The sequence below is a fragment of the Tursiops truncatus genome, chromosome 3, assembly GCF_011762595.2.
Source record: "Tursiops truncatus isolate mTurTru1 chromosome 3, mTurTru1.mat.Y, whole genome shotgun sequence".
Taxonomy (NCBI): Eukaryota; Metazoa; Chordata; class Mammalia; order Artiodactyla; family Delphinidae; genus Tursiops; species Tursiops truncatus.
Genome location: NC_047036.1, coordinates 44,753,209 through 44,825,297, shown reverse-complemented (window position 1 = coordinate 44,825,297; position 72,089 = coordinate 44,753,209).

The window sequence follows — 72,089 nt, the reverse complement described above, 5'->3', positions numbered from 1 at the left end:
GCCTAGTGAATACAAACATATGCCTAACCGTGCACCATGTAAAAGGAAGGGGCCAACATCTCAAAAGGACAAAAAGATTCCTCCCTTTTTCCCCTGCACTTTGACCAATATAAAATGTTGTAGCCCAAGTATCAATGAATAATGTTACTCAGAACCCCACAGAGTCCCTATCTACTGATAAGATTAAAAAGTTAAGGCCAGGTGAAATATGGTAGAGATGAAGAGAGGGATTATAAGTGACAGACATATTAAGTCAGAAGAATTTGATTAAGTATAATAGATTGAATTTACAAAACAATCTGGAAGGCAAGATACCTATATTTTACTCTTTCAGTAGCAGGCAAAGTATATATCAAAACACAGCGAAGTGAAAGATGGGCAAAAAAGACGGGAATGCTTCAGTTGATACTGTAAATAGTTTTATTCCAGTGGATAACTTTATGATTGGACAATGAGATAATGAAGTTTGGGTGGTATCATGGGACAATGAATTCAGGGGAAGACTTCAAAATCCAGATACTTGGGGCATAAGGATATAAGGTTTGGAAAGACTGGAAGAACCAGAGAGTAGAAGATTCCTCACAGAGGTAATTGTTTGCAGTGAGAGGAGGTTCAGAGACCACATGTCCATAGACATAATGGGCCTTAAAATGAATTTAAAAGGGAGAGGACAGGCCTGCAGTGAGAACATGGAGAGTTATTCTCTAGGGTGGAGCCTCAGTAATGGAATGTTAAGCTGTGTGGTCCACATTCCTCCAGGCATGATTACCCATACATTAATAGGGGAGGAAAAATAATTGTCCCTCTACCATTCTGAATTCTTAGCTGAGAGCTCTGTAATAAAAGACAGATTAACATGAGAGAAACAGAAGTATATTAACACATATACCTCATGTATACATGGGAGATGCCCAGGGGAAAATGAGTAACTCCCCAAGGTGGCTTAGAATCCAGACATAAATACCATCTTAACAGGGCAAAGGGAGGGAGGATGTAGGCCTCTTAGAGGGGAGTAAATGATGTTTAGAAAAGATGAATGGGCACTTAGGAGGGTAGATGGGAGATGTGACAGTTTGTGACAAAGTTTGTCAGGGTGAATGTCCACTTCTAGCCTCCTCTCCTGGGACAAGAGTCAATCTTCCCTGGTTGACGAAACTCCCAGGGAGGAGGTTTATGACAGTTCAGGTTGTTTTGGAGGATCTGTCTTTAGGCAGTTAAGGGAGTTCAGAGAAAGCCTGTTCCTGCATTTGTTTTTCCCACAGCTCAAAATGATCAACATGCCAAAGTGGCGTATTTTAGGGGGGCGTATCTTGAACTTCTACAATCGTATTTTGGGGGTGCATATTCGGCTACCCTTCACATTCTCCTTTAGTCCAGACTGATTCAGACCGTGTGTGTTATCACACAAAGGCTCTAATTCAAACCTGAATTTCTGAGAAGGGGAGACTGCATGAGGGTAAAGGCCAGGGAAACTGGGTTGAAGACCCTGATGAGAACTAAGTTCCTCTTGGGCCTGTTGACCTTGCTTAGTGTCTACACCACCAGGGTGTCTATACTTCTGAGTTCTTGTATATTTATGGTTGATCTACAACCTCATGACATAGTAGCAGTTAATCTCATCCAGCATAAGAGCATAGAAACCACAAACATAATAGTGTAATTTGTTTTCTATACTCATCTGAATTTGAGCAAGCACAATAGACCTGAAAAGTAGATCAACTCTCCCTGTTCTCTAAGTAACCTCTCAGTGAGCAACGGGATAGACACCGAGTGCTCCTTTTTTTCATCTGTGGCCTTGGAAATACAAAACTAGATTCTGAGCTCAACTTTCACAAAATACTCACAGCATTAAAAAAAAAAAAGTTGGCAAAGCAGGGGAAAAATAAAAATATTATAATATCTTTCCTTCATATTATGGATCCAGTGGCTGAAAATTATGCATGCATAGTCCTGTGTAGCTGTGTCCCCATGTACAGTCAGGTAATTCTGTAACAACAGTTAGGTTGATTAACGGCAAACAATGCTGAATGTGTAGTTAATTAGGAAAAAAACCAGAAAATTATTGTTCTAGGAATACATCCTTAGAAAGCATTACAAAAGCTTTTATAAATAAGTTAAGTGTTGTAACACTAGGGATCCTGGAGCAAATTCAAACTTCAGAATTCATTAGAAATTGTTCTTTTATGTTCAACTGGAGAAGAATATTTTGATATCAAGATAATATAGCACAGTCATGATCAATTTATCTCTCACCAGCTCTTTTCTCTCCCAACTTTCCTAATTTTAAAATTCATAAATAGTAATATTTCAAGAGGAGGGTAACACATCTGTTTCTTATTCACTTACATTCTATTTGTTGTGATGTTTAATATGAGCTATTAGAAGTTCCAGATTCTTTTAAGCTTTTATGGAGGACATTAAGGTTTCTTTTTTCCTTTGAATAAGGGTGGAGAATTTTACCAAGAATAAAAACAATTCAAATCTCCAAAGATTCTAGTTTAATTTGAAGTTCAAAGTCAAAAACTTCAAGTGGATTTTGCGAGTTGCCACAGTGCATCCTTCCAGCATTCCATTTGAGGACCTCAAGAGGCCCTATTTTCCAGCCCATCGATACATTGTGGTATTTGTTTGTTTTTAATATGAAGATTATGTTTTAATGAACCCTGTGATTTTATTGAACAGTGGCAATCTTTCTAAAATTAAGTCTGAAAACTCAGACCTCAGAGCTAAGTTTTAGAAAGTGACTTCTTGAACCAGTCTGGAGATAAATTAACTTTAACTTTGCAAAAAGTCTAAGTGCTACTTATTCTCAGTGCATTAATCAATGTAAAATGGATTTAGCAACTCTAATGTAACCAACAAAACAAAACAACAAAAAAACAGTGTTGGGCTTCCCTGAGAGTCCGCCTGCCGATGCAGCGGACACGGGTTCGTGCCCCGGTCTGGGAAGATCCCACATGCCACGGAGCAGCTGGGCCCGTGAGCCATGGCCGCCGAGCCTGCCTGTCTGGAGCCTGTGCTCCGCAACGGGAGAGGCCACAGCAGTGAGGGGCCCACGTACCATAAAAACAAAAAACAAAAAACAAAAAACCAGAGTGTATTTTTTGTTTTTAATTTAGGCAAAGCAGAGTAAGTCCTAGGATTGGAGAGCCAAAGGCAAACGTTATCCAACATTTTACTCATTTCTTAAACTGATTCATCATCTTCTAGTCTTTTTACCCCTCAGCCACCAATTGATAGATGACTTATAGGACACTGTCTCATATTTCTTAATAATATTTAAAATTAGCCCACTATTTACACATCAGATGCCCATAAGAAGTTTGAAGAATGAATAGGTAAGTGAATATTAATCTTTTGAAAGTAAGTGGATGTGAATCAAAGGTAGAATATGTTTCACTGCACTTATATCTCTACTCAAATCTCTTCTTGGTTCAGTCTTCTACGATTATTTCATTAAAATAATGTAGTGATTCATGAACATGCTTTGCCTCTTTTCAAAGGGATACATCTCTTACGTAGAGTCCACCTAGATTCTGAAGAGCTTTGAAGTTGAAGACAGAGTGCTAATAACAAAGTTGTAATGAAGTCAAATGATGGAGAGATGATTTGAGCGGTGGTGCTAATGACTCAGCAGGTGGAAGGCTTGGAGAGATGACCTGGACGGAATGGAGGTTGGGAAGTTATGATGGACATAACGGCTAATATGCTTAAGAGTGCTTGTTTTGTGCCAAGCAGTGTTCTAAGTGCTTTACATGTATTAATTTATATAATCTTTACAACAATCCTATGAAGTTACTATTATTATCCTCTATTTCTGATGAATAAACTGAAGCATGGAAAGGTTCATTGACATGTCCAAGGTCATGCAGCCAGCAAAAAGTGGGACTGGAATTAAATCCCAGCAATCTGGGTCAAGGCTCTGCACTTATCCTCTGCACCATGCTACCCCTCATTTGCTACAGGAGAGGTATTTAAGGAAGGAGAAGTTAGATTTGTCAAGTACAGAGAATTCAGTTTTCCAAACGCCTAGGGAAAAAAAGGCAAAGGCAGTTTCCTGTGATCCTTTTCTTTCATGGGCTCTTTCACCAAAAATTCTCTTATATAAATGGACAGACAGAGGGATAGAGTTTATTCAGCCTGTCAAAAATTACATAAAAGTTGATTTTCCAACTTTTATGTAATTTAAGTATTCCAAAAAGCTTAAACACAAAGTCAGTTTTAAACCAAAAGAATTCATTATTCCCAAGTAGCAGCAACAGGATGACAAAGAAAGCTTTATGATGAAAGTGCCATAAAAGAAAAACTCCAAACAGATGCTTGTGAGAACAGTGACTACAGTTCCCAATCAACACAACTGCATGAGAAATGAAGTCATTGAAACGATGTCTGTGTATCGTAGGAAATAGGGGAGCTGGCTTTTGTTTTTGATGGGGCTGCTATTTTCGTGTAGTAAAGAGCAATCTGAATTCTGGGGAAATGTCACAGGAACTCCCAAGATGGTCCGGATGTAGCTTCCATCTTGAGGATGGAAGGTAACTGCTCTTCCAGGGACAGAATGGCATCTGTCTGTGCTCTGTCTCCCGCCCTCTATCCTTGTGAAATGATGAACTCAGAGGCAACTAAGCCGTACTTTGAATCACCATTTCTTGCCTCATCTAAATTAAGCTTGTCTTAGAGCATTTCTAGAAATATTCTGGTCATGCTTGGTTTTATTTTTTGGTTCAATGAAAACACAGAATACGTTTGCTTTAAAGGAATGTCCCAGCATAGGCCTCTAGGTAAAGATGCAGGACCCAGTGGGGACATTTGGTAATTCTGTGGCAAATGATTTGGCACCTTGGAATCTAAACAATCCCCACCAGTATTTCCTGTCTGCAGTCAGCAGCCCATACACCACACCCACCCACTTCCCCAAGTGAAAACTGTCAGAGGTAATCACTTAACTTTTCTCTGGCTCACACTTTCCTGAAGTAAAAGTATGCTATTAATTTCAAGGGTGAGAAAGCATCAGTTCACTGATGCTTTTGAAACAATTACTACGCATCTACCTGGATCATGCCCTAAATTGCTGAATGTAATTAAGACAACATCCATTGAATTGGGCTTGATTCTTATAATCCAATGCTCAAGAAACTAGCAAACTCCTGGTGACATAGCATGGACCAATTGTGCCATTGCTCCCAGCTTGAAAGGTATAAACCCAAATTCATCAAACACATTCTAATAGCATGGATGCAATATGTATTGTTTTTAAGGTCACTCATCCAAGGAAGCATCTGGTATATATTAGAATATTTAGTATGATGTTTTATACAATTCTATGAAAAGGTATATTATTCTAAAAAAAAAAAAATAATCACCCCAAACAAGACTTAAGGACAGCGAAGACAGTAGTATGTATAGAAGGATGCTTTTTTTTTCCCCCAAGGACAGAAGCCACACCTTATCCTTCTATATGTTAATGCTCGCTTCCCTTTTTAAAAAGGCATTCATGCCTCACTCCCATTTGCAGAATTAAACTACCTTTTGACAAGAATAGTTGGAAAGGGTAATATTCTTTTCCTTGAGATTGTAGTGGAATTAAAAAAACAGAAATTTTAATGGGAGAGAAAATAGAACATTGTAGCCCGTAGCAAGTACTTACTGAATGAGTGAGTGAGGAAATGGATAAATGAATAGATGTGAAGATGAATAAATGAAGGGTTTTTCAGCACACCGTTGTAAGAGCCTGAGAGAGGACAGGTACAACTTTCCTCAAAGAGAAATCCTTGAGTTAGTTGTGAAGTAGATGGCTTGAGGTACAATCAAGTAAAACTACCCTTAGCAACAAAACCTCCAAAAAGCTACAGCTACGGTATCTCTCTCACTCTGGTCTTCATCTATAAAAATGGGAATAAGACCTCAGAAAGTAGTCAGGATCAAAAGAGTTCACCGGCTTAAGCCACCTAACACAGAATTGGCACACAGAAGGTAGCCAGTCAAATGAATGACCTTCACACCACACTTTTCCTTCCCCAGCAAGGAGGGGAAGATGCTCTCCAGCAGCTCATCCACAGTTGAGTCAGGAATGGTCAGTTCACCAAGAATGCAGACTCCTGTGGTTTAACCACACCAACTCATTTATCCACTTTCCATTTAGTTTAATGGAAATTAATAGCTAAGTCATCAAAGTGGGTCTCCTTGAAGTTCCAGAAAAGAACATTATGCTTATTTGATGTAACTTATAAATGAGATTTCTGGATTCTTTTAATTCCTCCCTCATGGCAGACCAAAAATAATTGAGCAATCATTTCGTATTCATATCTTCTGATGGTGCTTGCGTGCGGGGAAAGGAGTTATGTGCACAGCTCCGCGTGTGCTGTTAAATATATACAGACTACTATATATATAAAATAGATAACTAATAAGCACCTGTAGAGCACAGGGAACTCTAACTCAGTAGTCTATAATAACCTATATGGGATAAGAATCTAAAAAAGAGTGGATGTATGTACATGTATAACTGTTTCACTTTGCTGTACACCTGAAGCTAACACAACATTGTACATCAGCTATACTCCAATAAAATTTTTTTAAAAACCCAACAACACTGGAGATCTTTCTGGTTTCTAACATTCACTGTGACATTTCTACTTCAGCCATGTTTTCAGTTTTCAGTTCTTCGGGTGAGACCTGTGTATAGTGGTGACCAGGATGGTGTGTGTGTATGTGTGAGGAAGGAGAGAGGGAGGGAAGCTGGAGAGTGGATTCTCTGAGCATCATAAACTCGGGCAGATGAGTGGGGGGGGCATCACCGCAGGTGAGAGGACCCTGGAGGTCCCTTCTCAAATGCATCTCCCCACTGAATATAAATCAAGTGGACACTTGTTTTTTGTTACTAAGCTTCTCTTTTAAAACGTAAAGCACACCTGCTTTCTGACTTAGCACAACACATTTAAATGCTCTCTTCTCCAGCCCCCTCATTTTATTTGTGAGGAAACAGAGGCCTTGAGAGGCAGAATGCCTTGCCTCTGCCCCACGGCTTATTAGTGGGAAGAGGTTGAACTAGAACTCAGGTATCCTGATTGCCAATCCAGTACTTTGCCACAGCTTCCTCTATGTATGCCAACCTGACCAAATTACTGGCATAATTTGATCTGTGGCTTCTGAACATAGAGCCAGGCATGCTGAAAGTGGTGGCGAGCATTCCACAAATGATAGCACACACTCCAATTACACACTGCTCTTTTCAAGGCCACCAATGGTCTTCATGTTGCTCAATCCAATGGTCAACCTCCATTTCCATCTTAATAGAACTTGCAGCCACAGTGGAACTAACTAGTTGATCACTTCCTCCTTCGGTAAGCATTTTCTGCATCTTGGTTCCAGCATACCACACTCTCCTGACTTACCTGCAACCCCTCAGTCTCTTTTCCTGACTCCCCTTCTGCTTCCTGAGCTCCAAAAGTTGGAGTTCCCCAAGCTTAGTCTTCGACTTCCTCTCTCCTCTGCCTATACTCACTTGCTGACGGTATCATCCAGTCCCATCAACAACTATATATTGATAACTTTCAAATGTATGCCTTCAGCACCGATCTCTCCCTTAAACTCAAGACCTGTATATAACTGTTTATTTGACATCTCCACTAGGATACTTATTGGGCACATCAGAGTTAAATATCCAAAACTGAAACCTTGACCTGTATCTCTCTCAGTGATCTCTATCTCAGAAATGGTATATTTAGTCAACAGCTCAGATAAAAAAATGTCTGGTGGCCTTGAGCACCTCTAATCGACTCTACCTATCCACACCACCACCCCAAACATCCTGAAACTAACAATGTCTTACACCCTCACCACGGTCAACAGAGGCTGGGCCACCATCATGTCTCCCTGGAAAAGAACAATCTTATCTGCCAGGGCTTCCTCTTTCTCACCATGGTTTATTTTTCACATAGCAAAGTGATTCTTTAAAATTCAACTCAAATCATTTCACTTATCTGCTTAAAACTAAACTCTTATACTTTCCCATCACTCCTAGGGAAAACAAAAGACTTTTTTACCACAGTCTGCAATGCTCTACCTTATCAAAACCCTGGCTTCCTCCCTGAGCTCATGAGCTGCACATGTCCTCCTCACCCACCGAGATTCAGTAACATGGGCTGGCTTATTGCTCCTCAAATATGTCAGACATGTTCTTGTCTCATCTTGACAAGAAAGTGCATTATTAAAAATCAACAGTTCAGGTAGGTAGAGGGGGTAAAAATTAGAAATCAAGACAACAGGATTACCCTCAGAGTGCAGTGTTAACAAATGGGCATGATTAGACTTGATGATTAGTTGGATATGAGGGATAAAGGAAAGAAGGAACTAAAGTGATTCTTGGGTTTGATGTGGTCACCTGGGATGGTGGCCATGCTCAGTCTACCTGCTTGGGTTTAACTAGGCTGAGTAGGAGCTAAGAGCACCCACCGGTCTAAGGAATATTACTAACCACACAGAAGTGTAAATACTGGGAAAATAGTGATCTATTTTCAAATAGTTAAGCAATTTTCAACATTAAGAGCTCAAGCTGCCTTCATTTGTTAGAATACATAAACAGGATTTTTTAATCTCAAAAAAGCGTTTTCAATTTTGCTGAACAAAATTAAGCTATGTTGAATTAAAAAAAAAAAGACAATAATAACAAAGGCAAGGAGATTGTGCCTCAGGTGTTTCCATTAGATACAGCTGCTGCTATGCATTTACTGATTTCTGGCAATTGAAGGAAGATTCTAAAGATGTAATTATCTATTCTTTGCTTTACTATTGATGGGGGTGTGGAGATTAGTTAGTATCTAAAGGAGCCACTTTTCTATCATGAGTCACGGATATGCTTGAGCAAGGACTGAAAAATAAATGTTTATTAAAATCCAAAGTCATCCTTTAGAAACTTTTTTGATGGGCTGCAACCTTGAGTATGCTTTGATATCAGTAGACAGTAAAAATGTAATCTTGCAACTGAGAAAGTTTATGAGCAACAGTTTGAAGGGCATGGGTCCAAAAGACCCAGCTGGTAATGGAAATGAGAGTCTTTGGACTATAGTCGAAGTTCTCATCCTGACTTGGGGAGCAGGTGAGGAAAAGCAGGGTTGGGCTGGCAGATCTTGCTGGGCCCTCCTTTAGACCTTCCCCAAAACCACTTTCACCACTTTAGTTTTTCCTTCCTTTGTCCACATCAACACCTAACTGACTGAACTTTCCCTAGGGAATCTGTAATCTTCCTCCCTGCCTCCACCAGACAAGATGAAAAAAGTTCCATCTAAAAATTAAGGGGTGGAGAAGGGACAGATCAGGAGTTTGGGTCTAACATATACACACTACTGTATATAAAATAGATAACCAACAAGGACCTACTGTAGAGCACAGGGAACTCTAATCAATATTTTTTAATAACCTATAAGGGAAAAGAATCTGAAGAAGTATATATATTCTTTTTCAGATTCTTTTATATACATATATGTGTGTGTGTATATATATGTATAACTGAATCACTTTGCTGTATACCTGAAACTAACACATTGTAAATCAACTATACTTCAATTAAAAAATTAAAAAAATAAAACTAAAAAATACTGCATTTTTGAAATTCAATGAGTTTTTTATAAGGTGAAATTTACACATAGTAAAATGTACACATCTAAAGTGTAAGTCTCTTTTATATATGTGTACACACCTATGGCCAGTATCCAGATCAAGATATAAAGTATTTCTACCATCACCAAAGTTGTCCTTTTGCTATTCCCATTAATATCTCCCTATTTCTGCATTAATTACTATACTAACTTCTATTAGCATAGATTGGTTTCGCCTGTTCCCAAAATGTGCATAAATAAAACCCTATAGTATGCAAGCTTTTTTAGGTCTGCTTCTTTTGCTCAATCTCATTTTTAAGATTAATCCATGTTGCTTCATGCATCTCAATTTCATTCTTTTATTGCTGTCTCATAATTCATTGTAGAATTCTACCACAATTTGTTTCTCCACTTTCCTGTGATAGACATTTGTGTTATTTCAGTTTTGTGAATAAAACTGCTATGAATATTGTGTCTTTGTGAGAATGTATGTCCTTATTTTCTTGAGGACTAGGATTTCAGCCTAGGTTAAATATTTTGCACATGGACCTCTACATTAGTTTCCTATTGCTCTTGTAACAATACCATGAACTTAGTGGCTTAAAACAACACAAACTTATAGTCCTGGAGGTCAGAAGTCTGAGCTGGGTTTTACTGGATGAAAAATCAAGTGTCATCAGGGTTGTGTTTCTTCTGGAGGCCCTGGGTAGAATCTACTTTCTTACCTTTTCTGGCTACTAGAGGCTGCCCACATTCCTATGGTTGTGATCTCATTCTTTCATCTTCAAAGCTAGTCAGACTTTAAAATAAAGACTATTACAAGACACAAAGAAGGCCACTATATACTGATCAAGGGATTAATCCAAGAATAAGATATAACAATTGTAAATAGCTAAGCACGGAACACAGGAGCACCTCAATACATAAGGCAAATTTTAACAGCCATAAAAGGGGAAATCAACAGCAACACAATAATAGTAGGGGACTTTAACACTCCACATACACCAATGGACAGATCATCCAAAGAGAAAATAAATAAGGAAACACAAGCTTTAAACGACACAATAGACTGGATAGATTTAATTGATATTTATAGAACATTCCACCCGGAAGTGGCAGAATACACTTTCTTCTCAAGTGCACATGGAACGTTTTCCAGGATAGATCACATCTTGGGTCACAAATCAGGCCTCGGTAAATTTAAGAAAATTAAAATCATATCAGGCATCATTTCTGACCACAGTGCTATGAGACTAGATATCAATTACAAGAAAAAAACTGTAACAAATACAAACACATGGAGGCTCAACAATATGCTACTAAACAACCAAGAGATCACTGAAGAAATCAGAGGAAATCCAAAAATACCTAGAAACAAATGACAATGAAAACATGACGCCCCAAAACCTATGGGATGCAGCAAAAGCAGTTCTAAGAGTAAAGTTTATAGCAATACAATCCAATCTCAAGAAACAAGAAAAATCTCAAATAAACAACCTAACCTTACATCTAAAGCAATTAAATAAAGAAGAACAAAAACCCCCCAAAGTCAGCAGAAGGAAAGAAACCATAAAGATCAGATGAGAAATAAATGAAAAATAAATGAAGGAAACAATAGCAAAGATCAATAAAACTAAAAGCTGGTTCTTTGAGAAGATAAACATAATTGATAAACCATTAGCCAGACTCATCAGGAAAAAAAGGGAGAAGACTCAACTCAACAGTATTAGAAATGAAAAAGGAGAAGTAACAACTGACACTGCAGAAATGCAAAGGATCATGAGAGAATACTACAAGCAACTATAAGCCAATAAAATGGAAAACCTGGAAAAAAAGGACAAAATCTTAGAAAAGCATAACCTTGCAAGACTGAACCAGGAAGAAATAGAAAATATGAACAGACCAATCACAAGCACTGAAACTGGAACTGTGATTAAAAATCTTCCAACAAACAAAAGCCCAGGGCCAGATGGCTTCACAAGCGAATTCTATCAAACATTTAGAGAGGAACTAACACCTATCCTTCTCAAACTCTTCAAAAATATAGCACAGGGAGAAGCACTCCCAAACTCACTCTATGAGGCCACCATCACCCTGATACTAAAACCAGACAAAGATGTCACAAAAAAAGAAAATTACAGGTCAATATCACTGATGAACATAGATGCAAAAATCCTCAACAAAATACTAGCAAACAGAATCCAACAGCAAATTAAAAGCATCATACACCATGATCAAGTGGGTTTTATCCCAGCAATGCAAAGATTCTTCAACATATGCAAATCAACCAATGTGATATACCATATTAACAAACTGAAGGATAAAAACCATATGGTAATCTCAATAGATGCAGAAAAAGCTTTTGACAAAATTCAACACCAATTTATGATAAAAACTCTCCAGAGAGTGGGCATAGAGGGAACCTACCTCAACATAATAAAAGCTATATACGACAAACCACAGCCAATGTCATTCTCGATAGTGAAAAACTGAAAGCACTTCCTCTAAAATCAGGAACAAGACAAGGTTGCTCACTCTCACCACTATTATTCAACACAGTTTTGGAAGTTTTAGTCACAGCAATGACAAGAAAAAGAAATAAAAGGAATACAAATCAGAAAAGAAGTAGAATTGTCACTGTTTGCAGATGACATGACACTATACATAGGAAATCCTAAAGATGCCACTAGAAAACTTCTAGAGCTCATCAATGAATTTGGTAAAGTAGCAGAATACAAAATTAATGCACAGATATCTCTTGCATTCCTATACATGAATGATGAAAAATCAGAGAGAGAAATCAAGGAAACAATCCCATTTACCATTGCAACAAAAAGAATAAAATACCTAGGAATAAACCTACCTAAGGAGACAAAAGACCTGAATGCAGAAAACTATAAGATACTGATGAAAGAAAGCAAAGACGGTACAAACAGTTGGAAAGATATACCATGTTCTTGGATTAGAAGAATCAACATTGTGAAAATGATTATACTACCCAAAGCAATCTACAGATACAATGCAATCCCCATCAAATTACCAATGGCATTTTTCACAGAACTAGAACCCAAAATTAACAATTTGTATGGAAACACAAAAGACCCTGAATAGCCAAAGCAATCTTGAGAAAGAAAAATGGAGCTGGAGGAATCAGACTCCCTGACTTCAGACTATACTACAAAGCTACAGTAATCAAGACAGTATGGTACTGTCATAAAAACAGAAATATAGATCAATGGAACAGGATAGAAAGCCCAGAGGTAAACCCACACACATATGGTCACCTTATCTTTTACAAAGGAGGCAGGAATATATAATGGAGAAGAGACACCCTCTTCAATAAGTGGAGTGGGGAAAACTGGACAGCTACATGTAAAAGTATGAAATCAGAACACTTCCTAACACCATACACAAAAATAAACTCAAAATGGATTAAAGACCTGAATACAAGGGCAGACAGTATAAAACTCTTAGAGGAAAACATAGGCAGAACACTCTATGACATAAATCACAGCAAGATCCTTTTTGACCCACCTCCTAGAGTAATGGAAATAAAATAAAAAATAAACAAATGGGACCTAATGAAACTTAAAAGCTTTTGCACAGCAAAGGAAACCATAAACAAGATGAAAAGAAAACGCTCAGAGTGGGAGAAAACATTTTCAAACAAAGCAACAGACAAAGGATTAATCTCCAAAATATACAAGCAGCTCATGCAGCTCAGTATCGAAAAAAACAAACAACCCAATCCAAAAATGGATGGAAGACCTAAATAGACATTTCTCCAAAGAAGACATACCGATTGCCAACAAACACATGAAAAGATGCTCAACATCACTAATCATTAGAGAAATGCAAATCAAAACTACAATGAGATATCACCTCACACCAGTCAGAATGGCCATCACCAAAAAATCTACAAACAATAAATTCTGGAGAGGGTGTGGAGAAAAGGAAACCCTGTTGCACTGTTGATGGGAATGTAGATTGATACAGCCAATATGGAGAGCAGTTGGATGTGCCTTAACAAACTAAAAATAGAACTACCATATGACCCAGCAATCCCACTACTGGGCATATACCCTGAGAAAACCGTAATTCAAAAAGATACATATACCAAAATGTTCATTGCAGCAGTATTTACAATTGCTAGGATATGGAAGCAACCTAAATGTCCATCAACAGATGAATGGATAAAGAAGATGTGGCACATATATACAATGGAATATTACTCAGCCATAAAAGGAAATGAAATTGAGTTATTTGTAGTGAAGTGGATGGACCTAGAGACTGTCATACAGAGTGAAGTAAGTCAGAAAGCAAAAAACAAATACCGTATGCTAACACATATATATGGAATGTAAAAAAAAAAAAAAAAAGGTTCTGAAGAGCCTAGGGGCAGGACAGGAATAAAGATGCAGACATAGAGAATGGACTTGAGGACACAGGGAGGGAGAAGGGTAAGCTGGGAATAAGTGAGAGAGTGGCATGGACATATATACACTACCAAATGTAAAATGGATGGCTAGTGGGAATCTGCTGCATAACACATGGAGATCAGCTTGATGCTTTGTGACCACCTAGAGGGGTGGGATAGGGAGGATGTGAGGGAGGCTCAAGAGGGAGGGGATATGCGGACATATGTATACTTATAGCTGACTCGCTTTGTTGTACAAGAGAAACTAACACGACATTGTAAAGCAATTATACTCCAATAAAGATATAAAAAATAAATAAGGAAAGAAAATTTAAAAAAACAAAATACTAGTCAAACTGAGTGCTCCTCAGGCTGCTTCTCTCTGGTTCTCCTACTCTTGCCTCCCTCTTCTACTTTTAAGGCCCCTTGTGATTACATGGGGCCCACCTGGAGAACCCAGGATCATCCCCTTTGCTAATCATGCCAGCTGATTAAGCAACTTAATTCCATCTGTAACCTTAATTGCCCTATGCAATGGAGCCTAACATATTCACACAGGTTCTGGGAATTAAAATATGGACTTTTCTGAAGATCAACAAACTCCACCTACCACAACATCTAATGGTTTCAGCACCATTTGCTGAATACTATCTTTCCTTTATTGAATTGCTTTTGTGCCTCTGAGTCAAAAACAGCTGACTATATTTGCACGAACGTACTAGGATTTTAATTTACATTTTCCTGATAAACAGTAATATAAAAGCACTTTTTCATATGCTTATTGACCATTCAGATATCTTCTTTCGTAAAATACCCGTTCAAGTCTTTTTCTCATTCTTTTTTCCCTTATGGTTGCTGTCTTTTCCTTACTGATTTATAGGAGTTTTCAACTGATTCTGTATACAAGTTCTTCATTAGGTATTCATATTGAAATACTTTCTTCCAGTCTGTGGCTTGCCCTTTTACTTTTTTAATGATGTCTTCTGATGAGCAGAAGTTTTAATTTTGATGAAGTCGAGGTTTTTTTGTTTGTTTGGGGTTTTTTTTGGCCATGCCGTGCGGCCTTAGGGATCTTACTTCCCCGACCAGGGACTGAACCCGAGCCCTCGGCAGTGAAAGCATGGAGTTCTAACCACTGGACCACCAGGGAATTCCCCCCAAGATATTTTTTTTTCCTATGTGGTTAGTATTTTGTGTAGGTGTGTGTGTGTGTCCTGTTTAAGGAATCTTTGCCTTCCTTAAGGACTTGAAGATATTTTCCTATGTTTTCCTCTAGAGCAGTACTGTTCAATAGAGCTATAAAGTGAATCACAAACATGAGCCACTATGTGATTTTAAATTTCCTAGTAGTCACATTAAACCAAAGTAAAAAGGAACAGATGAATTAATTTGAATAACTTATTTTGTTTAAACCAACATATCAAAATATTACTTAAAAATCTAATCAATATAAACATTCTTAATGAGCTAGTTTATATTCTTGGTTTGTAGTAAGTCTTTGAAATCTATTTCTAGATTTCACTAGCCACATTTGCAGTGTTCAGTAACTACATGTGATCAGTGGCTGCAGTATTAGATAGCATAATTAGAAGCTTGCTTGTTTTAGCTTTTAAATTAAGGCCTATGATCCACCTTAAAATAAGTTTTGTATATGCTGTGAAAGAGGTGCCAAAATTCACTTTTTAATATAGATAGTTGCTCCAACACCATTTATTGAAAAGACTTTCCTCTCCTCATTGAATTACATTGGCTCCTTTCCTGAAAATCAAGTCATTGTACACGCTGTGTCCTCTATCTTGTGCCTTTGATCGATTTCTCTCTCCTTATGGCAATATAAAGTCATTCTTAACTACTTCAGATTACAGTAAATCTTAAAATCGGGTAGTGTAACTCCTCCAATTTCATTCTTCTTCAAGTTTGCCTTAGCTGGCCTATGTCTTTTGCATTTTCACATATACTTTAGAATCAGCTTGTCAGTTTTTACATAAAGCCTTCTCAGATTTTCACTGGCAGGAAACATTATTCTTTGAATTTTGATAATCAGCAATTTATTATTACAATTAATTAGCAATGCAAATTAATTTCATATAACTCCAAATGTCTAAGGACTAAGTATGGAGCTGCTTTAGAAAGAGAGGGGCAACCTGCACTAGTTGCCCACTGGTCAAAAAGGCATGTAGTTACAGGAATCAAAGACTTTTTTATGAGTGATCTTAATCAGCTATACTCTTTTGACCTATAATGCCAGAAGAGAACACATGGAGATGATCATGGCCAAAATAAGAGAGAACGAGGATGGAGAAAACACTCAAAGGAAAGCTGATGTATACCAGATTACATAGGACTTTCAGAACAGTCTTTCAAGAAACTTACATTTTTTCTTCATTTTCAGAAAAGTCATAAAGATAATATTCTATAATAAATATTAACACAAACATTCCCTCCTATATATATTTATATATGTATGAATATATGTATATATGAATATGCATGTATTATGTGTGTGTATCACCGATAAGCCTAATTCATTTCATTACCATAGACTCTTAAGTTCTTAGAGGTGAATATATGAAGCATAAGAGAGTAGCTTACATAAATTGCTGTCACAGAAAATAAATGAAAGAACTGAAAACAGTTCCTATTGAATAGTAAGCCATTACAGTAAAACCTAGTTTATTCTCTATGCTGTCAAATAACACTTTAATTCACTAAGAATCCTATATATTTAGAGAACGATGATAACCCAAAATAATATTGATCTTGAGAGAATAAAGGATCCTTTCATGTGTATATTCATTCACTCAACACACTAACTATCTCTTAAGAGTCAGGCACTTTGCTTGGTTGACTTGCTGCTAAGAAACTGGACATCAGAGGAGGATTCTTGTTAATTCAGTGTCAAGCATATTTGAATTTATTTTCCTTGAAAACTGATAATCCAAGTATGCTACGTATTACTGCTCTGTTACCCAGATTCCTCTAATAACTGCTTGGGTCAGATCACCCACCAGAAGAATCTCTCTTTGTGGAAATGAAGGACTTGTTAAGAATTTGTAGAGACTGACTGTATACCTTTGGAAGGCAGGAGTTAAGAATAAGAGGAAAAAAAAATCTTCTCCCTCTCTGATTCTGGCTTAGTTCTAAATCTGAAGTCCAGCCCTGAATGCCACCCCTAGAAGGGAATGTGATTCTCCAAAATCGTGCCTCTCAAAATATATATAACTAAGCATCACCAGATGTTTGTTCACAAGTCTATTCTGGTCTCACTCCCAGAAATTCCTACTCATAAGTCTGGGGTGGGACCCGAGAATCTACATCTTTAATAAATGCTGCTTATGATTCTTTCCCCCAAATTATAAGTCTTCACTGAGTATTGGCTGTGACCAAGATACTGAAGGAACTGGGCCAGGCCAGTGGAGCCACTGGAGTATGATAAGCTCCTTCCTGTCATGGAGCTTATTTCTAGGAGAGGAGACAGGGCAGAGGGGAAGGGGAAGGGCACAACCCTCAGTGTACTGAGCCCCCCTGCTGTGTCAGGGGCTCTGGGCTTGGGGTTCTTATACATGTAGAACTACTACCAAATAGGCAGCAGGCAGAGCTGCCTAAAACCAAGGGGCTGGAGCAGGCAGTGAGCGCTGAATCCCAGGAGGAAGAGAGGGTGAGCTCAGAGGGGCAGAGGCAGTAGAAAAAGGATTTCCTGCAGGAGCTGAACTTGGAACTGGCTCCAGATGAACGGTGGAATGGAAAGAATGGACCATCAAGTCAAATTTTACGACACAATTCTGCTTCTCTTTTCCTTCTGCTTTCTCCACAGTTTCCTTTCCCAGCTATGGAACACTCAGGAATGACTTGCTCTGCCCCATTGCTTCTGGTGAATTTAAAAGAGTTTAAGAAATTTTGCAGTAAGTTTTGAGTCAGTGGGCAAGGTGAGTGTCTTGCTCAGGCATAGCACATGGTTTCTCTGGAAATTTTTCCAAAGTTTTTTTTGCTTTCTGTTTGTTGTTTGTTTGTTTTCCTGAGGGAGGCTGCATAGGAGATCTGCTGTTTGTGCCACGTGAGCCACCAACTTGGAAAGAGAAGGCAAAGTAAGGGAAAAGCAGCGATGCTCGTTTCCTGCAGCTGCAAGAACAGAAACGGCCAGCATTTTTCCAAATAGAAGCAGCTAAGCCTCAGGAGTAGAATGAAGAATTCTTTGTGGTGGGCTTTGCTTGCAAAGAGAGAATAATGCTGAAATAACATTGTGCTCTTGAGAAAAATTTCCACCAGTTGTGAATCCCAACAATTTATAATAGAAGGTATGTGCAACCGCAGAGTGGAAAGAACACACACACACAAATAGTGAAGCTTGCATTGACAAAACCAGTCATACCTTTCTGACTTAGCCTGTGAAATAGCTCCCTGGTAAATGCATTTGTCCTGACAGATTTTATTAAATAATAATAAATGACAGGCACTTGCAGGGTACTGTTTATTTCCAACCTATTTCAGGGAAACCATAAGTCAGGTACCTCTGGGTTAATGTGACATCACCTTTCAGCGATGCCTGGTGCCACAGCTCAATGATAGTTTGAGGTGTATGGACAGAGAAGAGAATGATTGAAGCGGAGTTGCCAGTGTATTTTAAGCAGGCATGTCTAATAACCTCACTGGCATTTTACCAAGGTTGTTTATTCTCCTAATCATTCAGTAACCCAGACATTTGCCTTCTTTTCCTTCTTCCTATATAAACAGTTGTGATGAGAACATTTTTTATGCCTTTCCAACTTCAAAATGAAATGCAGTATTTTAAGTATTAGCCAGGGGTTAAACTTAATGAGTTGGGATAGTTTCTAGCTCCATATTCCTTTACCTCCTCAAGTCTGAGGTCCACGAGCGAGAAGTTTTTCTTTTAAAATCTTTTTAACGCAATGTGACAGTCAGAAATGAGACTGTAGTCATATAAGAAGCTAATTAAAATGGGAAATAGACTGACAGCGTCACATCACGTTTCCCTGTGCTCTCTGCCATCTGGTGGATCTCAAATGACACTGATTAGCATGGCAGTAAAGACTGATCAGTAAAGACTCATCCCTGCCTACCCTGAGCTGCAACTTTAAATCCATATACAGTACAGAGCACAGCAAACTGAAAGGAAAGCAGAGTTCCATTAAGTATCACTAAAAGCTTTAGGCCTGGCACCCATAACGCAAATCTTCCGTGGATCTCACTTTTCTCTGATGTCAAGTGGGCAACATCTTACACACTTAACAACAATCCTGAACCACAATGTCTCTGAGGTACTTCCTACCCATAGAATCATTGTTACAATGGTAGTGAAGATGACAGTCTGTAATCTCACCTCAGTCACCTGACGGCAAAAAAATTTAGTAAGTTCAATCTCCATCAACACCTGCTGTTCTATTTTTACGCTGCACGTATGAAATGCAGAGACTATGGAGCACAGTCTTAAGTCAATTGATTGTAGATGTTAATCACAACTACAAAATGTCTTCACGGCAAAATCTAGACTACTCTTTGACCAAACAACTGGGCAGAATAGCCTAGACAAGTTGACACAGAAAATTTAACCGTCATAGACCTGTTGGGACCACCTGAGCAGACTTCAGGGTGCTCATTCCATACAGCCTCCTCATGTCCGGTTCCCCTCTGCACAGCCTCCCCATCTCAGGCACCCTGTCCCTCAATTTCCTGCCACTTCGGCCGCTGCTCTCTCCAGTACCTGCTTTTGGTCAGTGTGGCCTCTGTGTCTGCTCGGTCTTCATCTCCCAGTCCTGTGGTTGGAAAGGTAGACAACTGGAATAAACGTAGGAATCACCATGCTTGTTTCCCTTTCTCAGGGATCACAGACATGTCCCATATATTGTCCAATGCCTAAAAACAGCTCATATATTGAACTTAGTTATATAATTGTTTTTTTTTTTTTTTTGCGGTACGCGGGCCCCTCACTGTTGTGGCCTCTCCCGTTGTGGAGCACGGGCTCCGGATGCGCAGGCTCAGCGGCCATGGTTCACGGGCCCAGCCACTCCGTGGCATGCGGGACCCCCCCGGACCGGGGCACAAACCCGTGTACCCTGCAGCGGCAGGTGGACTCCCAACCACTGCGCCACCAGGGAAGCCCCTGACATTTTCAATTTACTGAGAAGTCCTAATTGGTTTGAAGATAGGAATGTCTACTACAACTATCCCAACATAGCACAAATGCAATCAAATTGCTGAAAGTTTGGAGATTATTCAATATTATAGGTCTTCTCAGAAATGGTTATCAAAAGAATGAATTAGGAAAATAATGAATAACAACTATTTATGCTGCATAAAAGATTGTATTAGCAGCTCTGGGTAATGTCATGTCTCTAAAAGTTTACAGCATTTCAACAAATGGTGTTCAAACAACTGGACAGCCACAAGCAAAAGAATGAATCTAGACACAGACCTTATTTTTTTACAAAAATTAACTCGAAATGAACCACAGAACTAAATGTAAACACAAAACTATAAAATTTTAGAAGGTAACATAGGAGAAAACCTAGATGACCTTGGGTATGACACTGACTTTTTACGTAGAAAACCAAAGGCATAATACATGATATAAATAATTGATAAGCTGGACCTCATTAAAATTAAAACTGCTCTACCAAAGGCAACGTCAAGAGAATAAGACAAGCCACACACAGAGAGAAAAGACACAAGTGATAAAGGACTGTTAGTCAAACTATACAAAGAACTCTTAAAACTCCACACTAAGAAAACAACCCAATTTAAAAAATGGGCCAAAGACTTTAACAGACACCTCACCAAAGAAGATATATAGATGGCAAAAGTGCATTTGGAAAGATGCACCACATCCATCTTGTCACTAGAAAAATGCAAACTGAAACCAACTGCAATGAAATACCATTATACATCTACCAGAATGGCCAAAATCTGAAACACTGACTACACTAAATGCTGGTGCGGGTGTGGAGCAACAGGGACTCTCATTTATTGCTTGTGGGAATAAAAAAAATAGTATAGCCACCCTGGAAAAAACAGTCTGGCCACTTTGGAAGTTTAACAACTTTTATAAAACTAAACATATCATATGATCCAGCAGTTGTGCTCTTTGGCATTTACCCAAAGGAGCTGAAAACTTATGCCCACACAAAAACTAGTACACAGATGTTTATAGAAGTTTTATTTATAATTCCCAAAACTCGGAAGCAACCAAGATGACCATCAGTAAATAAATGGACAAACTGTGGTACATCCAGATAATGGAATGTTATTCAGTACTAAAAATAAATGAACTGTCAAGCCGTGAAAAGACATAGAGAAACCTGAAATGTATGTTATTAAGTGAAAGAAGCCAATCTGAAAAGCTACGTACTCTGTGATTCCAACTATATGACATTCTGAAGAGGCAAACTGTGGAGACAGTAAAAAGATCACTGGCTAACAGGGTTTGGGGGTAAGGGGAGGATTTTTAGGGCATAGCACAGAGGATTTTTAGGGCAGTGAAAATACTCTGTATAATATTATAATGATGGATACATGTCATTATATATTTGTCTACACCCACAGAATGCATAACACCAAGAGTGAACCCTAAGGTAAATTATGGACTTTGAGTGATTATGATGTGTCAATGTAGTTTCATCACTTGCAACAAATGTACCACTCTCTTGGGGGATGCTGATAACGGGGGAGGTTATGCATGTGTGGGGCGAGGACGTATATGAGGAACATCTGTACCGTCCTCTCAATTTTGCTGTGAACCTACAACTGCTCTGAAAAAGTAGTCTTTAAAAAAAAGTTTATAGAGTAAGATAGGAGTCAGGAGATTCAACTGTGCTAAGTGCTCTACTCAATTTTATAAAATGTCATACATCAAGCAAACACTGTGTCCTTGTGCTTTTAGAACACCCAAATGTCTTAGAACATAATGCTTGGCCATGGGAGCAGATGCGTATCATATTTCATCAGTGGACAACATTCAGACAGGTTGCGTGAGTTCACATTTTAGCAAGCATTCATCTAAAGGAGAATTTAGAAAATCATGGAGATGACTGGTCTAAGCATGGCAAACCTGATAAATAATTATTCAATCTCTTCAAATTGTTTTACTGTGAGTCTTTCCAGGCTCTCTTTGAAGGAGTACCACACTAATATTTAAATAAATTCTATAAAATCCAGCCAGGACATGAATTAAAAGGAAAATTTAAAAGGTGGTGGTGGTGGGGGGAAGCTGTATCTTAAGACCTAATCAGACCTGTTATTTTTATTTGCAATGGACTTTGTTGATTTATTAATTTATTTACAAATCTTTATTAAGTCCTTACTGTTTGCCAGAAACGGGATTGTGGATTGGTGATAGAACAGTAACAAGGTATACAAGGTCAGTTGTGATGAGAAAGGACGTTCAGGGCCTAAAGCTAGTCATCCCATCACCTGCATTGCCACTGAGCCAGAAAGCCTTCAGAGCCAGGTGGTCTGGTTGCATCCGGACAGGACTAGGAAAAAGGGCAATTTCCAGTTGCTGGAGATCCAACATATCCCATAGATATCCCATCTTAAAAACATATGGAATAATAGCTGAAGTCCAATTATTACCTGGGTGGAGAGCTGAGAGAATCAATCCAGTAGTTCATCCAGCTGGAAGGGCAGAAGTTGAGGAATGGCCAATGCAAGGAGGTAAAGTATAGCTGTTTCAGAATCTTGGTATGGAAGATGTTAATAATGCATGTTTGCTCTCCTTTGCTAGGCTAGGCTCATGTTCTTAAAAATAGCAAAACAAACCAATGAAGGGTAGAAGTTTACCCCCCAAAAATCTTGATTCTACTGCTACAAGGATTAGCAGTCTGGTAGGCAAAGCATGACATCTAGAGCCACAATATCTAAAACACTACTCTTGACAGGTCGTGGTCCAGAACCACCATCTGTATCAAGGATTTGTAAACAAGAGCAGAGGAATTTTCCATAATGCAGTTAGGGATTGTTGACAAGGACTCCAGGATCCAGTGGTCATCAGGGTTGTAGGCCATCGCTATTGAGGATGCCTTTCTTCAGAGAGTAAGACCCCAGACAAGAGTGAATTTTCAGGAACACACTTCGGGCACTGAGGAGATTTCTGCACTGGATACAGTTTCAAAACTAATACTTAAACATAAGAACAGGAAAAGACTATTGTTATAAGAATTGAAACAAGGTGGTATCAAAGTCATAGGAGTATGTCAGAATCCCAGCTTGCAGAACCAGGCTTCAAGGTCAAAGCTAGGTCTCTGAGCTCCAAGCTGGAACTCTGTAAATACCTCTAGCTATAGGTCAGAGACAGGGAAAGCCAGCAAACTGTCAAATCCAGAGACAAGAAACCAGGCTGGTCCTGTCAAAGGATCCTCTTCATTGACTTGGAATTGACTGTTTAATTTAAACGAGCAGATTAGTTGACTTAAACATTAATTGATTTGATCAGAATATCTTTGTTCCACACCACCAAGGCTTTGATCTTTAGAGTACCCCCAACAGGGTAAGTTTAAAATGGTCATCTATTTTACGGTGGTTTTCCAATGAAAGATTCCACCCTTCAGATTTGTGATGAGATATATACTACTACAGATCATTAACTTATAACAACCATGAAGATAAAATTTAGCTCATCATTTTTAGCTCTACTGTCTTAAGGTCCATAGAGAAGACAGCAAAAATTTTCCCAAATGAAAATAACAGGTGTATTAACTGACATGAGAAACTTGTGCCCCTCTGTTCCACCCAGTGTAATTTCTCCTGTTCTAATGTCTTCTCCAATTGTCCCTATTTATCCTACCCCCATCTATTGAGTGCAAGCGAGTGCTTTCTCCTTTCTGCTTTCCCTAAATTCCTGAACACATAGATTAGAGCATTTATTATATTTGAGAATAATAATAACATTAATAATAACCAGTGTTATTACTACATCAAGCTCTCTCTAGAATGGAATTCTTTGAAAGGAGAGACTTGATCATATTTTTGCATCCTCAGGTTTTAACATTGTGCCAAACACACAGTTATGTAAGAATGTTTGTCAAACAAATCAAAGACTGAATATTCATTTTCTTCCTTAATTTTTCTAAAGAACTGTAGAATACTATTGAAAGAAAAAGTAGAGTATGAGCTTATGTTTCCCTTGAACATTGTACTGCCTTTGAATACTTTCCTTTACTCATTGTATCCCTTCTTATCACCAAGGACTCCAGCAGAAATATCATTGTTTGGAGAACAGATCACTGACAACGTTATTCCTCTGCAAAGGAAGAGACTTCTTTAATCTGCAAGAGTTTTACTCTGTACCTTTGATGTGAAAATTTCACCATCTATTTCCGGGAAAGCTTGCTATGTTATATAAGGATATAAAGAAAGAAATGAAGAGAGGCTACGTCTCAACTTTTGCAATCTACAGATTTCAGCTTCAAAGCAAAAACGACAGATTAATTTCTCAAGTCTTGAGTTTGACTTGGAAGAAAAACAACATTCAGATCTTATTTGCATCTGATGGCTCAGTTTTATAAACGGCAAAGCTGTAAGCTTGTGCACAGAACTCTGCCTGGGCCTGACATCTGTGCTCATGCTGCACCCTAAAAGGGTTGAGGAACTTTCTACCTAGATCTGCTATTTGAAAGGTGTCACTCTGAAATGTGTCACCGCATTCTAGCATGTGAATAAACCCTCAGCCAGAACCCTGCAATCCTTTGCTGTCTGGGACAACTCACCCTCGAGCAATTGCAATCTTTGTAATGTTAGTCTCTCTCCTGCATAAGGTCATAGCTCAGAATGATCCATCTCTTCCTTGATAGCTCCTGATTTGTTCCCTTCCTTAGCACCAGGTAGCCATGCTCTTCTTCATCCTACTGTATTGCATTTTTGCATTCCCTTGTCCTTCCCTGAGCAAAACTTGGAGCAAAGTGGATGTAAGGTAATACTGACAGGTGAGAAATCATGCCACCATCTCTCACAGGAATTATACCATTTTGCAACCTGAAAGGTTAAGATTAGGAAAACCAATCATTCCAAGTGACATCTTATATAAAAGACACATCTAATTTTATCATGTTGCCAATTTTTATGCAGATGATTAAATCTGTGAATTTTTCCACTGAAGAATAGACACATTATAACCAGCCCCTTCCATCCAAGTTTCTTCAAATTATGTACATTTCATACAGTACGTGTATTTCATATAGTACATACACATATATAAATCAGATCTCAGACTCTATCTATCTAGATAGATAGATACACCTCAGATATCAGACTATACAAATATGTAGTCATCATGTAGCTTCTTTACTGTTCCTTGGCAAATATCTTACTCTACAAGTCATATCATTTCTGCTTTAGCATGGGCAAGTTGGGGTTAAGCCTTGACCTAAAACCAGTCACGGACCACTTATTTACTTCTTTTTATCATTCTATCAATGAAAAACAAATAAATTGATTTAGGAGAAAGAAATTCTTCTTATAAAATATTTGATATTTTTGTGATTTTAGGTTGGCTGCTCTAACTTTAATTCATCCTTCAAAAATTTTAATGGGGTTGGTAGGTGAGCCACAGTATAACTGCACAACAACTTCCAAATTTAGAAAGTGCACCACAGGTTGAGAAACACACTGGGAGGTTAAGGAAATTGTATGGCATCAAGTAGCTACAGAATTAGGATGAAAACTAATGTTTCTTTGTTCTCAAGGCTGAGTCTTTTGGCTAAAGCAGTTCTCAAATGCTGTCCAGCTGACCACCTGCATCAGAATAACTTGGGAGCTTTTAAAAATCAGATTTCTATAGCCAACCACCAAGAGATTTTGCTTCAGAACATCATTTGTGGGGCCTGGAAATCTACATTTTAAAAGTTTTCCAGATGATTCTAATGTGCAGCTAGATTTGGAACCAGTAAGCAGAAACTTGTTGGTTCCATTCATGTAACCTTGCAATAGAAGACATTGCATCGTAGATGTCAGCTACAGATCAGGGATCTTCAGAATTTAGCCAGAAACAGATAAATAGGTTGGTTCCAAGAGTCTCAATGAACAGTAGAAACACCAAGTAATGGTTTTGTCATGGGGGTAATTGACTTAGCCCCTGATAATTTCCACTAAGCCAAAGAAACACACAGTCTAAGTAAAAACATGTTCTTCTTGTGCAAAAGAACCTCACAGGACTAGTTTCCTGACCACTGGCTCCTCCATCCCAGCCCTTTAAGGAGCCCCATGTCTCAGCAGTTAATATATTGAAATTCTGAAGCTTCCATGATCATCCCTGCTATGCTTTTATTTCAGAGTAAACCAACTTAGAGGAATATCAACAATTGGGAAACTATTAGAAAGATAGGGAAGGCTTCACTCAGAACATAGCTATTCAATGTATGTTGAAAATATTGTATATTCTCTAATTGTCAGGTGCATTATGTCCATAAGATGATGTTTGTTAGCCGAATTTCTTAAAGTTTTGGTAACCTTAATAATTCTTTGTCTGTTAAATCTCTCATTTCAAAGAGATATGTTTGAAACCTCCTATTATTACAGAGATTTGTCCATTTTTCTTTGCAATAATCTCAAATTTTGTTTTATATATCTTGAGGATAGGTTGTTCAAAGTACATACATTCAAGAATATTCTGCTTTCTTGGCAACTTGTTTCATGATCATGTAACAAACCTTTCTATCCCTGATAATGTTTTTTCCTTAAGGTCTATCTAAGCATTATTAGTATTTCTTAGAATTGTCTGATGTTTGGGTTTTTTTTTATTTCTCTACTTTTGGTCTTTCTTGGTCATTATATTTTAAGTGTGTGTTTTATAAGTGGTATATGGCTGAATTTATTAAAACCTAATTTTTATAACTATTGTCTTTTAACTGATGAGTTTAGTTCATTCATGCTTATGATATGAATGGATTTAATTATTTTCATCTTATTTTGTGCCTTTTTCTTTGTGGATTTTCTTTGCCTTTTTCTCCTTTCCTATCTTTTACTAAATTGATCAAGTTTTCTATGTCATTCTTTTTTTCCTCTATTATACATCCCATTCCTATTCTTTGCTGGTTACTTAATACTTCATTTCAGAAAGTTTAAAAATTGCTTTTTTTTTTTTTTTTTTTGTGTGTGGTATGCGGGCCTCTCACTGTTGTGGCCTCTCCCGTTGCGGAGCACAGGCTCCACATACGCAGGCTCAGTGGCCATGGCTCATGGGGCCCAGCCACTCCGTGGCATGTAGGATCTTCCCAGACTGGGGCACGAACCCATGTTCCCTGCATCGGCAGGCGGACTCTCAACCACTGCACCACCAGGGAAGCCCACTATCTTTCTTATGTCCTAAGACTGACAAAGACTTTTTAGAAAGAAAGCCAAGTATCTCCCTGGAGCAAGTTGTTGAATATTCTGATAAGTGAAAGTCACAATATACTGATATAGACAACAGTACTTTAGAATCGAGTCAATTGTGTGCCTTCATTTGATGGTGGTGGAAAAAGAGACAGGGAGATAGATACCCTGGGGACCTTCCAAGTGCAGGAAGGAAAGCACTAGGGGCTTAAGTTTCCGCAGTCTACTTGGGGGGCTCCCTGAAGACTAAGGTTGCTCTCCACGTGCCTTAGGTTGGATCTTCCTCCCCCCCACCCTCATGCACAGGAAGGGACACTGAAGAAGCACAAGTAACTCTCCATCGACTTCCTGTACATTCCTTAGATCCTGTGAGAGGCGGGCAGGATGGAGGCCCCGGTGGGAACAGACATGGCAGCAAAGTGTGATTTTCTTAAGGCACGAACACACTCTTTTCTCGGAAGTTTGATTATTCTCCACAAAGTCTCCAGCAGGTTCCTCGCCCCCCTGTCAAGTAACTGGACTCACTGTTCTCTTTTGAAATTCACGTTATTTCCAAGTCCTCTGTGTTCTGGTTCTCCTGTAGCTCTTCATTAGTGTTTCACTCAATTTTCTCTCCTGGCTGTCCCTGCCCTGCAGATGGGCCCAGCAGTCTGTCCAGCCTCAGGGATGTGAGCACGTTGATATCTCTGCTGTTTCTGCAGCAGCAGATCCATGATGGTCTCCGCCAGGCACTCTGTCTCCATGGAGCACCGACCTCTGGGAAGGATCCTAACCAGCTGGGTTCTGGGAGCTGGCTGTCTCTGTGAGGTCGAGATAGTAACCAGGGAAGAAGTCAGAGTTGGGGATGGGGGACAGAATTCAGGGCTCTCATACGGACTTACTCAAGAGTTTATTAGGATGCCTTCAATTGCAAGAATCAGAAAACCCAGCTAAAAGCGGCATAAGCAAGAAGGGTAGCCATTGATTTGTGGTCTCAAAAAAGTCCCTGGAAGAGCTACTTTCAAGTGATACTTAATCTCTTGGCTTAAAATACATAACAAATACTCAGGTTTTTTTTCCCCTCTGTTTAGCTGCAGCTCTTCTGTATTATTTTATTTGGGCAGGACCTCACGTTATGGTCCTGAGATGGCTGCCAACAACTCCCTGAGCTAAATCTTTACCATGTGTATCTGCAGTGGAGAAAGATCACTCTTGACTCAGCAACTCCAAGGAGAAGTTCTGGGGCCGTTAATGTCGCCTGCCCAGTACTGGTTCAATCACTCCAAGCTAGCGGACAGAATGCTCTGATCGGTTTAGTCCATCGGACGATGCTCCCCTGTACAGTCAACTTCCCTGGAACAACATAGATCCAAATTGCAAGAATCAAGAGATGCTGGGCAGGAAAAAAGCTGGTGTTGGCAGAAGCAGCAAAAGGGCCACTCTGCCCAGATATACTTGCCAATCTCTTAGCAACTCTGAGATCTCACAATTCACCTCCTTTTTTTTTTTTTTTTGCGTTACGCGGGCCTCTCACTGATGTGGCCTCTCCCACTGCGGAGCACAGGCTCCGGACGCGCAGGCTCAGCAGCCATGGCTCACGGGCCCAGTGCTCCGCGGCATGTGGGATCTTCCCGGACCGGGGCACGAACCCGTGTCCCCTGCAGTGGCAGGCGGACTCTCAATAGCTGTGCCACCAGGGAAGCCCTCACCTCCTTTTTATTTCTGATTTTTAACCTCAACCAGGCAGACCTCTTTGTGATTTCTCTGAAAAAGTTACCAGCATGACTCTAGTCTTTTCAGTCAACGCTTCTCCTCTCTGGCTGCTCTCTCTACCTACTTCTCCAGAAAAAAAGGAGTCACATCAGAAATGGCATGAGATGCCTTTAAATGTATACGCCTTATCAGTGTCTGGGAGGCATTCTTTTGGTCAAAGAGTCTTTATGGGTAAATATATGTACATTAAAGTTACTGTCTGTGATTTAAGGACTGTAAGATGGCATCTTTGTGTTGTTTAGAATATTTCTTTGATTTAGAGAAAATAGCTTTATTGTTATAACCTTGGGTATGCTTACTAATAAATACTGGAAAAAGATGATACTTCAAATCAGGTAATAGCTTGTACTTCCTAATTGGAGGTTTATAATTTTCTGGAGCATAGAATACTCTAAAAATAATATCCAGGACCATTCACTCTGTAGTTGTACTATCTTTATGTAAAATAGTTTACAGAGAGAGAGAGAGAGAGAGAGAGAGAGAGAGAGAAACACTGGCAAGAGAGAGATTTTGACTCACGCCTATATAGGTCTTATATTCTCAAACCAAACACGTAAATCTTGCTAGAGTCATTTCAGACTAAATCAGATGAGGTTTAGCGGCCATGCAAGCCATAATTCTATCACTAGAGCAAAATATTGCTGATCAGCACCTTAGGTTCACGCAGTGCACACAGAGAACGAGACCCTTTAATGCAGAAAGCGGCCTCCAGCGCTAGATGACAGTCACACACTGCATGCTGTGGTACCAGTCCCAGAGGGATAAATGTACAGGGTGGGCACAGGGTGAAGGAACTACCAAACCTCTGCAGTCCAGACAATGAATATTCTATAAATCTGAGAGTCCTTTTCTCTATCCACTTGTTTTCAACAGGTGTCAAAATCCCTATGAGAAGAAAGCATGGCAACATGAACGAAGAGAGATGCATGGGAGTAAAACTGGTAAACATCCATCGGCTTGAGTTTACCATGTCTCAAGTGCGTACAACTTCCAAGCACACTTGTACCTCGGCCAAGGCTACCAGAGGCAGAGCCCAGCCCCTTAAGGACTTGTGACACAATCTGTGTCCTTCACTCAGCTCTGGTTCAGCCTTCCCGCTTTATAAATCCTGTGTGCGTGTCATCACAGGAGCTCTGGCTTCCTGCTGGAGAAAGCCCTGGTGACCCCAGCATTCATCAGCTCTCTCTCCTCGCCGGGGCTCTGACTGCTGCCGAGTCTGCAGCTTGGCCCAGACTCAAAGTGTTAGTTCTTTGGAGGGTCTCAGGCCAAAGTCTCAGCTGGAGAGGAAATGTCGAGCAGCGTCTTTTGTCGCAGATAAGATGTAACGAGTCCAGATGTGTGATTAAAAGAAGCTCACAGGAAGCTGGGCTGGAGCTTTCTGATGATTGTTTAAAAGGCTTTTACTTCGTCATCTGAGTCAAAAAATTAGACACATAAAAAAGTAAAGGACAGCTATGTGACTCAAGTTGTAAAGGCAAGTCCATTGGTTTTGAGGCTGGAGGGCTAGACAAATGGAAGAGGAAAAGGTTGAAGTGGGAATAAAAGATAGTTACTCAGAATGAATTACCCCAGACCCAAGTTGATCCATCAGTCTCTAAGAAGCTCACAACAGCTCTCAGGGAATTCTCTGACATCGTGAGTCCTGTTGCCAAAGATACCACATTTAAAAAGGAAACCCTATACCTTCTTCTTTATATTTTCGGGGGAGGGGGTTTATGATTTAGGCTTAGGGAAATAAACTTCTGAAAAAGGATTAGTCCCTCAAACAGACAAACCAATAAATACACTCTAGCAGGAATTTGAAAATCTAGTAGCAGAAAGTTAGACAGTCTAACCCATGGGGAGTTTTACATGAATACATGTAGCCAAAGACTAGAAAAAATTTAATGTTTTTCTTAAATTGTCTGCCAGCAACATAAAAGGCCATAATTCTAAAAGCAATATTTAATGAGTGTAGACTCAGTTTTCTTTCTGTGTTGTCACAGGCAGGGTGTGGTGGGAGAACGAGTGAATGTAAAGTCAGGAATCCTGGAACCTGAGGTTGGAGCTACCACTTAGGAGTTGTTAAGTCCTGTGAAAGCCACCTTCCTGCCTGATAATTGGTTTGTTTGTTTGTTTGTTCTTCCACTTGTCAAATAAAGAGTTTGAATTAGATGTTCTTTAAGAAATATTCTGGCTCTAAGTTTTAGCAACTTCAAGAGATCAAGCCGGAACAAATAATTACACTGCGGTTTTTTGTGGTTGGGTAGATTCACCTGCCAGAAACCAGCTCTTTTAAACATCCCAAATGTGTGATACCTTGAATAGGGCTTTATTTTGGTAGAATACAACTCTATCATTTCCCACTTCTTGTGATTTTTGCCTTCTTGCCTCTGTTCTCGAGGCTTTAAACTTGTTCCCACTAAATAGGAATGTAGAGGAGACATGTTATATGCAGCATAAGAAAAATGTAATTGTTGAAATTCTCTAAGGTAAGCTTTATGACTCCCATTTTACAGATGAAGAAACTAAGACCAAAGTTAACTGGCCTAAAGTCACAGTGCTAATAAATGGGAAAGCTGAGGTAGAAACTCAGGAATTGCTTCAAAGTCTATGTCCTCTTCCAGAGACCAGCTGCCCCAGATGAGTGTCCTTAGGAAATGGGCTGTAAGGCGGTTTTAAAATATCGTGATACCCTGTCTGCTGAGCTACACTCCCGACTCCTGCCTCCACAGCAAGTGCAGGCTAGGCAGTGCAGGCTAACAGGGCTCCGGGTTCTTGGCTACATGATAGGCAAATTGGCTGTCAACCTATAAAGATTTGGGGCAGGGCTGAGTCCCACATATTCCCTTGTGTGAGACCTGAAATACCATTCAAATAAGTCAACCATTTCTTCAGGTATGAATATATATTTTGCTTAGAAATGCAATTTTTGTTCTCTTATTGGCTACTTGTTTACTCGATGTAAGTCAGTTTGCACAGTAGCCAGGTAGAATCTTATGATTGAAATTAACTGCCACCTGGAATCAAATTCTATCTTTTTTTTTTTTTTTTTTTTTTTTTTGCGGTATGCAGGCCTTCACTGTCGTGGCCTCTCCTATTGCGGAGCACAGGCTCCGGACGCGCAGGCTCAGCGGCCATGGCTCATGGGCCCAGCCGCTCCGTGGCATGTGGGATCTTCCCAGACCGGGGCATGAACCCGTGTCCCCTGTATCGGCAGGCAGACTCTCAACCACTGCGCCGCCAGGGAAGCCCTCTACTTTTCTTATATTCAGCCACCTCTAGATTTGAAAAACACATCTCTCAGAGTAAGGACACGGTTGCCAGGTGCCTTGTGCAAATTTCCTGGTTGCCTTTCAGTGAATTCCAACTATTTCAGTTCTCAGTGGTGGGGGAGGGAGATGAAGATGAACAAAGTGTGTTTATTACAAGGAAGACCGTCACTTCCTTTAGGCAGGGCCACAGCAGAAGCTCTGCGCCACCTCCAGTGAGGAAATCTAAGCATCTGTGTCACCCATTGGTTTGCTTTTCTGGATTATCCCCTCCCCCTGCCAAAAAAAAGAAGTTGCAAAGACATGTATGCAAAGACATGTATGTTAACTCTTTTAAAAAGAATGTGGAGGAAATGTGTACAATGTGGGAAAATAATTTCACCTCCAGAAAAGATAGAAAGACATGGAAAAATTGGGGGATAATCGCTGCTTCAATTTGCATCCCTGTGATAACTGAATTTAATCCTCTGCCTTTTGTCATAAGGGAAAAGCAAGAAACAAAAATAAACATGATTATTAAAGTGACACCTTCCTGATATTAAAAAATAACTGCATTTTCCCCAAAGAAAAAATGGCCTCAGTTATTTAACAGGATATATATTTTAACCTGAAGAGAAACTATAGTTTTAGAAATATAAAGCAATGGCACCTATGTGTGGGTGAAAATTAAATAGACAAGCGTGCCCTGAGACGAAGGCATGGTACCTAAGGACATTCGTTTACTAGTAGCTCCAGTACTTAGGAGGATTGCATGGGGTGAGCCCCAAATCTGCTAACACAAAAATCCACTTCCTCGCTTGGAGTCAGGAGCCCCATTCAGTTAGTTTCTTCTTCTACGTGATGCAACGATGCCCCAGCCCAGGGCTGGGAGAAGCATAATTAGATTGTCTCCACCATGGACACTGACATTCTGAGAGGAAGGCATCTCAAGAACAGGGATTATTTCATAATTAGGATAAATCCCAGCATGAAAAACATGGACTTTCAGATAATGCTTTAATGACTGAAAAGAACTGTGGTTCGTTTTCGAAAAGACCTGCATTTGTTAAGCTCGACATTCTGAGCTCTAGACTCTCAGAAGGAGTTCTCTCTCCAGCCCACCTGGCTGAAGTTGGCCTCACCATGCTCGCTGGGCCCTGAGATGGCTCTCACGTGGGGCTCTTTGTGTGTTGACTACCCCTTAGAAACATGCTTGTGGGCTGCACCAGGGCTTCCTGCTACGCAGCTTCCAGAAGACCTTTCACAGTCCTATGCCAGGAACTTTGGAAATGATGCATCAGGAGCACCTGCTCTATGCAAGACATCCCAGGACCATTAGTGAGCACGGCTGTGGTGCCCAGGATAGCTTAGTGCACAAAGACATAGATCTCCGTACATTAAAATTCACAAATTAATAAAGCCACACATACTTATATTGTTCAGGGTCTGTCTACCTACCTATCCATCTATCTATCTTTGTAGAGTGCAACTCCATCTTTTCCCTCTGCTTATGGTTTTTGCCTTTTTGCCTGTTTTCATGGCTTTAAGCATGATGCTTCCATTAAATGAGACCGTAGAGGGAGGACATGGATTTATTTGAACTAATCTTTCAGTATCTTTGGGGGAAAATTTGGGTGTGCATATTTTACACTGTATGCACACTCAGAGTATTATTTTCCTTCCTTTCTCTGTGTGTGTGTGTATATACATGGGGGGAGAGGGAGGGTGCTGTATGGTAACATTTTAATAATGAGGCTGTCTTCAGAGGTAGTAAGTTCCCATTAATCAAGGTTCAAGTGTAAACGAGTTGGTTACTTAGTAAAGATGCTTCAAAGGGAAATTTATTAGCAAGTGAATAGTTCATTCATACATGTGTCCACAGCACTTTTTAGTCCTTAATATGTATTAAGTACAAGGTTATATTATGGAGGACGCTGACTAAATTAGTTGACATGTAAGAATTCCAATTCTCTAAGGTATGCCCTGACCCTGTCTCTGTCTCATTTATAATTGTACCTAGTTACAGATATTAATGAAATTAAGAGCTCACATATCCTTATTAATAAGAAAATGAGCATTCAACTCAAATATAGGTATATACAGAGTGTAGTGTCATTATCTAATTTGTAAAGGCACAAAATACATTTAGATTAAAGTTCATGGCTAACATAATTTAATTGTAGTTATAAATCTCTATTTTAAATAGTCTTTTTATTATTTTTGAAATTTTGATTATCTGCTTATGAAATCTCATTAACTGATAAATGTTTTTGGTTTCAGCTCTGCCATTTTCTGCCCTTCCCCCCTCACAGGCCTGCATTATCAGTATTATCTTAAGTTCCCAGTTGTCTGTTTGCAGTGATTCATTTTGTTACAACTGGATAATACTACCTAGAAACATGTTTAGCTGGGCCCAAGGAAATTGTACTATGTTCCAACATGTGGAAGACAAATGAACAGATGGGATCTGCACTGCCAACCCCTGCAGTGGCGTTAGGCTTCCCGCACCTCTCTCCCAATCAGGTGGCTAATGGGCCAGCAACCACGGTAGTCACACAGGTCCAGCTTCTAGAAGGGGCCCACCTGTGGCACAATGCTTTGCTGTTGCAGTCCTGAAATTATTAATAATTTTAACTTTGAACTTGCGTTTTGTCTGCTGCTATTGTGGGTGGGTTTACCTTAAAAAGAAAAAAAGTAAGAGGAAGTGGTTTGGGAATTTTGAGAAGAGATGTAATCATCTCAAAGATTTGGGGCGGGGGTGGGAGTGAAGGGCACTGGGAATGGATTCGGGCAGTAGAGTAGGGCTGCCTGGCCAGGTCAGGGCTCCTTTGGGATTCGTGATCATAAATTGGTCATTATGTTTGGGTGATTTTTCTCTAGCCATATTCATCCACACAGTTACAAGAGGGAAGCAGTTGAAACCTTAAATTTGAACAGGGTTGAAAGTTTATAGGCAAATAGAACAGAGAGCAGCTAGGAGCATGTGAGAGACTATGAAACCTAACTTGGACGAGAAAGAAAATGATGACCTCATGGGAGGAGGTGAACATGTGGACTGAGGGCCTGATGGGCTTGAGGAAAGGCTTCAGGCAGCAAAAGCTAGAATAAGTTAGGTGGGAAAACAAGAAATGCTGGTTAAGGGTGAGGGGGAGGGTAGAAAATTGAAATCAAGACTTCAGAGAAGGCACAGCTATCGGTCATCACAAGATCTGGGACGTGGATACATAGCTGGGCTGGAAGAGAGAAATGAATCACAGGTGAAGAGGTCCCGACACAGAGCCCAGGGAGCTGAGGAATGCACTTCCATGAAGTTCCCCTAAAGCAGTGACAGCAGTATTGGAGGAATGAAGAGAGGAGAATTAAAATCTAACATGGGTCATAATAACCAGGAGGAACAGTGGTTGTACATTTCAACCTGGAGGGCTTGTGCAGAGGGGAACCATCACCCGAACACTGACTGGCACATGTACACAGCGGACAGAAGTCCCCTTCAGACTGAAACGTGAAAGGAATTTCAGGGACTCCTGGAGTTGGAGGTGGGGGGAGGAGAGTAAATGTTCTTTATCAAGGAATGAGAAGTAAGTGGAAAGGGAAGAAAACTAAAGTCTTTAAAAAGTCATTTTAAATGTCTCATTAATTCCCTCAAAGGTTAGGTCTGTCACAGTACTAGTTACAGTCAGGAAACTATGGATACCTCACGTTAGCTTGCTTTGTCAGCCTAACTTGCTTTTCTCCGTATTGTATTCTGTTGAATCACGTCACCAGGTTGAGATACCATCGGAATCATTAGCAATATGCGATCACTTTACATGCAATAGTTTTAATCTGGTCACATCGTCAGAGTCCAAATGTGAAAGAAGAAAAAGGTTACATTGTGTTCATTTAGCAAGCATTTCTTGGGTACCTTCTCTGTGTAAAGCACTGACTAAATGATGAGGAATGTGAAAATTGACTAGATATTATTCCTGTCCCAAGAACTTCCTAGAATTTGGATAGTAAAATGGTATCATAGCAACTGGAAGCGCTTGTATCTTCCAAGAGTCCAACAGGGAGAGAAAAGGAGTAGCATTTTTCTGGCAGAAGTTTCTCATGCCCAGTCTCTAACTGATCCAGCTCCTCTGATGGGGAAGCCAAAACCCATGCCTGTTGGAGTTCATGTGCATCTCAAAGTGGCAAAAATGGCCCCAGTTTGGAGTCTGGTAGAGTTGGGTTTGGATTCCAGAGCCCCAGGTGAGTCTGAGATGATCACAGTTGTCAAGACACAAGACAATGGTGCCAGCAGACAGATACTCCATTGAGCCAGCCGCTAAGTTTTAAGAGCAAATGGAATGAAGAAAATCTAGGGACTGTCATAGAATGGATCCCGTAGAGAACTGCTTCTTAACACTACCATGACCAACTTTATGCAAGAATTTAATCCTTCTGTAATTTATAATGCCAAGTAGTTGTATTCCGAGGCTGTGTTCTCATGCATTTGCTTCACTGTGTCTATCTTCAGGACTGATATTCAAACTGAAACTTTAGGCAAGAATCTACATCCTCTGCTAAGACAACCACAAGAAACACGTCTACCCAGCTGTTCTGGATCACTGGCCACATTGCCGAGATTACCTGCATTTTCTGGAAAAAGTATTTATTTATCTACAACAGATGCCCATTTTTGCTACACAGCATAAAATTGAACCCAATGGACCATTATATAGGGTCACCAAAATATCAAAATATTATAGGTTTATTATTTTTAACTAGCTTCTTTAGTAAAATCTCATAATTAACTTAGTTAGGATGCTTTATGCTTTTATTTACAGTTTATCAGAAATGCTTTCCTTCTCTCCCCCAACCTCACTATTAACTGAAATTGATCATAATTATGGATGCTATTTTCATTGAAAAATCATAGATTTAGGGCTAGAAAGAACCTTAGAAATTATGACACTGGACTAAGTGACTTATCAAAATCATGCAGTTCGTGGCAGAACCAGATTTTGAAATATAAGGCTTGGTATAAGAAGAGCCCCCAAATATCCTCTAGGTCATTATTTTTCTTCACTAAATCTCTGATATTAATACCCTTGTATAAACAACCCTTTCACTAAAAATTAAATACAGAAATATATTTCAGACTATTTGGGAGTTCTGATTGGTCACCGAATGTGATCATTTTCCTCTAATTGTATTTGAAGATATTTTTCTGTTCATCTTATTGTTTTTAGTTTTAGCCAGTGTCACTATTTTTTTAAAAACCCCTGAAAGCAAAGTTAGTTTTGGCGGCATTCAGAAAACGAAGGTTGCTTTGAGTTATACGTGGACTTCTTGATGTTTTTATCAATTTAAATAAAAGTCCTACAGCTCCCTTTAGATAACTTTTACGAGGTCATTGTATATGGATGAGTCATCACACTGCTACTAGAAAATGACTTTAGGAATAAGCCATACAGAGATATGAAGGAGCCTTGTGTCTCACTAGGACAGTTATGCAAGTGGGAAGAATAGCCTTGAATCCAAAGAAAGGAATAGCATGCACCAGAACATTTCAGCAACCAAACAAAATATTTCTATTAACGATATAGTTTTGTAATGATATTATTTATTTACTTCCTGGTAAAGAGATTTGCCAAAATAATCTTAATTAATATGAATATGCCCATAGCTACCCAGAATCTTGGCCGTTTGGCCAGTACCATCCCTAATGAGGCAGATGTCAAATTCAGACTCAAATCCCTGTAGCACTTGGCTTTGGAAGTGAGTTTATTATTCAGGACTAAAAGTCCATTTCAGACAATAGGTATACATGGGTAATAGTTTATTTGGTTACTAGATATGTCTCTGGATAATTTATTTTTGTTATTTAGTTTGGGAATATTCAATACTAGAATCCATACACATCAGATTTTCACTGTTGCAGTCATCATTTCTGGGTCATTGAAAAGAACTGGATGCTTTAATAGAACAAAGGACAATGGTTTTATTTTTGTCAAACAGTCTATTAAAATTTTTAAAACTGCTGCTTCTCACGTTCTTCTTGGTCAATTTCTTAAACAATGGACCAAAATGAAACTTGAAAAGTCTTCTGTTGGCACTTGATTTCTACGTGATAGAGTCATTTGCCATTGTCATTATGTAAGACAAAGTTTCCACTAGGTTACAGTAAAGGATACTTATAAGATGTCTTATTTGTTGATCAACACTATGAGTTAGCTAAGGCAGGCTCCTGTCACCTCCATTTCACTGCTAAAGAAAGGAAAGTTCAGGTGTGATGTGATCTGATCTATATGCCATAACTAGTTCATGTCTCTTTAGAATTAAGCCTTATAAAATTTAGACAGTTCATTGATATATGTGAATATTTTGACCTATATCCCTAGAGCTCTATTTATACAAACAAATCAAGAGCTGCAATCTATCTTTATTTTTAACTTCCTAATTTGGTCATCCTCTTGGGAACCAGTATCAAGAGCTCTCAAATACCCCTTGACTCTAAGGAGCATCATTTTATACTTCCAGGGAAGACCTCAAGTTTCAGTGCTATTAACCCTTAACTCCTGGAGGAGAAAATGTCATGGTAACAGGGGTTTAACAGAGCGCTTCCCAAGGAGACAATCAGTTCACAAGGGCTTGAGGAAACTCAAGATCATTCCAAGGACCAGGACCATGATCATGGCATTGCCCTTGTCCTGGATATGATTAATCTATGACCCATTCACAACTTCTTTGAAACCCCTTCAGAGCTCAAGCCTATTATATCACAAGTCCTTAGAAGGTTATTGCCAGAAAGACCTTGGAAGTCATCCAGTCTAACACCATTTTATAAAAGTAGAACTCTAAGATAGACATTGATGGGTAAGAGACATTAAGTCAGCATCTCACAGTGAGTTCTCCTTGACCCCAGGCTGGTTTGCAGGTCCAGCTTCCAGAACTGTGATTTTGTCTTCAGTAATCAGAACTGGCCTTGTCAGTGCTCTCATACTAATTTACAGAAAGCTTTGGGCTAGAACCCCATAGTGAACTTGCAAAATGAGTCTCATAATCATTATTTTATGGATGAGGAAACAGAAGCATGGATATTAAAGAATCTACTGGAGGCAACTCAGTCAGTAAATGGTAGAGATAAGCTATGACGTGTTCTTTCCATGTGGCACAATCCATCCCAATTAGTGACTATTGACCATAAACACTAATCTACCTGAAAAAGTCCTTTTTTCAAGATCATGATTCTGATTACAATCATCATCATTCAGTCGTTCATTTGGCACTTATTATTGACCAACTGGAGTTCACCCTTGAACAACGCAGGGGTAAGGGGCACTGACCCTCCCTGCAGTCAAAAATTTGCATATAATTTATAGTTGGCCCTCCGAACCCTCTGCATCCATAGATTCAACCAGCTGTGGATTGTGTAGTATTATAGTATTTACGACTGAAAAATATCCACGTATAAGTGTATCCATGCAGTTCAAACCCATGTAGTTCAAGGGTCAACTGTTATGCTAAGTATAGATATTCATTAGTTTAGCTTTCATGTTTTAAACTATAAACCTTAAACACAGTTGAGTCTCATTATTCACTGGAGTTATGTTCTATAAAATCTCTACAAACACTGAATTAGCAAATACTGAATCATTGCGCCACAGGGGAAATACAGGGTTAGGTTTCCTGCAAGTCCGCTGCTCACATTTTCATCAATAGATCAATACATAACATTATTTTATGTTTGTTTCCATTTAAAGACACCTTATTTAATATAAATTGATTCATTACCATTGAACTCAGCCAAAAGCACCATACTCTTACCTGAATGAAGCTTTTCTAGCGCATGTATCTGTCGTGTAAGGCACAACCCAGCCTTGTTTTCTTAGGGGTCCTAGACAGCACCTCAGCCCCACACCCAGGGACTATTTTAAACAGCAAAACTATCAACAACAACAAAAAACCCCCACAAAAACAAAAATTCAAAAACTGTGACCCTAAATAGATCCTAAAATGGATACTGGTTTATAGCATGAGTGCTGAAACAAGAAGGCATCACCTTGTTTGACCTCAGCTGGGAACGTGTGTATCAAGTGACAACTTTTTTACCATTCTGCACATGTGCACCTCCATGAATGACCCACTGAAGCACTAAGTATTGATTTGAGGGTTATAAATAAACCATAGCACGTGGGTGAGTTCGCAAATATGGAATCCACGAATAATGAGGAACAAATGCACTTAAACTATGTATTACATTTACTATAATTATTAAAGTAAATAATTAATAAATTCAAGTAAAAATACCATAAAAATAAATTTAGAAGAATTGGAGACAGAGTGTAGATTCTCACAAAGTATGTGGGAAATAATAATTAATAAATAAACCTATGATAAGCAAAAAAAAAAAAAAAGAAAAATTTTATCAAATATCCATTTGTTTAAATTATTAAATCTGATCCCTGTCCTTAGGGAGCTTGCAATCTAGTCCCAAAGGTAAAGAGCAAATTGATAAACAAACCAAAAATATATAATTTGTATGTAGGAAAAGGCATGAGGGAGTATAACTCAGGGGGCCCTTTTACCCTGGGTGGTCAGCATTAACTGAACTTTTGCCTCCAAACTGGGCACAGGAAGTTACCAATAAGAATGTCAATGCAGGAAACATCTGGAGTTTCTGCTCTCCCACTCTTCCCTCTCTTCCTTATCACCTAGGGAGAAAAGAAGCACCCCATAGCTCATCCTGAAGGAGAACTTCTGCCAGGGATACTTATATATACAGACATCAAGACCCCTGAAATGACCTCGTGTCCTCACCCCTCACTTGCACTCGTAAACACCACTCTATTATAAATGTTCACTCGGGCCATTCACAGGAGGGGCATAGAACAATGTGAAATTCAGTTTTCTATCTATCAAGTAAGAGGTGCTGAAATGGATTTTTGCACAAATTAAAAGTACTAATAATCAGGTAAAATTGGTTCAAGGGTTTTCTAAGAAACATCTCAGATCACAGAAGCAGTTAATACCCATTAGAGTTGGAATGGGTTTTAGAAATATTTTATTCCAGTCACCTCATCTTAGAGAGATAGGAACTGAAGCACATTTGCTCAAAGTTATAGAGATAATTACTTGCAGAGTCTGGATAAAATAGATCAGTTTTAGATGACAAATTCACTGGAAAGAAGATATATATTTATGTGTGCCAGACTTAATAAATTTTTAGTGTTTGATAAAAGTTGAATTGTTATACCATATATATACATATATATATATGGTATGTTTAAATGTAAAATGAATGTATTTTTAAAACTGAATGCATTTTTTAAATGTTTAACTGCTGATTCATTCCTTACTAATAAGCAATCTGACACTTTCTATCTACACACACATCTATCTGATGAGAAAGTTTTAATTCAAGCAAAGATCCCTTTACTTACCTAACCTGACTGCCACAGGCCATGCAACTTAAAATTGTATCAGGCTTCCTCAAAATTAACTTTAAGCATGGAGCCAATAATATACAATCAGGTTAAAAAATTAAACGTCTAAAAAGTCATCTATATTGGTTTTTATCCTTAATAAAAGTATTTACATTCTCCAGGACTGATTATAGATCAAAACTGTTCAATTTAAGAACTAAAGAGCTTAAAATGCTTTAAGCATGGCAATAAATAAATAATTAACCCCTTATAAGCAAATAAAAAGACAAATAAACTGAGAAAAACAATTGCAATAGACCCCAGATGATTAATAGCCCTAATATAAAAATAACTTCTAGATATGGGAAAGGAGATATACCCATAGAAAAGTGGGCGAGATAGATGAATAAAAAAAAGAAATACAAATGGCTGTTAACCATATGAAAATATGATCATTCTTACCAATAGGAGATAATCAAAATTAAAACTACAATACACTGAGAAACCATTTTCACCTACCAGATTGGCAAAATTTTACGTGTGGGGAAATAGGCACTTTTGAAAATCGTTTGTGGCAATGCAAAATAATAATACCCCTATGGAAGGAAATTTGACAGTGTCTTTCAAAACTATATAGGCATTTACTCTTTGACCAGCAATCTCATTTCTAAGATTCCTTCCTAAGTATTGATACTATGGCAAAAAAAAAAAAAAACAACGGATGTTTACTAAGCTTTTCATGGCAGCCTTGTTCACAATAGCGAAAGACTAGGAATTACCCAAATGGCTGTCAGTGGGCATACTAGTTTCCTAGTGTTGTCACAACAAATTCCCACAAAGTGGGTAGCTTAAAACAACAGAAACTTACTGTGTCACAGTTCTGGAGGCTAGAAATCTGAAATCAAGGTGTTACCAGGGACATGCTCCCTCTCAAACCTGTAGGAAGGAATCCTTCCTTGCTTCTTTTAGCTGCTGGTCTTTGACAGCAACCCTTGGTGCTCCTTGGCTTAGAGATACATCAATCCAATCTTTACTTCCATGATCACATGGCCATCTTCTCCCTGTGTGTCTCTCTCCCCCTCTTGTAAGAACACCAGTCATACTGGATTAGAGTCCAAGTAATGTATGAGTATGACCTCATCTTAACTTGATTACCTCTGCAAAGACTATTTCTAAATAAGGTCACATTCACGAGTACCAGGGGTTAGGACTTGAACATATCTTTCTTTTTGTGAGGACACAATTCATCTTATAATAATAATGGATAGATTGAATAAACTCTGGTACATGAACACAATGGAAATCTATATACCTATCATAAGAATGATTAATATAGCTACATACTACTATGGAATATTCTCTAGAATATATTGTTAAGTAAAAATAGCAAAGTGAAAAAAAAGTGTGAAGTCTATGCTACTATTTAACTATGTCAGGATATGCTTATTTAATTAAAACACAAACCAATAATCATAATAATAATGGAGCTATGAGGGAATAATATGAAAGAGAGAGAAATAGAAGTTAAACTTCCATGAATATCAGTTGTTTTGTGGATTTGATTTCAGCACCACGTAGATATTTTACATAATTAAAACACACAATTTAAATTTAAAAAACAAACCCTAAACATCAAAAGCAAAATGTACATAATGAATCTGTCTTTCCAGTTGGTGGAAGTGACATAGGAACTATTCCAAATAAAACACAGTATTTTGAAAGTACATCTCTTAGCACAAAGAAAAGTGTGAAAAAAAAACCTTAAACTGCTTTTCAGTGACCATACTGTTGATGGTAGTATTAAGCCTGTTAGGTATGTCATATACATAATAAGTAAATAAATTGAGTGACTAGGTGGGTGTTATTGAAAACCAGAATTTAGGTCTGGGAGAAAGGTACTAAAAAATAAGATTAAGGTTAAGTAAAAATGTAGTGTGATGACAGTATTGCGTTTACATTTAAAAGAGGGTTTTAGGGGTTTTTTTGCCTTTTAGAGACAAACACTGAAATATATACAGATGAAATAATATCATATCTGGGATTTATTTCAAAACAATCAGGAAGGTGGAAAGGGAAATAGGAGAGAATCAAAATTAAAAATGGGGTGTAAAAGAAACAAATTGACTATTAGTAGATAACTGTTGAGCTGGGTTACGGGTATGTGGGGAATTCATTATACCACTGTCTCTACTTTTATACATATTTGAAATTTTCCAAAATATATTTTCCTATATGTACCGCATTTATTATATATGTAAAATATAAGTATATATGTTATAAATATGAATATGCATATGTTGATTCTAAGTATTTATACATTCATATATCCACATAAGTAAATATACCTAGTAAGAACAACAAAAATGTATAGGTTTTTGATTGACCCAGTTGCCCTGTCATTCAACTTATTGACATTGAATTAGCGTTGCCTTTTGAGCAATCACCACCTGCCCTATGGGCAGCAGTGTCAATCATAGTCATCAAATAAAGCACCCTCACCTTCCCTTTGGGACACTTACCTATATATATGGGAATTCCACAGGAAAACAATAGTAACTCTAGCAATTCCCGGTTTTCTAGTTAATTTCTCAGCCCCAACCACTCCAGATCTCCTGATTCCCAGCATGATGTAGATGTGGCAGTCACAGCAGTGTGTGGATTGTGGGTGTTCTCTTGCTGAATTTGTGCAGCAAAGTTGAAATATGTCACCTTTGACACCAGTTTCTTTCCCAGACAATACCAGATGCCTTGTAGGTTTGATCTAATTAGATGTTGTATCTTTTTACTTTGATCCTTTACTCACCAGATTAATTTTCACACCAGTGGTAAAGTTCAATGATGCTAAAGTACGATGATGAATCAGATACATCACCCTTCTCCTCTAGGAAGGGATGAGTAAGGGTGTGGAGAAGGAAACTGGGTGTGGGTGTCACTCTAGTGAAAGCCCTTCCATGGTAGACAGGAGGCCAGAAATACAGAGGCTCCACCCTCACACTTCTGTAAACCCTCTCACCTCTTTTCTTCAAGGCCAGCACTTCGGTTATTACTGAGTCTGCTTTCTCATCTTCAAATTACACTTTTATTTTGTTTCAGATATATGTATGTGTATGTACAGTTATGCACATTTATTCATGTCAGGGTCTAGGTGTTTATAAGCTTTAGTAGAATGGATATGTTTGTTTTGCCTTGACCTGTGTATAAAGGATAAATTCCTGTTGGTTGTTCTCTGCCTTCCATAGGCTTCTCCGTTCAGGTTGGTTGTCCTATCCTAGGTTTCCCCCTTGAGCTTCAGAATAGGGCTCTTGAAAGAAAAGAGAAAGCTTCAATCATTATGGCTGCCTTCCTATGAGCCCTTAACATTTATTGTTCTTTCTAAGAGTGTTAATACTAAGAACAGTTTCTTTTAAAAGTTGCATTAAAAATAAAAGAATGGTCAACATGGAAAAAGAAAAAAAGAACAGTTTCTTCTTCTAGTGAGTCTGGGATGCTAAGTTACTGCCAAGACCCTCACCAGGAGAATCTCTGGACCAGAGCCAAGAAGGCCAATGGAATGTACTAGAAAGCAAAAGTAGGTTGTCGGTGTCAGGAACAACCCATTAGGTTTTAAATTTAAAATAAGTGTTTTGTATTTTACACATACCTTCAACAATTTACGTTCTTTGTGGTTAAAATTTTAAAATCTTGGATTTGGTTACTGTGGCACTGAGAGCTTATCCCATGTCCAACTGTGTGAAACAAAGGCTTGGCCAAGTATCCTTCTATAAAACCCACACTGAAGCTGAACGGTTATTAGATTCATATAACTATATTTTCTATTAGAGCTAAGGCATGCCCCAAGTAAATTTGCTTGCAGTACTATGTATAGCAAACGAGAAATTTGCAAGCAAAGCATTGAGGTACTGGATATTTTGTGACTGTACATTTTAGGACTTAATTCAAGAAAATATTATTCATAATATGATATTTCAATGCTAGGATGCCTGGAAAATATAAAACTGAGAAGCTTTTACATTTATGTTGTGTTTAAGCTCAGCACTATTCTGGAAAAATGTCTTTCTCATTTGTCCAAATTCATTTCGATTCTTGTTACCCTTTGCAGTTGACAAAACTGGGTATTGGCAGCTACTAGAAGTATCTGGTTTGTGTTCCCATTACAAATGGAGTCATCCTGTAAGTCATGAGCAACGTGTACGGTTCCCAATAGTGTAAAAATGTTAGGTTCTTGGTTACAGTGTAAAATAATCCATATTATAACTGGGTACTAATTGTGAGATTATAGTCATTCAACTGTAGTAATGTAGATAAACAGCTAGACATTTCAGATTAAAGATTAGAAAGTGGTTCATTCCCTACTTGTGTAACCATTTCTCAGAAAAAAAAGTTATTAGCTTAGAATATTTTGCAAGCTATCTAGAGATGAAAATAAAGATATAGAGATGTATTTACTAAAGATAACAGATATGGAAAAATATAGAGGAGCCCTCAAGTATGATTTTTTTCCAACATATGTCTCCTAAGGCCACTTTTCACATGAATATTCTACAATTCTGACGTAATTAACTCTTGATTGGGAAGGAGTAAATTTAACAAACAAAATTCACCCGATTTTATCCTTGACCTCTACCTGTAACCCTTCCCATTACAGTTAATATCAATAACAACATAACACTTCAGGCTTAAACGTTGGTGTTATTTGACCCACGTTTTCATTACCCAGTCATCTTATTGGACACTAAGTACTACTGATTCCACATCTACAGTGTCATTCATATCTACTCCGTCTTTTCCAGGTTTATAATCAAGGCCCTAGTCCAAGGGTTCACTGCCTCTCACCTAGCCTTTTGAAGCAGCCTGTCAATTGCTGTCTGTGATTTCCCTTTTGTCCCTGTAGTCTCTGCTTCTCATTGCTGCTGAGTTAATATTCCTAAAAAAGAAACAACTTCAATCTTGCCATGCACATGACCTAAGTAACAGACGGTCTTGGCACTGTCCAACTCCAGAGCCCAGTAAACTAGGCCTTCTCCAATATTATCACTGCCTTTGACAGCTCCTTTTACATTTCTTTAATACACCCAGCTCTTCAGGTACATCAGAGTTACTTCCATCCAAAGAACACATACTGTACTGTCCCGTCTCTGAATCTCAATTCTGTTGCTTTTGGTCTCTTTGAAGCAGCAACTGAAATTCTTAAAAACCATTCTTACTCCTTATGCCATCATCCTAATCGGTAGCACTAACCAATATAAGCATCTTTCCTCCTCGCTTAGATCATCTGCTGCTTAGAATCATTCGGGACTTAGGTCCAGAATAAACTATTCTGACTTGATCTGGCATTGGTGATAAAATTATTTGCCTTTTATCAGTTAATACTTTAATGGAAGTTTGAATTAAAATAGGTGGTGGACATGGACTAGATTTCATTGTGTTTGGGAGGAAAGAAAAATAGAAATTAAGATAAAGTCAAAGACATTTTCCCAACTTACAGAGAACTGAATCTGGTTCCCATACCGCAGTGAGAATCTATGTGGACACAGGCATAATCAGATCTATCACATAAAATGTAGAACAAGAAAGATGAATTATTCCCTGGTTGATCAGAGAAGAGAAGAAGAAATGTTGACCTTGACTGTTTGAGGATTCTTGCTCAGCTTTCTTTGGTACCGCACAGTGGTCTGAGAAAAAACACAATCAGTGAATCCAGAAACTGAGGCTCCTGTCCTGGCTCTGTAACTGAGTTAATATGGGACCTCCAGCACATCTTCTCTCTGCATCATTTTATGAAACAGATGGACCAGCTCTCTGAGTCCTTACCACCCTGATCAATTGTATTATGATTTATGGGTTCTATAAAAACTGCATCTCCCTTTTATGCAAACACGTTGAATACCACGCAAGACACAAAGAATGTTTACAGACGTTCGTGTTAAAATATCTGACAGGAATTTCCCCTTGATCTCTCTTTCATGACACTGAGTTTAGGCGATAATCAAATGCCTGAGTTATTATGGAAGTGAACAGCAGATTGACAGTTTCTTCCCAGGCCATCCCTCCCCCCTTCTCACTGTAATCAGAATCTTTCTCCCACCCGTAGTCATGAAGGGTACAACCCTCTTAAACACCAGTGTATCTGACAAGGAAAATGGTTTTAGCTTGTAGTGTCTAAAATCCAACATTGCTTAGGTACAATATTCGCTACATGTTATTGCAAGTGGGAGGTAATTCAAAAGGCAGATTTTTCTCAGAAACAGAATTTGTGTGCCTTAAAACCAATGGATCTGATAATGCCTTTAGTCCAAGGAAGCTTAAAACACTGGGTTCCCATCAAGCTATTATTACCTACTCCGTTTCCATTTTGCTCTCAGTAGTCTGATAATTGGTATAAAAGGAAAACAACAGGAATACTTAGGACTGAAACCATTCACTCAACTGTGGAGGTAATTTCATAACTTTCACTTAGCAAACCCCTTGCACTTTCCACAGTAGCAGTATGTACTCTCATTGTCATTAACAATACCTGACATCCACTGAGTTCCCTAAAGATTGTTAATGACACACTCTCTAGTAATTGCTATACCTATCTACTTTTCATTCAGGTAATGCAGCCTGTTTGTCAGTTTAATTGAATAGGCCCATGAACAACTTTATTTTCTCCCATCTTTTAAAATGTGAAAAGAAAAAAGAGAAACTATCTATCTGTAGACATCCTAATTACCAAGTGATTCCTAAACCACTGAGAGGAGATTGCTCCCCAGCTTCAATGTTTGCACTTTTGAGCAGGTTTGAATCTCTTTTCTGAAGACTTTGCTGGCTCCACCTGTAGGTGTGCTGTGACTTGCCTCTGTTTAGGTAAAAACATTCAGGGTCCTTGATTTCCAAACAGAAAAACAACACTGCTGCTTCACTGTTGAAAGCATGCGTGTTTCTTTACAGTTAACAATAAACCTCAAAATAGCTGCCCTCAGTCATTCTCCAGAGAACTCCTGTCAAACGTGGATTTCAGATTAATGATATTCAAGAGACATCATTTGAGCGGTATTTATGCCAAGTTCTAATAAGGAATGCACTTGGACTACATTAGCTTAATTCCCTTCCCAACTGCCTCCAGTGCCAACAGACCAGCTGTCTCCTTCAAAGGTTGCTCCTACTGTGCCGCCACCGCATTAGACACCACTGTCGCTTCTAGCAGTGACTACTATCCCCTTCTGGGTATCACCAGCTCCTACTGGGTACCACCCACTCCACTGGGTACTACTGCAGATGCCACCATTGGAAATGCTGATATAACGAAAGTATAACACCAAATGGCACTCTGTGCTTTGGAATCTACTAGATGCCAAAAAGTTTCTTAGATCATCATGAAAACGGTATTCTGATGGATATCTCCCACTCATTTGCCAGACATGTTTCAAAGTCAGCAGTAAATTCCATGTGGGCTCAAACGCGGTACACTGTCATTTTAAATGTAAACTACCTCATCTCCTTTTTTAGAAGCAGGAGAACAATATTATAAATTCAAATATAGGTAAATGTCCATAGTTTTGTTTGTTTATTTTTTTTCATTTGCAGGAGAAACGCTGAAGAGGCTTGCTCAGAGTCAAAATAAACAGATTCTTATGCGTGTTATTTGAGAGTATCAATGTATAATTTACAGAAAGTTAAATAAATGACTCTCCTATAAATAGAAAATCTACACATGCAAAATATTTAATAATGAGGAAAATAGTAATATGGCAAACCTACTCCAAAGGCATTTGAGGAACTGGATATTTATAAACATTTGAAAAGAAAGAAAAAAGGGAAAGAAAAGAGGGAGGAAAGGGGGAAGGAGAGAAAGAAAGATGAAGGGAAGGGAAGGGAAAGGAAGGAAGGAATGAAGGGAGAAAGGAAGGAAGGGAGATTGTTGGGTTAAATAAAAACTACTAATGGCCTATAGGGCAAAGACAAAATAAACTTTGAGGTTATCTTTCCTACTGGACATAAATATACAATTAACATGTTTTGGGACCAAATTAAATAGTAAATAACGAGTTAAACACAAGAGCGAGCTCCTAGAGAATTAAATAGTCACCTGGTAAGCTTGTTAAACAGGACCCCAGTAACAATGGATATGCCCGCCTCATTTTTTGCCTTAGTTTTAGGTTTTGGATAATATTTATCTAATAGTCTCCCATTTTGGTCATAAATAAGTGACAAAGAGTATTCTTGATTATACACACAAAGAAGGCCAGTCTCGTATTTTGGCTATTTCCATATGCAGAGCAAGAAGACTTAATTACTCCTGTGAGCCTCCTTGAATTTGCTCAGCGAAGCTGGAGCTATTTGCTATTGTGCAACTACTGAGGCCAGAGGATTAACTACTTCCTGGACATTTCTATAAAGAATCTCATATTTGACTTTCAAATACTTCCAGTTATTTGCTCTTCTACCCAAGGAGAGGAAGCCAAGCCCATGAAACGTTTTTCACCTGCTTCCCTTGCCTCAAAGTTCCTAAAAGAAGCCAAGGTCCCTCGCCTACCAGGAAGTGACCTTCCGCATCACCCGTGAAACTGGACCCCTCTGAGTCAGTTACCAGGCCTGTTCTCCTCAGAGGACTTTGTAGGCATTAACTTCATATATCAAAGCAACGCTTATCACTTAATGATGAGCTTCTCATAGCTGATTAAATGAGTATTCCTCTGTAATATGACACACCAACTGTAGCACTTGCACAATCAATTTGTCTATTTATATCCTGGTAAATAGGAGAGCAGATTCTTACTGAACCAAGGAAAATAAATATATTACTGTGAAAAGTAATGAGGCCCAGAATTTGTTCCAGAATTCTGAGGAATCAGTGAGAATCAGATAGGATTATTTTTTAATGTTTCACTTCAGTTACAAAAGCATGGTCTACTAAATTGAGGATTAGCAATAAATAAAGAAGAAAGGCGAGGTGCTTCCTTATGTACCAATCGGAAAATAGAACATTAAAACAACATCAATAATGTTTAAAGAGATAATCTCAGTTAATTTTTCTCCATCAGTTTATTCAGTTTGATGTGAGTAATTCTTGTTGTGCTAGAGCTTGGGTCAGCAGTCTGTTTTAATGGGATCATTTCTTTCGACTAAAAAAACTCAATTTGCTGGTATGCTCAGAAAGCTATCTTAAAAAATTCAGCCATCAGCTTTAAGCCTATACCCACATTTCTTTTTCATTGAGATATCAATAGTTCGAATATTAGGTACAGTCCTTTTTACAGGGCTCTGAGCGTATCCTACATGGTTGAAAAACAAATTGTAACCTGAAGCATATAGCAGAGTCTTCAGACAAGCATCAGTGAAAAAGCAGAAACCACTTGTTGATGAGACTGAATGGCTGTAGTTTGTTTGCTACAGTAACTAATGACAACAACATGGAAGAAAGTAAGATTCTCTGCTGGGCTGCAAAGCACAGCTCTCTGATCTGGGCCTGAGCCATATTTCCAGTGAGGAGAACATCACAGACAGTGAGGATAATGTTCCATGGCCCTCCAAATCCATTCTGTAAGGTCTACAATCTTTGGAACATTTATATTAGTAATATGTTATCTACAAAATCCATGGCGGGGAAGGCCAAGTTTCTCTTTTGATTTACAGCTCTCCCCATGCAGCTCTTACAATAGTGTTGAGCTAATTAAAAACTATTGAGCCTACCAAACTAGTGATTTTTCTCATCCCTCTTTTTACAGGTGAAATGACAATTCCCTGCAATTTTCCAGGGGCCTGCAGGGAAATATCAAAGCCAGTTTTAATGTCAAAGGATATTTGAGAATTTTACTTTTCCAAATTTAGGATCTGATCTTAGGAAGGCAAAATCAAAATGATTTTGAGAGGATATTTGGTCAGTTGGTTACAATAGAAGGATGGGTACCTGATAACAACAAGTGGTTGTAGCTTAACTACCTGTTAAAATGACAGGATGACATTTTAAAATACACACAGAAAAAGTAACACAATTGTAAATAATCCTAGCTTATTTTAGAATTGAGAAACTTTAGCTATTTATCTTTTTTAATAATTAGGAAGATAAGGCCAACACAAAGTAAGAACATTTCTCTTGAGAATCCTCATCTCTGCTATATAGGCAGATTACACAGTAGGCCAAGTATGGCTTTACCATCCCTTGTTAAGAAAAGCCCAAATACTTCCCATTTTAACAAGGAGAAAATCTAACCTATTTTTAATCAGTATATTGTTTGACAGTAAAAGATTCACAAGCTTCTTAAAACATTATTTAGTGGAAGAGCCCATCAAAATAGAGCCTGCTTGAACAGAAGTGCCGAAGCTAAACACACCTTTCCTTGTCATTGTGTGTTAAAGTGATGATTCGTGAACTAACTCTGCATAAACACAGGCAGTATTGGCAACTACCTCCTCTTCCCTTCTTACCTGTTCCTCCTTTCTTGAAAGGTCTCCTTGAAGACATAGTTGGCCTTTGGAAGGTAACTAAATCCCTCCAGGGGCCAGATATGCCCAGTCTCCAGTTTTACAATAGATTTCTCCAAGGTCTAGGGTCTTATAACCCCTGCAAATGTAAACATACAGCTCCAGAATTAGCCTAGGAGTTTATCTCATGATATAACCCCTGTCTCTTGAGGAGATAGGTTACATTATTCTTTCAGAAGGGAACAGTTAACAAAGTAAATGCCTACCTCAATTCCCCATGAACTTTGAATGTGCTTTGTTGTATAAATTGTGTGAAATTTTATAGCGATTTTGTCATCTCTTAAGGGCTATGTACTCTGTTATACTTAATAATAAATCAGGTTCTTTCTTTCCATGGTGGTGTGAAGAGATCTCTCTTTGTTGGCAGTATTTTTACTTTTCTAACATTTTACATGTTCAACTTTTGTCCTTCTCTTTGCTCTTGCATATTCTGGATCAACTTGATATTTTATTCTAACATAAATTTGCCATCTTCTTCCCTTGATAAACAAAAGCAAACATTACCTTACATATATAGCTGAAGGTCTTTACCATTATTATTCCTTGAATAACCTTATCCACTAAGGATACTTAGTACATATATGTAAAATCTTAATATATTAATATATATAATCATACTTAATATATAAAACATATATATAATCATATATAAAAACTTGAAGGAAAGGCATGTGTGTGTGTATATAGATTTCAATATTTTAAATTAAATTGGACTAGATGTCATATCAAGATGATCCATTATATAATATTGATATAACTCCTATTGATATAAGAATGTTAGACAAAAATTTAAAAGACCAAAATACAAAATAATTTTTAAAAATAGAAAAGAAAATTTAAGGGAAAATTATTTGTTAGACTTCTGTATCCTTGAGCAGTGCTATCAATGTCCCAGTATTATATTAAAAGATATGCTCCCCCATCCTACCTCTCTGTCTTACTTCCAAATTTGAGATAATTTTTGTTAATAAGGGTTATCTGTAAAGAATCCTCTTCACCTACCCTGTGTCCAAATTTCCTAGCATCCTTTTGACTCTGCCAATAGTTAATAACCATATACAGGATCCAGATCACTGTCCCATGGGTAGGGAAGAGGCAATGTAGAGACAATGAAAAGAACATGAATTTCAACACGTTTTGAATTTACAGGAGTGAATCCTTGACACATCCAAGTCTCAGCTTCCTCCTACATAAAAGATCATTTTGATACATACATTTTGATATTTTAATAATTGGCATGGTAGGTGCTCAATAAGTGGAAATCGCTATTCCATATTCCACAATGATGTTTCATCAACATTATTACTATTATGATTGTTATTGTGCAGAGGATGTGGTTATTATCCTTAAGGAGAATACCATTCAGAAGCGGGAAATAAAGCCATTAAATATGTATCACTGATTCTTATCATATATAATAATTGGAGAAGCAGATAAAAGACTAACCAGGGCTCAGAGGAGAGAATAATCATTCTTAAAAGATTGATTTTCCCTTTTAAACAATTATGAGTTTTCAAAAACTTTTTCTTTCATACAGCAAGTGTTGAGGTTGTAAATAAAGGACTAATAAATGTAATAATATTTCGAAGATGAACAGTGGTTTATGGTTGTCTATGAGTAAGACTTTTAATCACTCGACTCCAGCAGTGCTACGCAGGGAAGAGAAAGAGCTAGTGAGGAGGAAAGGACCAAAATGAGCTCCCCTGCACTGCCTGGGAACAGCAGGACAGGAGGATGGCATCAGCGGAGAGCGAGTGGCGTCAGCCCAAGGAGGGAGAGAGAGTCCCTGAAAGGGGAGACATCAGAACAATCACAGCAGACGTTACCCTCTTTTGCTCAGCAGGTATATATGGAGAGCCCACTGTGCCAGCTCCTTTAATGATCATAAAGCAACTGAAATTCTGGGGGCTAGAGACCTTCCAGCTGTACTGTGTGTGAAACTGACAGTGGACTCTGGTTAAAAATGGGGTCAGTAATAGCAATGGTGGGGGAAATAGAAAATAATATTTAGCACCTATTATTCAGAAACTAGGTCGTCTGTGCTAGAAACTGAAAGGAACAGCATCCCCTCATCCCTGCCTCTGAAGTAACTGGGGAAGGAAGACAGTGCTGGTCCTTGCTAGAGGCACCCTCCAAAGGAGAATGATGGTCTGGCGGAGGCGGCAGAGAAAGGGCATTCCTGGCTGCTTCTGAGATTCAGTGTGAAGAGCTGCCATGTAACGCAAAGAAGCAAGGTGACCTCCCAGTTTTCCATGTCCACTTGGAAGGACTAAAGCGGCCATGCCACAGGTAGGAGAACTGCTTTTGCAGAGCGAGGGCTCAGAGGAATTCTCTCTGCCTCTACATAGTGGATCCACATCATGCTGAATATTTTAATAAAACTAGTAATAATAACTGATATTTATGAAACACTATAGGCCAGGCATGGTGGTAAGAATTTTACTGACATTTTTTTGTTTTTAATTTTTAACATAATCTTTTGAAATGGACACTTGCTCATCAATGTTAGAGTTATTAAGGCTCAATTTGTTCATGGCCACAGAGCTAAGTCAAAGCCAGAGTGAGAATCCAATTGCACGTATGTTTAACTTTGAAGTCCATGATTTGTGCATGACATTTACTATGGTTTTGTTAAATGAACTTCTCCAAGTAATGCTAGGTATTATTTTTCCTCTATTTCAGATATTCTCAAGAAGGAAAGGAAGGTTGTAGGAGAGACTGATGAAGGTACCATGTGGTCCAACAATATTCTATAACACTACATATCTGGGGACTTTCATGAACATTTTTATGAATGGAAGTGCTGCCTATGGCTATTTCTACGCACAATAACAGATATTCACATATACACAGAAGTGAAGCTCATTTATGTAACTCTTCATACAACTTGTGCATTAAGCTATTTATTGACTTTGTATGATTGACCCATGCTTATGTGGTAGGGTTAAAAATTATGATAACAGCTAGAGCCAGGAGTTCTCTTACAGAGGTAACAGGATGTTTTTTAGAAGGGGACACCTTAATAAGGTTCTTGGGACAAAAGTTGGATCATTAGACGACTAGGTACCAAGAGGGAGACCTAAACACTGCTGTGTTAGAAATAAACAAGATTTGGGAGTGAAAAGAAACAAAGAGAAGTACATGAGAGTTAAGAGAAAGAAAATATGCAAATAACATGGTAGAATGCTGAAGGATTTCTCATAACAGGAACAGCTAAGATTCAGTTTTAAGTTACTTTGGTTTGTGGGTCTCAACATCAACCCCTGCACTTTTCTCCCAATTTTCAGTCGAGTCTGCTACCTCCCCTTTGTTGTTCTTGGGCATGTGCGTGCATGTGCGTGTGCATGCGTGTGTTTGTGTACTAGCAAAAGACTGAAGTTCTATGAGATACTCTATAAACTGTATTAACCCAGAGGAAGCAAGAACTCAGCACCACCAATGGTCCTGATAGTGGAGTCCCTGAGAAGCCCAATAATGGAATGAAAATCAGTCAACCTCGTCTTTAGGGTCAGGGTGACTCCTGCTGATAGACTCACAAAGAGATTCATGACAGAGCTGGTAGGCCGAAACAGAAGGCAACAGTGTTGAGTGTTAAGACTTTGCATGAATGAAAAGAGACAGCTGGAAGAAATACAACAGATTTTCATGAGAATAAAATTTATCTTGCAACCTCATCAGTATCCTTCAATATTTAACCAAAAAGTATATTAATTATGAAGGGGAGCAGACTTCTGCGCCTGCATGGGGATATTGATGAAGATCGTCAGGCAATCAACAGCACAGCAAAATAAATCTATACATTTTATGTTCTACATGAGCATGTAAATGTCTTTGATCTGTACGGCTTCCCTGGTGGCGCAGTGGTTGAGAGTCCGCCTGCCGATGTAGGGGACATGGGTTTGTGCCCCGGTCCGGGAAGATCCCACATGCCGTGGAGCGGCTGGGCCCATGAGCCATGACCGCTGAGCCTGCACGTCCGGAGCCTGTGCTCCGCAACGGGAGAGGCCACAACAGTGAGAGGCCCGCGTATCGCGCAAAAAAAAAAAAAAAAAAGTCTTTAATCTGTAGCTGATTAACATTTTTGAAGAGAATGGCAGAGTAGAGGCAGTGATGAAGCCATTTGTGGTTCTGGTTTCACTGACATTTGACCTTATTCTAGAATCACAACCTGGCCTGCTTATACCATCACTCACTAGAATAAACACAGGTTGGAAAATTCCATGAAAGCTGGCAACACCCCAAAAACACTTCCCTCACTGTATAGAATGGCAGTTCTATTAAAGATATAAGCAGGACTATGTGGACAGCATAGTTGTGCTGTTTGGATAGCCGTAACTCCAGTAATACAATCGGGCACAAGGCGTGGGGCCACTTTTACCATGTTCCCCGACCTTCAGAAATCACTGTGCTCGGTAATCTATAAGTAGGCCACTTTTCATCAAGCATCACTTGCTGGTTCCATTATCTAACACATCTAACATGAAGAAGGACCTACCTTGCTTCATTATGGACTTTTCTGCAATATGAAGGTTAAAAGAAGTGACTTGATTTGAACAGTGTGGAACTTAAATATTGTATGTGCACTCAGATTTTTTGGTAATATTTGGGTCTAATTTTTTTCCATTTATCTTTTTAAAAAATTCTTATTAGAGTGTGGTTAATGGGTCTAATGTTTTACTCTAGAGGAATAATAGTTCATTATCTACAATATAGCTGCTCTTATTACATTGTATGTGTTTTATTACTGTTCTGGTGGACACCTTGAATTATGTAAATAGCTCTAAGAATATATTTAGCTGAGAACCACCCATAATTCTTTTTCTCCATCATCAAAACGTCATAATTATGACTTAACAGGGACTTCGATGTCTTTGCTCTAAACTATTACTGACTTTCTGAAAGTGATTCTCTTTGCCCCTCCTCTTTTTCCCTCTCTTTTCATCTTCTTTATCTCCTCTTTCATGAGGGATGACAGTTGAAAGCTGATAACTATTGGATTATACAGAAACAGAGTGTTATTGTTCTTCTCATTTTAAAACTACAAGTATCTTCAGCTCTAATTATCTAAGTCTTTATTTAGAAAGTCTATGACTTATTTTAAGTGGTGACATTTTTTTCATCTACCTTTCTTATGTATCATAATGAAGCAGAGGGTGACTGAGACAGCCTCTGATGGGTGTTTCCTTGCAACTGTGATCTCATTTCTCGATGACACATAGGACATGGTACTCAAATTGTGTACCCCTCACCAACCCACTGGATCAGAATCTGGGGGTAACCTCTGTGCCTTATTTTTTAAATACCATTTTTTCAAAGATTGGAAAAGTTCTACTAAGTAAAGTTGTCATTTCAGAGCCCAAAGCAGCCTGATGTAGATTCTGAAGTTCTGTGAGCACAGGAGTCTCCTTTTCTGCTAGTCAGTGACTGTCCTTCCCACAGTATGCCAGGGCATATTAACCACTGGCTCTCTGCAGGGAAAAACAATCTAATTTGCTGCATTGGCCAGTTTCCACAGGGTAAAGACTATTGACGAGGCTGATTTCAAGCTACCAACATGATGTCACTGAACATGGAACTGGGATCAGTGTGTAGTAACACATCATTATATTTGCCCCACACAGAGACAGTAAGTATAAATAACCTCAAAAACATAGATAATAGTAAAATGTAGTAAAACAATTAGAAAGGGATGAGTTTTTAGTACTTATTGCCCTTATCTTTAACTTACTTAATTGTAGGTTAATATAGTTCAATTTTTAATTATGAAAGTCTTTAAAAACTGACTCACAAATTCTTGCAAAGTTAACAATTGGTTCTTGCAAGTTGGTGCCAGCCAGCTTCAGCTCACCACTGACTCTCTTCCTCTCTCTCAGTGTCTGTTCTTTCCCAATACTCAGTGACTGAGGATGGGAGAAGGATTAGCAAATAAATATTTATTGGGCACCTAATGTTTGAGGCACTGTGCTTAGTTATTCAGAGATCTTAACAAAAATAGGATGCTATCATTGTGCATTTACTCTAGGCCATGTCCAGCACTAGGCATTTTTTACATATTACCTCATTTCATACTTAAAACATCTATGAAGTGGGTGTTAATATGCACCTTACTAATAAGGTACCTAAGGCTCATGGAGGAAAGAAACTTCCCTAGGACTATACCATCTCGTAAGTGTGGATTAACCTAGTAAATCAGGATTAACATACAGGTGGGTTAGACGTCACATTCTGACTGTGTTATTTACCCTCATAGTAAATTTGTGAGGCAGATTTTACTATTGCGTTCTACAGGTGAGGTTTAGAAACATTAAGGAATGTTTTCAAGAGCACAGGGAGGACAGTCCCCTTTCAAAGCCCATCATTTGTCCACCACAACGTATTCTCTGCCTCAACCTCCACATGCTCCTCTTGTTGACAATGTAAGTTTTGATTTACTGAGTTCGCTTTAAGTTTCAGAATTAAGGAGTTATCTTCCCAACAAAAGGATCTGTATATTAAAACGAGTCAAAGGCAGTGCTCAAGACAAAACAATAGATCTATAACCATAAATGTCAAGCAACAGTAATGAGCCAGAAGAGATCAGATTTTCAACTGCCTGGTTTGAGTAGCATGCCCTTCGCTGGACAAACCCCAGAATCCAGAGGAATGAAATGGGTCAGGCAGGCCTGAGTCACTGCCCTACCTCTGAGGCAGGGACTAAGAAGCTGGTTACTAGGAATGGGTAGGCAAGAGTGGGCAAAGTAACATTATATTTAAAAATGGTAATGGGAAGATTTTCCAAACAGCCCAAAACAATAACTACATGGTCCATTATAATAAATTTTATTCTTTTAATGACTTCAATATTTTTCATGCCTGGTAGCCCGATTATTGGTCAAGCCAGTTACCTTATTTGATACTGTCAAGGCTTTAACCATAGAGAGAATAAAAGTATTAAAATTGGCATACTTCATATGAAGACCACTCTATTATTATATAATTCCCCCTGTATTTCCATAATTTGAAGTTTCAAGTAGAGGATTCATTAATAAGTTAGACAAACAGAAGGACACACTTGGCAGAACCCCTCTCCTAAAGTCCATTTAACGCCTGAGCGTAGTGTTTTACCATTACATGTCCACACATGGGAGGGATGATTCTGAAATGCGGAGGGTGGCCTCCAGCTTCCAGACTGAGAGCCTTGAAATAGTCCAAGCACTTTCAGTCATGGTGCCTCTCATAGATCCTCTGAATAGAGACCGGATTAAACTGGAGACTAGGAGGAAAGAACTCTTTGTCCTAAAGGTCCATCAATGCCAAAGAGTGAGACAAATGTTTCCTAGTAATGAGAGTAGGACCAGTAAGAAAATACATACATTCAAACTTACATTCGTCACATAGTATTAATATGATGTAAAATATAGGTATGTACGCTTACCTCACTGGTGTAAAAATAAAGTGCATAAACTCATTCCATTCCTTCAATTAGAAGTATAACCACATCTTTCTCATGGTAACTTCAATAGCTTTTTCACCTACATAGTAACTAGTAGCTTTCTGATCATCATGTAGGCAGAAAGTGTGGAAGACAAAATTAGGGAGGAAAACAGAGGACAAGAAAATGGTCCTTCACAGTAAACGGGGTAAGCTCTAATGCCTGGGACCCTTTCCATGGTGAAAATCTTGACCTCCACTGTCAGCATGTTATAGGTCTTCATTTTGCAGACTTCCCAGGGATTAAAGATGGCAAAAATAGTGTAATTCACACTTAGCTCAAAGAACCTAAAAAAATTGTCCTCAGTTTCCATCTGTTCCATTGTTATTTACCCCTTTCCTGGTGCTCCTGAACTTGGAAGAAAAAGATAAGCAGAAAAGCCCCACGTGGGCTGTGTACATAGCACCTGTAGAGATTCACACCTTTTAGAGGGAGAGGTCACCATCTGTAGGCGTGAAGACCAGATGTGACCATACCCATCAGGAAAAAAGGCACAGTACACTGGAGTCAGGATCTTCATTTTTGGTTTGGCCAATCAGATGCACGTGCAGGACATGTTGAAGAAGAAAGTGAGGAAGAGACCACATTCCTGAGGTTCCTGTACTTCTTGCTTCGATACAATCATGGAGGAGCTGGGATTTTTTACAACAACATTAGCGAAGGTCTCAGTAACTAGTATGTAGTCCCATGAGTGTCAAGAGGAGAGGAGAGTATGAGCATCTATTTTTGTCTCAGAAAAGCTCCTTGAAGACTAGAGGATAATTAAGGGGAGATCACAATGTCTAGTGAAGTCTACCTTCGGTTTGAAGGCTCAAAAGGGTGGTTTCCCTTACCCTCAAAACAACACGTTTGCATGCACATCTACACACACACACAAACACACACGCCACACTCAGGGTAGAGAGACAGGGATCCCCTTGTTTGTCCCAGAAAGGAGAAGCTCTTTACAAATTCTTTACTCATATAACTGACACTCAGTACAAGTTCATTGCTTGAAAACTTTCCCAAATAGAAGCCAAAATTGTGGCCAAAAGGCTAGAACTGTAAACCACATGTTCCCCTTCCATGAAAGAACTTTTTTTGCATAATTAAAATGGAACAAGGAATTTGAAAATTAAAAAAATTCCTGAAACATAACTGTTTCACAATTATTGGGCATTCTCATATGTTTTGTTTTCACCAACAAAACCCTGGATTTATAAGCTAAACTGAAATTAGATGAGATTCTGAGATCTCAATTTGGGTGGCCACCCCTGTGAGAGATACGTGTACATCTGTGTGGAATGTGTGAAAGGGGCTGGGTGGGCCTATAGAGATTGATTTGATGGACAGGGCAAGTCACTCATTCCTTACGTGTCCCTTGGTGCTATTTGAGTTGAATCAGACTTCCTTGACTCACAATGATGTTTTCAAGGAAGCTATCATTTTAGTGACAGGCTTCAGTAGTTCTTTTCAGTATGGTGAAATTTTGCATGCTTATTAAGCACCAAAGTCTTCTCCAGATTTTTCTTAGGGAGCTAGGACAAACAAACTGGAAATACTTGAAGAAAAAGTTAAGAAAAAAATACTAAAATAAATAGATTTCATATAGTATTATACAATGCAGTGTTAATGAACTTTTTATGCTACCCATGAGAGTGATTTTTGTGCTAAGCAAAAAAACGTTCAGAGGTTTAGTTTTGTTTAAAAAGTAAATACTTATTAAAGTTTTAGATTAAAAAATCTAGTTATTTCTTAAGCTTTTAAGTTTAGCCAAATGTTATTACTCTATGTCTAGCAAATTTAATAAAAAAACACTTTGAAAGCATTCCCATTTTAAAAACTTAGTTCAAAAAATTTTAACTGCATTTTATATTTCACTTCCTTTTCAGGTGCTTTCTTCTCTGAAATAAATAAAATTCCCTTGAATATTAAATTTTTCTTATAAATCTAACCAACTTTAAAACATTGTGGAACTTAATTTTTTTATGTCTCAGAACAGTACATAAAATAAGATTTCCTCTTAAGATCACAAATCTTAATTAGTAACTCAATTATGGATTTTAATTTTAATTTACAAGGCTGTTGCTGTAATGGGCCAAAATTCTATTAAAAAGTTGGGCTTGCCTGGTGGTGCAGTGGTTGGGAGTCCACCTGCCAGTGCAGGGGACGTGGGTTCGGGCCCTGGTCTGGGAAGATCCCACAAGCCACAACTACTGAGCCCGCGTGTCGCAACTACTGAAGCCCATGCGCCCGGAGCCCGTGCTCAGTAGCAAGAGAAGCCACCGCAGTGAGAGGTCTGCGCACCGCAATGAGGAGTGGCCCCCGCTCGCCGCAACTGGAGGGAGCCCGCGCACAGCAGCGAGGACCCAATGCAGTCAAAAATAAAATAATAAATAAATAAGTTTAAAAAAAGTAATTAAAATTATTTACTCATTGTTTTTACACAAAAATATTTATAATGTAGTCTAGATTCTCCTGAACACTTTCATACTCAGTCTTAAATCTTCACATGGTTGAGAGACAACTCCACGAAGTCAATTAACATCCAAGTTAACAAGGATTACTTTGCACCAATGGTTTTAGCCAACATCTGGGGACATACAGCACAGCTCTTCTCCCTGATCACTGAGGAAACTATGTAAAATCAGGAATCGTCTCCTTAGCAGTACTTGAGGGTATCAACAACCAGAGAGCTTAGCTGGAACAGTGCCTGGAATCTCGTCACCAGCCCTGAACTCTTTGACAGTTACTATGCACTGACTCCATACTTGAAAAGCGTGTAAATGGGGCTGCTACACAGCCCACCACCATATATTTAGGTTGTAAACATCAATTAATTCTGATATCAACCAAATGTCAATCTCCAGTTTACTAGGTGTATTTTTTTTGGCTCAAATGACATGTAAATGCCTGACAATGAAGACCCTTGAGTTTGATGGGATTCTGAATTCTCATAAATTAGTTTCCTTAGTGTAGTTTAGTCCTACATGGACAGTATTCTCTGCTAACACAAACCTATTCTAATATATTTCTGGCCTTCTCTTTGACCTTTGGACAAGCCATTTTTACCACTTAGTGACATAATTTCTATCTCTGTGAAGGAGGCATCACTACTCATCACCAACCTCATAGTATTGTTTGAATTAATAAATAATGTCCCAGGTAATTCCTATCAAGAGGATTCAATGCAATAATAACATACTGTGAGCTATGTTAACAAGCCTCTTATGTGAAAAGATGCTCAACATCACTAATTATCAGAGAAATGAAAATCAAAGCTCACACTGGTCAGAATGGCCATCATTCAAAAGTCTACAAATAATAAATGCTAGAGAGGGTGTGGAGAAAAGGGAACCCTAACTTTACACTGTTGGTGGGAATGTAAATTGGTACAGCCACTATGGAGAACAGTACGGAGGTTCCTTAGAAAACTAAAACTAGAGCTGCCATATGATCTGGCAATCGCACTCTTGGGCATATATCCAGAGAACACCACAATTCGAAAACATACATGCACCCCAATGTTCATAACAGCACTATTTACAGTAGCCAAGACATGGAAGCAACCTAAATATCCATGGACAGATGAATGGATAAAGAAGGTGTGGTATATATGTACAACGGAATACTGCTCAGCCATGAAAAAGAATGAAATAATGGCATTTGCAGCAACATAGGTGATGCTAGAGATTATCAGACTAAGTGAAGTAAGTCAGACAAAGACAAATACCATATGACATCACTTATATGTGGAACCTAAAAAAAACAAAAAAAGATACAAATGAACTTATTTCCAAAATGAAAAGAGATTCACCAACAGAGAAAACAAACTTATGGTTACCAAAGGGAAAAGCGGGGTGGGGAGAGGGATAAATTAGGAGGTTGACATGTATACACTACTATATAAAAAATAGATAACCAACAAGGACTTACTATATAGCAGAAGGTTATTTTATAATAACCTATAAGGGAAAATAACCCGAAAAAAGAATAGACATATATGTGTGTATATATATATATAACTGGATTGCTGTGCTGTATACCTGAAACCAACATGATATTGTAAATCAACTATACTTCAATTAAAAAAAAATTTTTTTTAAAAGCCTCTTGTGAGAGGCTCAAGTCTAATTGGAAGGACACTGGACAGTGTTTGAATCACTGTTCAGCCACTTATTAGTGACTGAACTTGGAAGAGTCCCTTAATTTTTCTGACCTCTTGACCTGGGGGTCACCCAACCTGCTTCATAGGAATGTTATGAGGATCAGAAGATAGAACGGATGTGAATGGGCTTGTGATGAGTGGAGTGCCATACTAGCGGGTGCTCTATGTTACTAACGATAGTGAACTTGTGCATTCTGCATCTTTATAGATGACTTCCCATAGCATTGGTCCCAGTGCTCCAAATGGGTCTGGAAATGTGTAGTCAGGCCTCTAGATTGTGGTATCAGAAAGATAAATACCATATTCACATGTATTACTAGTCTGCACTTCTTATTTTACTGATGTTTACAAAAGGTCAAAAACAGAGAATTCCGGTACATACAAAATCACATCTATAGTTCATATTTGTCTTCCCTGGAATAAAAGACTGAGGCAACTTTACAGCTTGTAAGGGAATGTTGTGCACAAGTGTCTGAGCTAACATCTTGTCTTCAAAAAAAAGAAAACAAAAAAAACCAGCTCATGTATGCTTAGTTTCTACCCTGATCTCTGATTCAAATCAAGGTTTCAGAGAAAAGATCAAAAGGAAAATGAGAAATGCTAACTAAAATTTAATGTAAAGCCAATAGAAACCTTTTGTTTCTGGGAGCAATTTTTAAAAAAGACTATCTTGGACTAAAGAACATTTAAGTACTAAAAGATAGGAATGAATAAGAGTAACAAAGGCTAATGGAGAATTTTCAAAGGGGCACCAAAGCAGCTGTGTTGACTGGAAGAAGTCCATGGACATGAATTTGGGTATCCAGCTTGACAGTATGATACATCACAAGAAACTAAATACAGATTCTGCCACTTTACAAAATTATATTTGGGTTGGGTTGTATTTCTTTGATTACAGCATCACTTAAATATTCCCCTAGCAAATCACATTGCCTGAAACAAAATAATATCACAATTAAAACCTGATGGCTCATCTTTGTCATGAAGAGATTTTTAGGTTTTCCATCTATCCCCTTATATTGGTGTGGTCAACAAGATTCACAGTCTGAAATGAGTTTAAAGAGACAGTAATAAAATGCCTAAATTCTAATTCCCAGCTTTAATACTAATGTTCAGGAAAATAAACTTGATTTTTACCAAAAAAATAACAGATGATATTCTTAAAAAGAAAACAATCATCCTTTGAATTAACAGATTAAAATCAGCAGGCAAATCAGAATTTTAAAATATGAATACACAAGTACTCAGAAAGTTTATGGGACTCATGTTATTGGCTTCCCAGGATTGTAGCAGAAACTCAAGCATCACGATGCTGACTATAAATTTCAATGCATTACTTAAAGATAATATAACAGGAAGGAGAAATTATTCACTCCTTTAGGCATTATTCAGGACTTAGAGTACTATGTGTTTTGTCTATTTGGGGTCTTACAACTTATAATTTACAAGTACACATAAAAACCAATTAAGGGTCCAAGAAAAAAAAAAGGTAAAAACAATAAAAGAATTAGAAGACAAGCCCTTTAAGTAAACATTTAAGAAATTTTAGTTATTTACCTTGGATACAAAAGAACTGTCTTCAGTTATTTGAATGAAGAAGAGTGCCTAGAGGGTTCCATTTCCTCCAGGCCTAAAAAAAAGGAAATAAGGAAGAAAGGGAGGTTAGCTATGAGGAAGAACTATCTGACTATAAATGTTCTTAGACACCAACTAAGATTACCACCACGGGAAGGCGTGGGCTAGGTTCATCAAGGATCTTTACTTTCAGGAAGGAAACCATCTATCAGGGAGTTTATCATGTAAAGCCAGGCCATATTTTTCCTGAAATCTTTTTCCAACTGCATGCATCCTTGAAAGAAATATTGTTCTTTCATAGGAAAATGTTCTTAACCACGCTTCTCCCACTCTTTTACACCACCCACTAAGAAGCTACTTTATAGCCAAATAATGTGTATCAGAGTATGATTAAAGTTTCATGAGTCTTAAATGGTCCCCTCTCTTAGGGATGAATAATCAAAGAAAAAAAGTACTAGTAATGAGTCAGAAACAAACTTCTCCTTGGAAGGATGTTCAGTAAATTTAATCATTTCTAATGCATATAATGAGGCTTTAATTTCCATTTCTAGAATTCAGTTGTTACTAGGAAATTGTCTTGTCTCCTGAATAAACCTCAGCAAGGTAGACATTTTCAAAGGCCACAGGGGAAGCTTGAGAGAAGGAAGGCTGGCAGCATAATTCTGTCATCAAGGCCACAGCCTGTTCTTTGGGATTATGAATGCCAGCTTGATATGACAGTGCACTCCACCCACTCTTAACCATACCAGCCTCCATGTCAATGTTGAACATATGGTCTTTCAGGGGAAGCTGTCTGCTCCGTCCCCAATGCTTCCTCTGTCTCCAAAGAACATCATGTTTTTAGAGAAAAGAAGAAAGTCATTCTTAAATTCTAGTACCCCAAAACGATTAGGCTGTGCTTACGAGCCTGACACCAGAACCATTCCAAAACCAATCCAGAACTAACTTTTAGTTGGCAGGAGTCTATTTTTGTGGAGGTATCACCAGTAGCTACCCAGAATATCAGTCTCTCCAAATGTGTCACTCAGTCCATGGATCATATATAATTGGATCGACCAAGAGTCACAGTCAGAAAGATTTTAGAAGCATTGTATTGCTGTGTGTGTGTGTGTGTGCGCGCATGTGTGTGTGCATGTAGACACTAAGAATTCAGATAACTATAAATGAATTGTGGGGCTGCATGGCATGGGGCCAATAGGAGCTTTGAATGAGGGCTCTTATATTGAGTGAGAGATAAGGATTTATCTTTAAGAAGTTGGGCAATAAAGGTCAGCCCTTCTCTCCAGAGAGAATACTAGAGGGAATGGATGTACGTTCTAGTTATAGAGAATCAAGGACCACAAGCTTTGCCCAATACTTACTGAAGGTGGAGGAGGGAGGACAGGAAGTAGGGATGGTTAGGAGATTCACCAAAGAGAAATCATTTTGAGAACAGTAAGATGTGCTGTCAGTGAACTGATACTTCTATCCTAGAATGGTGAAATTTATGAACTAAAAAAGCCTAACACACAGAAAAAGAGCTGTATTTCTAAGAGTGAGGTAAAGTCTAAGGATAGGTGAAATGTTATGAAAGACCTGTCACTGGTAATAGATCATAACCTCAGTCAGGTGATTGCTGGAGAGAAGCTGAAGAGCCTTGCCTTAGTATGACAGGAGCAAGTAATACAGGGATGCAGATTTTTCAGGTCACAACTTGGAAATGCAATATACAATGATGGCCTTGATGAGTCAGCAATGCCCTTTCAGAGCACACCTATCATATCCCTGAGGTTTCTTGCTCTGCAAAGAAAAACTATTTAACTTGTTATGAAATTTTTCAGATTTATACAAGATTTTAGAAAATTGTATAATACATTTCCTGCACCAATCACAAAGCCTAAAAGTTCTCTACTCATGGCCAAACTTGTTATATCTATAGCTCCCATCCCTCAACCCACCCTGGATTTTGAAGAAAATTCCAAGCATATTATCCTTTATCCTTTTATCTATAAATATTTCCGTATATATCTCTGAAAAGTAGAGGCTCTTTTTTAATATTTAAAAATATTAACATTTAATGTCACATTTAAAAACATTAACAACAACTGAAGAAGGGGGATTTTGAGGTAAGTGAAAGTAAGCTTCCCCAAAATTCCTGGAAAGGACTGAGCCGGACTATTAAATACGACCATTAGTATGACCTTCTTTTACCCCAGGTTGATGGAGTCTGGGAGTGAGAGTATAGGAAGATTTAGTACGAGGACTCAGGTGTTTGATTTATGTATCCTGTTCTGAAAATGCATTAGAAGTAACGGAATGAATCCTGTTCTGAAAATGTGTTAGAAGTAACGGAATGAATTTATCTTTAATCAAGAAGAAATAGCATCTCTTGGTTTTCCACGTGTAAAGGAAACCAATTTCTGTTTTTGCTTTAGTATAGAACTTTTTCTATTGGCCCAGTGAGAAATAGAAACTGACAGATAAGCAAGACTGATAGATAAGCAAAGACTGTATTGCCATTATCTATAAAATAATGATAGGTATAATCAGTATTTATGTTTCTGCATATTAATGCAACCCTCTGAAATAAGCTGAGTATGATATACTAAAAAAAATGTGTCCCCATAAGATCACTTAGCTATGTTCATGTTACAGGACCTGTCATATCTGGTAAGTTTGCTGTTCTATTAGGCAGAATTTAATAAACATCAGACCTATGAAAAGTCAACCCAACTGTATTAGCTGGTTTGGGCCGCCATTACAAAGTGTCACAGACTGGGTAACTTAAACACAAACATTAATTTTCTCACAGTTCTGGAGGCTGGAAGTCCAAGATCAAGGTGTTGTCAGGGTTGGTTTCTGGTGAGACCACTCTCCTTGGCCTGCAGGTGGCCATCTTCTTGCCCTCACAAGGCCCTTTCTCTTTGGATGTGCATTCTTGGTCTCTTCCTCTTCTAATTAGGGACATCGGTCCTAAGGCCCACCCCCTCCATGACCTCATTTAACTTTAATTACCTCCTTAAAACCCCATCTAAAAATACAGTCACTTTGGGGGTCAGGGCTTCAACACATGAACTTTGGAGGGACACAATTCAGTCCATAACACCAGCTAATCCTAAAGCTCTATAGGAAATAATCTGTTTATTATCCCTGTAAAATGATGATCAATCATTCACTTAAAACATGAGATCTAATGCTTTATTTTTCCTCTTGCAGTTTCAACCTCTAATTATATATTTAAATGTTTTCCTTTAAAGTTTTGAGGTTATACTTATGGATTTAGTTATGCATGAATACATTTTATCTCCATAATTTAAACACAGATGTTGACTGATGTCAAGGAACATTATGTAATCATAGTACCTCATTTGGCCACACTTTTTCTACCGGTCATAAATTGTTCTCGTTCCCTGTAGGGGCAGCCCTTTGGTATACATGTTTCTTACCAAGTGCTTCCACTTTTCTTTCCCCACCTACCCAGCCCAAGGATAGTCAATCCATAAGTTGGCCAGCAATTTACAAAGAAAATTGGTATGGCAGCATGGTCCCTGAGCTTCCCTGTCTTTATAATGTGTAATAGGAAACATTGTAAGAATGAGGCAGTTAGCAGAGAAGCTAAGCTAGCAGGGCCTACAGAGCAGAGGCATGAGTCATGTGGCCTTAGGAAGCTGTGAGAAGGCAGATGGAAGACAGAGCACAGGTGCTGTTGAGGAGGGTGAGAAACCCCAGAATAGCTCTAGCTTTTTACACCTTTCCTGTTCAAGTTCCAGATCTGGTATGTTCTTAAATAACACTCTTCTTTTTTTTTTTTTTCTAGAAGTAACTTGAGCAGATCTCTCTTCTTACAATCAGAAGTGTCTAACAGAGAAAGAAACACATCATAAAATATTCTCCTTCCCTAATGGAATATTGAAAAGCCAAATGACTCTTGGCTCTTTTAATCATGTCTGTCATGTGTTTTCCATTTTGCCAGCACAAGCATCCAAAGTCTGCTCTGTCTTTATCCGTGAATATTAAAGGATGCCAATTCACAAAAAGCTCGCAAAATGTGAAGTTTGCTTTGGCGGCACCTTCTCCAACCCCTTCACAATCCTCCAGGCTTTTAGTCAGTATTTTCTCCCTGACCCCATCACCCATGCCTGTGGGTTGCCCCCTGTCTACCCAAGGCTTCCATCTTCGGACAAAGATTTAAAATTGGGCTTTTCCTACACTTTAAAGTTCACATGTATTTTCTAACAGGGGACTGTTCCCTTCTTAGCTGTGACATGAAAAACTTGACCGAGAAATTCCATTTGTGCTAATTTATAAAAGTTTAAAACTTTTAATACTATACCTCCCCCAAGAATATTAACATTTTTTCCAGGGAAAAAAAGGAATGGGTATGTGGCAGTGAAACCTGAGCCACCCCTCTTCCAAAGACCCAACGGCAGTTCTAGTGAAGTACGGTTCTAGTAGCCTAGTTGGTAATACATCTATTTGCTGAAATGTCAGAACTTCTTGACCTCTAAGATCCTTCTGAATGTTATGGTTTTATAATGTATATGTTTCTATACATCAGAATAAGGGAAATAAGGAGGGGAAATTTATCTGAGGGTATTTTCCCAATTATCTCCTTTCACTGTAAAAATCGATTTTAGAACTTACAAGAGAGTCAGTTCTTGTGTCCGTTTATCAGGTGTTCAGCTATATTTTGGCCCAAAACAATTTTCTAAATTAGATAATCGTCATCAATAGCTTCATCTCTGTCATCCTTGTTGTCACTGTCATCTCATCACTGAACAGTGTACCATGAACAGGGGGCAGTGGATTGTAGAGGTTCATGGGTTCTGAGACCCTATTGCACAGGACTGATTCTGGGCTCTACCACTTACTGTGACCTTGGAAAAACTACTTAGTCTCTCGTTTTTTCATTTCTATCTATAAAATAGGGATGATCATAATAATATTACCTACTTCATAGGGTTGTTTTAAGGATTAAGCAAGATAATATAAATATAGCATCTAAAAGTGTGCCTGACAGATAATGGATATGGTATGCATTAAGATGTCATCATCATACCATCTTATAATTAATAGTACTTGACAATTTTCAAAGCCTTTTAACATAGATTAAGTGATTTGGCTTTCACAACTCCCCTGGAAGTGGGTAGGAAAATTATAATTATCTTATGGATAAGAAAAACTAAGCCTTGAAGAATCTGTTAGCTGTATCTAAAGCTCCATTTAAAACAGTCCTGTCTCCCAGTATTCCCCAAAGTATGAACTCCTGGAAGGGCTTCAGAAGATCAGCCAGGTGGGCCATCTTAGAGAAAATGGTCTTTTCCCTCTGGTCTGTTTAATCGCCACTCAGCGACACTTAACAAATCCTAGTGGGCACCACCAGCATTGTGGCCGCTTATCTCCCCCATGGCTACCATCCTCATTTGTCCTGCTTCACCACTTTTTGCAAGGGCTCTAACTGGCTCCCCCTTCCCTTTCCAACAGCAGGATTGTGCTGCCCTGGAAACAGCTGACTGAAAGACTACAAGAGTCCTGTGTTCCAGCCAAAACATTAACATAATTTATACACTTAACACAATTCTATATATTTTTAGAGTGCTCTCCTATTTGTAACCATAACAGAAACAAATCAATTTTAAGCCAGTTTACTCATGGATATCTACTTTCTACTATGTCTATTTTCCAAACATTTTAATTGTTATGTTGCTTTTATTCCCATTGCAAAATGGAATTTTTTTCCCTTTAATGATTTGTTACTAGGGTTTATTATTCTATATATATTTTTAAAATGTAACCAATTACCTTAGGTCAATAATCTAATCCAAGTTAAGTGAAGCAAAGACTTTTATCAGGACCTAAAATGTATACCTGTCCTTAACCATTCAATGCTGCAACTACTCTGACATAATAATGTATCCTTTGGCTTCCTAAAAAAATACTGCAGTATAGCAGTGGTAACTGTATCCTTAATGCTTATTGTAAGTTTTTCACTTGACCTCAGCAAGATTTCATGAGTTGACAGGCTGGTATTAATTTACATAGCTCTTCAAACATCTTTTAAATGTTCATGATGGAAAATTAAAGCAAGTTAAAAATATCACTTTTAAGAAATAATTAGAATTTACACTTAATTTAAGTATGTTTACAGTTCCCAGGAATGTCAGAAATGCAACACACTTTACACCTGAGTTTGCAATTTGACTAAACTATTCATCTCATCAGTATAATACACCAGTCACTGGAACGTCAACTCAAACACCACCACACTGGGCAATTCTATAGAACTTGGTGCAGATAGATACCTAAATTTAATGTGCTGCCAATAAAACCTGCCGTGCTGAATCAACTGTGTTCCTGGGCTAATCAACTTCTAGATAATACGTTATAGCCCAATCCAACCAACTCCAGCCAACATGTTTGCCTTGAACATTTTTCTCTTCTGATAGGGCTGAAAGAAAGGAAATAATAAAAATGGAAATCATCAGGAAGCTAAAAGAAAGAAAGGAAATAATAAAAATGGAAATCATCAGGAAGCTAAAAGACAGATACTTAAGTATCTGAAGATAACTTTAGAGAAGAGCCCAAAACCAAACAATAAATGTAATCTTACTTAGAGTCAAATGGGCAATCATATTTTCAGGACAGTAAGCAGAGACAGTATGTACTGGGCATCTAATGTACAGCATGGTAACCATAGTTAACAATACTGTATTATGTACTTGAAAGTTGCTAAGAGAGTAAATCTATAG